This window comes from Chiloscyllium plagiosum, unplaced genomic scaffold (assembly GCF_037043375.1).
Source record: "Chiloscyllium plagiosum isolate Xiang-an unplaced genomic scaffold, Cpla_swu_hap1 HiC_scaffold_27, whole genome shotgun sequence".
NCBI classification, from domain to species: Eukaryota; Metazoa; Chordata; class Chondrichthyes; order Orectolobiformes; family Hemiscylliidae; genus Chiloscyllium; species Chiloscyllium plagiosum.
The window spans coordinates 10,221,993-10,293,534 of record NW_028270165.1 but is presented as its reverse complement, the minus strand read 5'-3'; the positions used below and the strand labels follow the sequence as shown (position 1 = coordinate 10,293,534).

Sequence of the window (71,542 nt, the reverse complement as noted above, 5' to 3'; positions counted from 1 at the left end):
TACTTGAGGAATTCTCTCTCCCTTCAATGTAACTATTAGTATTGGGGCAAAGTAACTCGTGTGTCAAATCGTTTAAAGCAAGGTAGTCAGGAGAGGAGACCTTGAGCAATTAACTAGCTTTATTCATTGCCATTGGGGAATACCTCTTAGTTTAAAACAAAGTCCGACGTATTCCAATAAAATACAGAATGTTACAAGTTTTATGGTAAAACACAAGCCCCACTCTCCATTAATTATGCAACTGAGGGGCAGTCGTAAGGTTCACATACATTGTCGAGACCTACATTTCTTAATGTCTACAAAACTGAATGTTATCTTATGCTGCAGGTTCAGCGAGGCTCGAATTACCGATAAGGGACAGAGAGAACCAATCCATCATTCTATGAAGCAGCACAGTCTAATGGCTTGAAGAGCAGAGACAGCCTGCAGCTGCAAGGTCAGGCTATCAAACCAGAATTCCTTAGCCAGGGCTCAGATAGCATTATGTTAACAGGCTACATTTTACTGCAAACATTGCTTCGTGACAAAATGGCTTCCATGCAGTTTTGTCAATTTTGATCAAATTCTCCCACAATCCCTATTTTTTATTAAAAAGAAGAGATTGTGGGTGTCAGCAAAAAGGGGGATTATACCCAGAGCCAGGGGGATTGTCAGGGGTTGGTGCTTGGAGATCGGACTGATAGTCCTCGGGTTCAGTAAGGACAGGGGCAGAAGGCTCCAGGGATTGGGAATCATCATCAGGAATGGGAAATCTCAGCAATTGGGAGATCGCTGGAGAGGAGGGCCACATCAGAGACGAGCACAGGATTGTCTGCGGGGTGACTTTGATTTCCAGTCGAGGAGTTCCAAAGGCAGGGGAAAAGAAAGCTGCAAGTTGCTCAAACTCCATAAGGGGTCGCTTGGTACGAGTTCAGGATGGATAGGGATATGGGCACATACCTAGCAGCTAGAGTGGTTGACCTAAAAAAAAGCATTATAAAAAAGTATTAAACTGTAATTCCTGTTTACTAGAGGTTATCAGGCCCAATCAAACATAGTTAGTGAAAGAAAGATAAGGAATAGTGCAGTGAAAGGCAGAATGATCAGGCTGAGCCATTAACGGATGAAGGCTGAAGATGTGTCTCTGACGGGGGTCTTCTGGTGTTCCTCCAGGAGGTGGCGCTCGTTTGCATTGTGTTGTGTGTGTCCATGCGGCCTCCCCTTGACCTTGATATCTGACCGGGAACCAGCAGGACGAGGAACGGGCCTTTCCATCTCAGCTCCAATATGCCCCAGTCCTAATGCTGAGGCTTGGCGTACCCATGAATGTAAACTCTGAAGAGTTTTGGTTAACTGATGCAAATATTTACCACTTGTCCAATATTAGAGTGTCAGCTGTTTGTCATTGGGATGGTTAGATTAATCTACTAAATACATCTACTCTTATTAGACAATATTCATAACAATGTACGTGAGGTGATTCTATGAAAGCAAGTTGTAGACAGGGAAAAAGGCTGACCAGGCAAGGAGGTGGTTAACAAACACACTCTCTCTGCCTGCCTGCGGCTCTCTGTCTCTTTTTTTTCTGTGTCTATTTCCATGCCTGCGCCTCTCTCTGCCTGCCTGGCCTCTCTCTCTCTCTCTGCCTGCCTGCGCCTCTCTCTCTCTCTCTGCCTGCCTGCGCCTCTCTCTCTCTCTCTGCCTGCCTGCGCCTCTCTCTCTCTCTCTGCCTGCCTGCGCCTCTCTCTCTCTCTCTGCCTGCCTGCGCCTCTCTCTCTCTCTCTGCCTGCCTGCGCCTCTCTCTCTCTCTCTGCCTGCCTGCGCCTCTCTCTCTCTCTCTGCCTGCCTGCGCCTCTCTCTCTCTCTCTGCCTGCCTGCGCCTCTCTCTCTCTCTCTGCCTGCCTGCGCCTCTCTCTCTCTCTCTGCCTGCCTGCGCCTCTCTCTCTCTCTCTGCCTGCCTGCGCCTCTCTCTCTCTCTCTCTGCCTGCCTGCGCCCCTCTCTCTCTCTCTGCCTGCCTGCGCCTCTCTCTCTCTCTCTCTCTGCCTGCCTGCGCCTCTCTCTCTCTCTCTGCCTGCCTGCGCCTCTCTCTCTCTCTCTCTGCCTGCCTGCGCCTCTCTCTCTCTCTCTCTGCCTGCCTGCGCCTCTCTCTCTCTCTCTCTCTGCCTGCCTGCGCCACTCTTTCTCTGCCTGCCTGCGCCTCTCTCTCTCTCTCTGCCTGCCTGCGCCTCTCTCTCTCTCTCTCTCTGCCTGCCTGCGCCTCTCTCTCTCTCTCTCTCTGCCTGCCTGCGCCTCTCTCTCTCTCTCTCTGCCTGCCTGCGCCTCTCTCTCTCTCTCTGCCTGCCTGCGCCTCTCTCTCTCTCTGCCTGCCTGCGCCTCTCTCTCTCTCTCTGCCTGCCTGCGCCTCTCTCTCTCTCTCTGCCTGCCTGCGCCTCTCTCTCTCTCTCTGCCTGCCTGCGCCTCTCTCTCTCTCTCTCTGCCTGCCTGCGCCTCTCTCTCTCTCTCTCTGCCTGCCTGCGCCTCTCTCTCTCTCTCTCTGCCTGCCTGCGCCTCTCTCTCTCTCTCTGCCTGCCTGCGCCTCTCTCTCTCTCTCTGCCTGCCTGCGCCTCTCTCTCTCTCTCTGCCTGCCTGCGCCTCTCTCTCTCTCTCTCTGCCTGCCTGCGCCTCTCTCTCTCTCTCTCTGCCTGCCTGCGCCTCTCTCTCTCTCTCTCTCTCTCTCTCTGCCTGCCTGCGCCCCTCTCTCTCTCTCTGCCTGCCTGCGCCCCTCTCTCTCTCTCTCTCTCTCTCTGCCTGCCTGCGCCTCTCTCTCTCTCTCTCTCTCTCTCTCTCTCTGCCTGCCTGCGCCCCTCTCTCTCTCTGCCTGCCTGCGCCCCTCTCTCTCTCTGCCTGCCTGCGCCCCTCTCTCTCTCTGCCTGCCTGCGCCCCTCTCTCTCTCTGCCTGCCTGCGCCCCTCTCTCTCTCTGCCTGCCTGCGCCTGCCTCTCACTCTGCCTGCCTGCGCCTCTCTCTCACTCTGCCTGCCTGCGCCTCCCTCTCTCTCTGCCTGCCTGCGCCTCCCTCTCTCTCTGCCTGCCTGCGCCTCCCTCTCTCTCTGCCTGCCTGCGCCTCCCTCTCTCTCTGCCTGCCTGCGCCTCCCTCTCTCTCTGCCTGCCTGCGCCTCCCTCTCTCTCTGCCTGCCTGCGCCTCCCTCTCTCTCTGCCTGCCTGCGCCTCCCTCTCTCTCTGCCTGCCTGCGCCTCCCTCTCTCTCTGCCTGCCTGCGCCTCCCTCTCTCTCTGCCTGCCTGCGCCTCCCTCTCTCTCTGCCTGCCTGCGCCTCCCTCTCTCTCTGCCTGCCTGCGCCTCCCTCTCTCTCTGCCTGCCTGCGCCTCCCTCTCTCTCTGCCTGCCTGCGCCTCCCTCTCTCTCTGCCTGCCTGCGCCTCCCTCTCTCTCTGCCTGCCTGCGCCTCCCTCTCTCTCTGCCTGCCTGCGCCTCCCTCTCTCTCTGCCTGCCTGCGCCTCCCTCTCTCTCTGCCTGCCTGCGCCTCCCTCTCTCTCTGCCTGCCTGCGCCTCCCTCTCTCTCTGCCTGCCTGCGCCTCCCTCTCTCTCTGCCTGCCTGCGCCTCCCTCTCTCTCTGCCTGCCTGCGCCTCCCTCTCTCTCTGCCTGCCTGCGCCTCCCTCTCTCTCTGCCTGCCTGCGCCTCCCTCTCTCTCTGCCTGCCTGCGCCTCCCTCTCTCTCTGCCTGCCTGCGCCTCCCTCTCTCTCTGCCTGCCTGCGCCTCCCTCTCTCTCTGCCTGCCTGCGCCTCCCTCTCTCTCTGCCTGCCTGCGCCTCCCTCTCTCTCTGCCTGCCTGCGCCTCCCTCTCTCTCTGCCTGCCTGCGCCTCCCTCTCTCTCTGCCTGCCTGCGCCTCCCTCTCTCTCTGCCTGCCTGCGCCTCCCTCTCTCTCTGCCTGCCTGCGCCTCCCTCTCTCTCTGCCTGCCTGCGCCTCCCTCTCTCTCTGCCTGCCTGCGCCTCCCTCTCTCTCTGCCTGCCTGCGCCTCCCTCTCTCTCTGCCTGCCTGCGCCTCCCTCTCTCTCTGCCTGCCTGCGCCTCCCTCTCTCTCTGCCTGCCTGCGCCTCCCTCTCTCTCTCTCTCTCTCTCTCTGCCTGCCTGCGCCCCTCTCTCTCTCTCTCTCTCTCTCTGCCTGCCTGCGCCTCTCTCTCTCTCTCTCTCTCTGCCTCCCTGCGCCTCTCTCTCTCTCTCTCTCTCTGCCTGCCTGCGCCTCTCTCTCTCTCTCTCTGCCTGCCTGCGCCTCTCTCTCTCTGCCTGCCTGCGCCTCTCTCTCTCTCTCTCTGCCTGCCTGCGCCTCTCTCTCTCTCTCTCTCTCTCTCTCTGCCTGCCTGCGCCTCTCTCTCTCTCTCTCTCTCTCTCTGCCTGCCTGCGCCTCTCTCTCTCTCTCTCTCTCTGCCTGCCTGCGCCTCTCTCTCTCTCTCTCTCTCTGCCTGCCTGCGCCTCCCTCTCTCTCTGCCTGTCTGCGCCCCTCTCTGTCTCTGCCCGCCTATGCCCCCCTCTGCCTGCGTGCCTCTCTCTCTCTGCCTGTCTGCGCGTCTCTCTCTCTGTAACACTCTTCAGCTTTCTACATGTCTCAGTTAATAGTTGCCCAATGTGTCCTGTATGCCAAATTCATTCATGTCTGGACATCCTGAAGCGAGCAATTATAGTTCAGATTTCTACTCGCCAATTAAAACTAACATTGGGCACTCAAACAGATCGGGGGCACCTTGAAGCATGCCACGGACCTCAGTGTGGGTCCTGGGCTTATCAAATAGGGTTTCACCTCTCGTAACCCTGGGGTAAGCAAATTCATTATTACTAACTTTGTAAAGCACAAGTGCTCTCAGCAACATAACGTCAGGACACGAGGACCCTGTTGAGTTCTCTCACTAGTATCTTGTGACTGAGTAGGGAGAATTGTATCATCATTTCTAACAGCATTTTTGTCCCTGGCCAGCTTTCCCCTTTATTTTGGACACAACAAAAGCAGCAACCACCCTCTATATTTCATCTCTCAAAGGATATCGGCCGGTGACCTGGCAGGACCCGGGTATCTCCTGCCTGACTCGCCAACTGTGGGGGATGGAAATAAAGGCTCATGTCAGGAAAGAATTTGTTTATCAGGAAGCAGTACAGCTGCAAGGCCAACCATCTCCGCTGAGCCTGGGAAACACGAGCTTTAGCAAGCAGACACTAAGCTGAGATTCAAAATGGTTTCCAGGCTGACAAAATGGCTGACCAAATCTAACAATTCTCCCACATCATCGCAGGGAATAAAACAAGAAAAATGAAACAAAATTAGAAATAAGTAGGGGATCATGCTTAATGTTGGTTCATTACAAAGTAAACAAGAAATACAAGTCTCCCAGGATTCGTATGGTGCCCTACTTGAGAAATTCTGTCCAACAAGTTTAATTGGAAGCAGTAGCTTTCGGAGTGCAGCTCCTTCATCAGGGGATTGTGGAATATAAAATTGTAAGACACAGAATTTATAGCAACAGTTTATAGTGTGATGTAACTGAAACTATATATTGAAAAAGACGTGGATTGTTTGTTAAGTCTCTCATCTGTTCGAATGACCATGATAGTTTCAGTTCTTTCAAATGTAAATCACAAAACCTTTTAAAATAGTTAAATCCTCAAGTGAACTTTACCAATTGGTGTCGTGTCAGTCCAGATAATGTATTGAAGGTGTGAGCTCCCCTGTGTGAGACTGTCTGTGGCACAATGGTTAAACTGATTTACAGAATCTTACATGGAGTCATGCAGTTTTTGAGCAAAGTAAGACATAATTCTGCAAGTACGAATTCACCCAACAAATTTGTGTGTGTGTGTATGGGGGGGGGGGGGGGAGAGAATGTATATTTGCAGATACATTCTATGTGCATTTTTTTTAAGGAAAAATCTGCAGGCAGTCAATACATGTAATAGTTTGTAAATTCGACTTTGGAAACAGAATCAGTCTGACTCAAGATTGGGATACAGGCAGACTCTGACCTCACACCTTTAATGCATTGTCTGAGCTGAGATGTGAGCTTTTGCTATAAAACCTTGTTATCTCGAGAAGGTGACAACAAGAAGTTCTGGGGTTTACATTGTAATGATATCTGCAAATCTGCAACCTATTTGAAAAGGTGGAAGACTTAACAATCCAGGTTTGTTCAATATACCATTTCAGTGGCAGGACACTGGAATGTTTTGCTCTAAATTGTGTCTTAGGATCTTATCCTCCACAACCACCTGATGAAGAGGCAGCACTCCAAAAGTTACTGCTTCCAAAGAAGCCTGTTGGACGACAACCTGGAGTTGTGTGATTCTAGAATCTGGTTTCTAGTATCTGCAGTCCTTGTTTTTACCGAGTTGATTTTAACCCTACAGCGAATCCTCTTGCAAGGATGCCTGCCTTGAAGAAGTTTTCCTCCTCTCTCTATGAGAATCTCAAGGAATCCCTCTCCCACTGCAACTTCCAGGTCATTTCCTCTGCCCTGAAGCTCTTCAACCATGTCCTGAAACAGACTTGCTACCACAGCCACATTTGCTTCCTCAGTGCTTGTCTCCGTAACCAACTCATCCTACACAGATTCCGGACCACCTTTAAACCAGCAGAGTTCGGATCCGAACAGGCCACTCCATCCTCCTGTCTGACCTATCACCTTCATCCCCACCCCTATTCATCCATTGTACTCTTTGCTACCTTCCCCCACCCTCCTCCCTGACCTATCCCCTCCATCCCCACTCCCATTCACCTATTGTACTCTACGCTACTTTCTCCCCACCCCCACCCTCCTCTCATTTATCTCTCCACCCTGCAGGCTCTATTCCTGATGAAGGACGTTTTCCTGAAACATCGATTTTCCTGCTCCTCGGATGCTGCCTGAACTGCTGTGCTTTTCCAGTACCACTGTAATCAAAAGTGGATTGGCCATGTTGAATTACCCATAGTGCCCAGGGATGTGCACGTGAGGGTGAATTGGCCATGCTATATTATCCATAGTGCCTAGGGAGTGGAGGTTAGGGTGAATTGGCTGTGCTAAACTACCCATAAGCGCCCAGGGATGTGCAGGTTAGGGTGGATTGGCCATGCCTAAATTACCCATAGTGTCCAGGGATGTGCAGGTTCGGGTGGATTGGCTGTGCTAAACTACCCATTGTGTCCAGGGATGTGCAGGTTCGGGTGGATTGGCCATGCTAAATTAGGCATAATGTGCAGGTAAGGTGCATGATTCAGGGTTAAATGTAGGGGAGTGGGTGTGGGTGAGTGACCCTTGGGAGGTTCGATGAGGCCGAGTGGCCTGCTTCCACACTGTGGGGATTCTCTGAAGGGAGGGGTTTTTTTGGAAAGTGTTTTCTCGTCCTCGTCTGCAGCAGGCGTGGCGCATGCGCGGTGCGGCGGCCCGCTGTTGGCCATGCCCCGCCCCTTCAGCTGTCACTTTTCCTCGCCCCGCCCCTAGTTTCTTTGTGACATCACAACGCGGAAGTTGCCCTGTCAGTTTCAAAGTGAATCTCCCGCCCTCCTGACGACTGTTCATCCTGGGAGGGAGACAGAGATGGGTGGAGGGTAAATTGGTCACTTGTAGCAACGAGAGTGAATGCAGAGAGGGAGCAGACTCCGCAAACTCAGGTATGTGTCTTAGTTAGCCAGGTGGGGAGGGACTGAAGGATAGAGATTGGGAAGTGGGAGGGCTGGATATCTTTTCTATTTTTATTTTTAAAATGCACCCGATTCCCACCAATAACTGCAACAGGTACAAGTACAGCACATGCAATATTCCTCATTGCAGCTTCAAGCAAGTTTTGCATCCTCTGTTCTTCCTCCACTTTGGCTCCGCACATTCAGCTTCTTTCCCTCATCCACATTCCTCCCCCCCCTCGCCCTGATACTCCAAGCTGACCCGCAAAAGATCGGTTTGTCCCTCCATTCTTTCCCGGTGGCGCCCATTACTCTTGTCTATTTCTTGCCTTATCCAGCCTTGTGCGTGAACAAAGTGTTAGCGTATATCCTCTTTCACTGCCAGCTACTTCCTTGTTTCCGAAAGCAACATTTCCTCCCATTTTTCGCCGACACTGAGCCTTCTGACCTCCTTGATTGTGTTTTTTTTTGTTTTTGCAGAAGCAGGAAACAGATGATTATAACTTTGTACGAGCATATCTAGCTTAACCTACACCCCCTCCCCTCACAGCACCTTATCTGTTTGTCTGTAACATCTACCATTGTTGGCAGGCACATTTCATGTATGCACATTTTAGCTAATACAAAAGCAATTATATATTTCCTTCACATAGCTTTCATTCTTGTTAACTCCACTCTTGGCTGAAACAATTATACCCTGGCGTTAGTTCATTTACCTTGCAGAAGCAATTATGGTTGCAGAAGTAACACTGCTTTACCTATATCCCACAGGGGTGACCCTACAACCTTGTATAAAATAATATGGGGCATGGCAAGGGTAAATAGACAAGATCTTTGATCTGGGATTGCTCATAGGTTTAGGGTGAGATTTAAAAGAAACCGAAGGGGCAACTCCTAAATACAGAGGGTGGTGTGTGTAAAGAATGAGCTGCCAGAGGAAGTGGTAGCTGCTGATACAATTACAACCTCTAAAAGGTATATGAATGGGTATATATTGGGAAGCATTTAGAGGGACATGGGCCAAGTGCTGGCAAATGGGACTAGATTGATTTAGGATATCTGGTCAGCATGGACTGAAGGGACTGTTTCTGTGCTGTACATCTGTGATTCTGGCTTGCCACGAATGTTTGTCACATCTGTATGTTCAGTTTCTCCCTGGTGTTGGTGTTAACGCCTTGTTGTCTTATTTTGCTCCCCACATCCTGGGGACATTAACGATTTCCTATCTGGTTGTTCTGATCTGGACTGCCGTCCGGATCTTCAGATTTCTGGGATTGGTCAATAAACACACCTGGAAGTGACTTTGTCAATCATACAAGCAATAGTTTATTCTTTGATATTGCTGGGTCGGTAGACTCTGATCAGCCCAGAAGGATTAGATTAATTCCCAACAGTGTGGAAACAGGCCCTTCGGCCCAACCAGTCCACACCGATCCTCTGAAGAGTAGCCCAGCCAGACCCATCTCCCTCTAACTAATGCACCTAACATTATGGGCAGTTTAGCATGGGCAATTCACCAAACCTGCACATCTTTGGATTGTGGGAGGAACCCACGCAGACATGGGGAGAATGTGCATACTCCACACAGCCAGCCCCCTGAGGCTGGAATCGAACCTGGGACCCTGGTGCTGTGAGGCAGCAGCGCTAATCACTGGGCCACCGATGAGTACTCCCAGAGTGCCAAAAGAATCCGCCAACTTTTACAGAGTTTGTATAGAACTTATGTACATTGTTTAGAGTCAGACATTGAGCATGATCACATAGTAACAACCAATCAGATCCCGCAAGGTCCTCATGCATTTTTGACTTAGCCTAGGGCGTCACGGTGGCTCAGTGGTTAGCACAGCTGCCTCACAATACCAGGGTCCCAGGTTCGATTCCAGCCTTGGGTGACCGTCTGTGTGAAGTTTGCACATTCTCCCCGTGTCTGCGTGGGTTTCCTCTGGGTGCTCCGGTTTCCTCCCAGAGTCCAAAGATGTGCAGGTCAGGTGTATTGGCCATGCTAAATTGCCCATGGTGTTAGGTGCATTAGTCAGAGGGAAAATGGTTCTGGGTGGGTTACTCTTTGGAGGGTCAGTGTGGACTGGTTGGGCCAAAGGGCCTGTTTCAAACTGTAGGGAATCTAATCTAATCTATCATAATTTCTTGTAGACAACTTGTTCTTGGAATCGTATTTGTCGTGTCTGGTGGTTAGGATTAAACTGTTACTTCTGCGATTGATGGTTAGGTTCAAATTTGCAATTTTTTTTCACTGGATTGACATCAGTCTGTGGTTTCTTGTTTGTTCTGAGTCGTGAGTATCTGTCTGACTCAGTCCCACCGAGTGAGCCAAGCAGAAGCCATTTTGTCCGACCTCCCATGTTAAAGTGGAGATTTGAGGTGGCCCTTAGGAATCCTTTGAGAACTCAGACCTGTAAAGCCTCTCTCTTGGTTTGTCCTGGAGATCATACTCTTTGGAAGCCTGGAATAAAAATCTCTCATCAATTCAATTCAATTCAATCCATAGTAGATAAGCACTAAGAGTTAATTCTCTATGGGATTCAACAGCCTCAGCCCTAAAATGGTCTCTCTCTCTCTCGTGTCCTTTTGAACTCTCAAGACAGCAAAGATTTATTTTGTGAATGCCCCGCTTGCAAGAGGTAGTAAGAATCCATTATAATGGACAAGATCCACCCATTAATTACACAGCTATGGATAGTACCGAGTCTTGTTTCAGGGTCAGATTCAAATACTATCATTCATTTCACAAGGGAACGGCTGTGAATGTTATCACTTGGTGTCCTGTTCACACAGATTCACCGATGATAAAGTAAACGTTCTTAATTGCCTTACAGCATCTTGTTATCGCTTGGTGAGCCCAGGTGTCCCTCTCTTTAAGTTCTCTCCTCTTTCTGAGCCTTCCTGCCTGTTTATTTTCTAGTGCAGTAAATGTATTCAATAATTCAGCATTACATTTTAGTCTGAATGTTGAAAGACAAGTTTTAAGGCTATAGACTTTATCACCCAGATGCACACACCCTCCTTCCTCCCTTTGATTGCACCGCGATCACTGAAAGAGAAGGCTCGTCCAAACAAATGCCCTTCAAGGTGGTCCAGCCATCAACATCCTGCAGAGCAACACCACCATCTTCGCAGCTCATCTGGTCATATTTATCATCGCCATCGACACGTGTGGGTGAACCATCGGATCGCAAAAGCAGGATCTTCTGGGGCAAATCTATATCACTAAGGGACCTCATAAGCCTAGCAATTAAACACCTAACAATACCAATACCGACAAACAGACATAGCTAAATTGCTAAGCCAATTGTACCATGAGCCCGATCTGCAGTTTCCCCAACTGGTCCCTTCAGTCATTCTGTCAAGGAATACCTGGATCTCTTCTTTTATCTTAGTTAATATTGCCAGTGAGATCAGGAATGCCTATAGTGCATTTATCTTGGACAATGGTGCAGACCTCACCCTCCCGGACGAGTATATAGTCTAAGGCATACCGATTCTGCATAGAGTAAAGACACAGGTCTGATAATCCCAGTTTACTCTGTTCCAGAGCCTCTTTAATCTTATTTCCTTGAATGGTCAGGCCGCAAAAGAGGGAATTGCGGTTCTGTTGACTTGTCACCCCTGCCGATCCTTCCAACCCCAGGGTACTCTGGATTCCCCAGCCTATCGGGTGTCCTGTATTGTCACCCAGTCCCTTGGGATCCTTCCAGTTGGAGCAAGGTTGGCTGAGACCGACCGCTGCATCCTCCTCAGATGGAGGTTCCATCGACTTGTCCACTGGCCAGGACAAGGTACTGTTGTGGGAACAAGGACTCCGATAGTGACCTTATGAGGGACATCTTTGCCATCCAGGACAAGGAAATTGGTAGCATTACCTTAGCTGAAGAAATAATAGTCTGGTTTGGTGTATATTAGGGAGAGTTTGTCAAACTAGATTACTGAAATGTTACAGCAGGGGGTCTGGTCAGGTCTACAGGAGTAAAGGGTCGACGTTTTGCAAGAGGAGTTGCTTGAGCACTGTAAAAATGGGCCAAGTGACTTGAGCACTCGCACTGTATAGGAGACAATGGTTCTCAGAATGCTGTTCCCATTGGGCTCTCCCTCAGCTCTATTGTACATGGTCTTGGTGACAGTATCAGATTCTGAAAAGAGAAAAGGCCTATAAATGCGCAAGGGAAGGATTCCGTTCCAGGTCCATGTGCCGCATAAGGCCTGCTGTACCCCAGCCAGTGTTACACCAGCTGTTTGTATACACAGACCCGAGGTATTGGAAAGTGATATTTCTCTTCGCAGGGTCGACAGTAGGAAGTCTGACGAATAGAATGGAATCGGGGACTGGGGACGGGGCAAGTAAGTCATCTCCCGATAGAGAGGAGTAACATACTACTGCCTCTGGGGTGAAGAGCGTTCTGTGGGCCTGTATAAATAAGTTGTTTGTGGATTGAGGAGTTTCCCCTATCAGGCTTCCCTTTTCTCGAGTTGGCCCGTCCTGCAAAATGGGATGGTGTTCCTGGGCGTCCTTAAAATATTTACCATAATAACGGGGTTGATCATTTTTATCCTCACTAGGCTTGCGTCTGCAGGTAAAATAAAAAAAAACATGATAAAGACATGGTAACTCCCACTGATTTCTACTGGCCAGATGGACCATCTGGTCTTTCTGATGTAAGAGTCCATTGCAATAATCAATCGTCATCACGTTCCACACGTCAAAGGCGTCTGGTCCGGTGCACTGGACGACATCTCCTCAGCATGGGTGGTGGATAATCTCTGATCATTCCTGGTCGCATCCATACTTAGTGGCTTTCCCCATCAGGATGTTGTACGTGATCAGAAAGGTGAGGAGATAGGCGATCCCCCACATGTCCCTCCTCCTAGTTCAAGTATCTGTAATAAGATTAACATTAGAACAACAGCAAGATTCAAAAACCCAACCGGACAGGGTCCACTCCTTTTGTTGGGGTTCCAGGATTCTCTCCTCCTCTTCTCCACTTTTGATTTGGTGCGGTCAATCAATTTACAATGGTGCAGTTGCACCCAAGCTGAGCGCCCAGTGACTGTGACCGCCATAGGGGTGGGAAGTAAAACCTGGAAGGGGCCATCCCAACGAGGTTGGAGACCTTTGCCAGTCCAGTTCTTGACGAGCACCAACGAACCAGGCTCTACCCATGACGAGGCTGAAAGGGAGGGAACATTGCTGTAGGCCGCACGCTCCTGGGAGTGAAAGGCACACATAACATTGGTTAGAGCAAGAACATAACCAATGATTGCTTTGGTCATGTGGTGGAAGTGGACTCAGAAGGGAGCCGAATCGTTCCAAGGGGTACGGAGGCAGTGACCAGAGAAACTCTCAGCTGGAGACAGTCGTGTCTTGCCCACAGACATGGATCGCATCTGGAATAAGGCCACAGGGATTAGCATAACCAGGAGAGGCCACACTCTGCCATTAATTTGGCAAGTTTAGTCTTGCATCTGGTTAAAACATTCAACAATGCCGGCCGCCTGAGGATGATAAGCACCATGCAGTTGCCGACAAATACAAAGCTGGGAACAGAGTTCTCCGTTAATATTACCTACAAAGTGTGGTCCATTGTCCGAGCCAATGCACGCAGGTATACTGAAGCAGGGAATTATTTCCTTAAACAAAATCTTCGCCACAGTCTCAGCAGTAGCGTTAGGAGGAGGTTAGGCTTCAATCCACTTACAAAAGACATCAGCAATAAGCAAAACACATTTATAGCAACTCAACTCATTTCTACAACTCAATGAAGTCCAGTTGAAGTGTCTCCAAGGGACCCTCCAGCAAGGGAGTTCTCGTAGAGATACTTGAACTAAGATGTGGGGGATCGCCTACCCACTGACCTGTTTGATCACGTACAACATCCTGATCGGGAAAGCCACTGACTGAGTATCGATGCGATCTGGAATGATCTGAGATTATCCTGGTGTCATTTGGTGCACCAGATCAGATGCTTTCAACATGGAGTCGCTTGAGCAATGGCGTGAGCTGCCAGAGGAAGTGGTGGGTGCTGATACGATGACAAGTTAAAAGGCTCCTGGATGGGCATATGAATATGAAGGGTTCAGATGGGTCAGGGCCAAGTGATAGCAAATGCGACTGGAGTCATAGAGATGTACAGCACAGAAACAGACCCTTCGGTCCAACCCGTCCTTGCTGACAAGATAGCCAACCTAATTTAGTCCCAGCTGCCAGCACCCGGCCCATATAGGGGCCAAGTGATGGCAAACGTGACTAGATTAATTTCGTAAATCTGGGCAGGTTGGGCCAAAGGGTCTGTTTCCGTGCTGTGTGATTCTAATTGTCTTCAGTGAAAGCAGAAGTGTGGTTGTGAAGGCTGGACTTTCAGAGCATGTTTTGCCCTGACTGGGAGCAGAAGAGTTTGACTGAAGTGTGTCAGTGTTAATGCCTTGATGTCTCATTTTGCTCCCACCTTCTCTGGGTCATTAACCATTTTGTGTCTGGTCCTTCCTCAAGAAGCTGCGTTGCAGGTTTACCCTGAATTGACACTTTTTTTTGCTTCCCAAAATCAGACCTGCTCACTCTCAGCAGGATCCCAGTGTTGTGAAAGATATTAACTTTCAGGTGGAGGTATCCAAAATTCAGAGAGATGTCAGTCTTGATGTTTTTGCTTTTTCTGCCCCTGTCAGATCCTGAATCAGCACCTACAGGGGAATTAGTTAGAGCGGAGTGAGAACAGAGGGGGAAGAGAGTGTGGGATGGTACTTTCAATTTTGTGGAATAACAAAAGAATATTCCACAGCAAGTATAATTGCTTGTTCTGAATTTCTACCCTGCACTGACAGTGATGACTTTTGTAATCTCTTTTTGCAGAGTATTTGAAAATCTGAAGAGGGAAGTTTCAAAATCAACGGATGAAGGGCTTATGCCCGAAACATTGACTCTCCTGCTCCTCGGATGCTGCCTGACCTGCTGTGCTTTTCCAGCGCCACATTTTTCGACTGACTCTCCAGTGTCTGCAGTCCTCACTTTGATGTCAATGTCTGACAGTCACACAATCCATCGGGACCACAACGATTTTTGACTGTGATTTCTGTGAGAGGGATCAACGCTTTTTGGTTCCTGTTTGAGGACGTTTTCAGCATCAGTGGGACTGGACGAGAGACCCCACTGTTGCAGCGCACTGTGCGTGGAGCCTGAAACAGTTATACGGCCTGGAAAGGGGATTTCACGGCAGGGAGGGGCTCTACACTTGTTTGTGTGCAGCTGAAGCTGTGGCCATGGAGAAACCTGAGGAATCCCGCCCTGTGGGGGAACCGTGGAAGTGTGGCGACTGTGGGAAAGGCTTCCGTGTCCCGTCTGCCCTGGAGACTCATCAGCGCAGTCACACCGGGGAGAGGCCATTCCCCTGCACTGACTGCGGGAAGGCCTTCAGACATTCCTCCCACCTGTTGGCCCACCAGCAGTACCACACGGGGGAGAGGCCCTTCAGCTGCCCTGAGTGCGGGAAGGCCTTCAGCAATTCCTCCACCCTGCTGACCCACCAGCGCACCCACACCGGGGAGAGGCCGTTCACCTGCCCTGAGTGTGGGAAGGCCTTCAGCAATTCCTCCACCCTGCTGACCCACCAGCGCATCCACACGAGGGAGAGGCCGTTCACCTGCTCTCAGTGCGGGAAGGGCTTCACCTGCTCCTCTCACCTGCGGAGCCACGAGCGGGTCCACACCGGGGAGAGGCCCTTCAGCTGCCCCGAGTGCGGGAAGGCCTTCAGCACTTCCTCCAACTTGCTGACCCACCAGCATGTCCACACGGGGGAGAGGCCATTCACCTGCTCTCAGTGCGGCAAGGGCTTCACCTGCTCCTCCACCCTGAAGAGCCACCAGCGGGTCCACACGGGGGAGAGGCCCTTCAGCTGCCCAGAGTGCAGGAAGGCCTTTACCCAGGTCTCCACACTGCTGACCCATCAGCGGGTCCACACGGGGAAGAGGCCCTTCAGCTGCACCGAGTGTGGGAAAGCCTTCAGCACTTCCTCCAACCTGCTGTCCCACCAGCATGTCCACACAGGGGAGAGGCCCTTCAGCTGCCCAGAGTGCGGGAAGGCCTTTACCCGGGTCTCCACACTGCTGAGGCACCAGCGTGTCCACACAGGGGAGAAGCCCTTCAGCTGCATCGAGTGTGGGAAGGCCTTCAGCACTTCCTCCAACCTGCTGACCCACCAGCGTGTCCACACTGGGGAGAGGCCGTTCACCTGCTCTCAGTGCGGGAAGGGCTTCACCTGCTCCTCCAACCTCCAGACCCATCAGCGGGTCCACACCGGGGAGAGGCCCTTCAGCTGCGCCGAATGCGGGAAGGCCTTTAACCAGGCCTCCCACCTGCTGACCCACCAGCAGGTCCACACTGGGGAGAGGCTGTTCATCTGCTCTCAGTGCGGGAAGGGCTTCACCCGCTCCTGCAACCTGCGGAAGCACCAGCGAGTTCACGTGCCATCGCAGGGGGATTGAAGGAGTGACGGCCGAGTGCCATTATCGATTGGAATATCAACCCGGTTCCAGGGACTCCCGGGTTCGAATCCTGCCACGACAGATGGCAGAGGGAGGGGGTGGTGCGGGGGAGAAAGCCCCCATCTGATTCCCTCTCTCCCTTGTTAGGGAAGGGAACCGCCATTGTGGGAAAGGATTCACTCAGTCGTTCCAGCTGCATCCTTTACCCGGTCTGGCCTACACGTGACCCCACACCCACAGCAGTCTGGTTGACTCTACACTGCCCCTTCCTGACAAAGGAGTGGGGAGAAACTTACTTGGAGACAGGGTATGGGTTGAAATTGCTGAGTGAGGCAATACTTCCTCCGGGTTACGGCTGTACCAAGGATCCAATTACAAAGGGACAACTTGGTGCTGGCAGTAAAGACAGTGAGGGGGGTGGGACAGGGGAGGTGTGGTGTGTGCACTTTCACCTTGAGCTGTTCAAAAAGCAACTGCTTTTTCTCTGGCTTTTTGCAGGGGAATCTGAAACTGTAACAAAGTTGGGTTGCAATAAAGGTTACCTGAACTTACCACCGGGCTCAGACTCTCATTGAAAGCTTTGAGCTCCAAGAGGTTTTTGTTTTAAAGCTGCTCATTTCTTTCCGCCTCCTGCAATAAGTTTAGAACATAGAACAAAGAACATAGAACAATACAGCGCAGAACAGGCCCTTCGGCCCTCGATGTTGCGCTGACCTGTGAACTATTCTCAGTTCGTTCCCCTACACTATCCCAAAATCAACCATGCGCTTATCTAAGGAATGTTTAAATCTCCCTAATGTGGCTGAGTTGACTACTTTAGCAGGTAGGGCATTCCACGCCCTTACCACTCTCTGCATAAAGAACTTGCCTCTGACATCTGTCTTAAATCTATCACCCCTCAATTTGTACAGGTTGTAGGGGGACTTGGATAAACTGCAGAATTGGGCTGAGAGGTGGCAAATGGAGTTCAATGCAGCTAAATGTGAGGTGATTCACTTTGGGAAACTGACGTCACCATCCTAAGAAAAAGTCTTTCACTGTCTCCCCTATCTAATCCTCTGATCATCTTATATATCTCTATCAAATCCCCTCTTAGCCTTCTTCTTTCCAATGAGAACAGACCCAAGTCTCTCAGCCTTTCCTCATAAGACCCTCCCTCCAGACCAGGCAACAACCTGGTAAATCTCCTCTGCTCCTTTTCCAATGCTTCCCACATCCTTCCTGAAATATGGGGACCAGAACTATACACAATATTCCAAGTGTGGCTGCACCAGCATTTTGTATAGTTGCAGCATGATATTGCAGTTCCGGAACTCAATTCCTCTACCAATGAAACCTAATACACTGTTTGCCTTCTTAGCAGCACTATCCACCTGAGTGGCAACTTTCAGGGATCTATGCACCTGGACTGCAAGATCACTGCCTTCCTGTTATTCTTCCCAAAGTGAATCACCTCACATTTAGCTGCATTGAACTCCATTTGCCACCTCTCAGCCAAATTCTGCAGTTTATCCAAGTCCCCCTGCAACCTGTAACATTCTTCCAAACTGTCCAGCACTCCACCGACTTCAGTGTCGTCTGCAAATTTACTAATCCATCCACCTATGCCTGTGTCTAAGCCAATTAAAAAATGACAAACCGCAGTCGTCCCAAAACAGATCCTTGTGGCACACCACTAGTAACCGGACTTCAGGCTGAATATTTTCCATAAACCACCACTCGCTGCCTTCTTTCAGAAAGCCAGTTTGTAATCCAAACTGCTAAATCACCCTCAATCCCATGCCTCTGCATTTACTCCAACAGCCTACCATGTGGAACTTTATCAAAGGCTTTACAGAGGTCCACGTACACCACGTCAACTGCCCTACCCTCATCTACATGCTTGGTAACCTTCTCAAAAAACTCTGAGGTTTGTGAGACACGACCTGCTCTTGATGAAACCAAGTTGACTATCTGAAAATAAATTGTTGCTTGCTGAATGATTATAAATCCTATCTCTAATGTTCCTTTCCAAAAGCTTTCCTTCAACAGAAGTAAGGCTCACTGGTCTATAATTACCTGGGTCATCTCTGCTGCCCTTCTTGAACAAGGGCACAACATTTGCAATCCTCCACTCTGGTACTAAACCTGTAGACAATGACAACTCAAATATCAAAGCCAAAGGCTCTGCTATCTCCTCCCTCGCTTCCCAGAGAATCCTTGGATAAATCCCATCCGGCCCAGGGCACTTGTCTACTTTCACTCCTTCTAGAATTGATAACACCTGTGTGCAACTAACCTTGATCTTTTCGAGTCTAATATCTTGTACCTCATTCTTCTCCTCTGCAATATTCTCTTTTTCCTGAGTGAAGACCGATGAGAGATATTCATTAACACCTCTCCAATCTCCACAGGGCCCACACTCAATTTCCCACTTCTGTCTTTGATTGGCCCTATTCCTACCCTAATCATCCTTTTATTCCTCACATACCTATAGAAAGCTTTAGGGTTCTCATTTATGTGTTAAAGACTGCTCATGACCCTCTTTGCTGTTAACTCTCTCTTTAAATCCTTCCTAGCTGATCTGTAACTCTCCATCGCCTCATCTGAACCATCTTGCCTCATCATCACATAAGCCTCCTCCTTCTTTGTAACAAGAGATGCAATGTCTGTTGTAAACCACGGTTCCCTTCCCTTATCACTTCCTCCCTGCCTGACAGGGACATACCTATCAAGGACACATCTGTTCCTTAAACCAGCTCCACACTTCCATTGTCCCCATCCCCTGTATTTTGCTACCCTATTCTATGCATCCTAAGTCTTGCCTAATTGCATTATAATTGCCCTTGCCCCATCGATAACTCTTGACCTGTGGCATGTTCCTATCCCTTTACATTGCTAAATGAAACCTAACTGAATTATGGTCACTCTCTCCAAAGTGCTCACCTTCCACTAAATCAAACACCTGGCCTGGTTCATTACCAAGCACCAGATCCAGTGTGACCTCCCCTCCTGTTGGCCCTTCGACATACTGTGTCAGAAAGCCCTCCTGCACACACTGGACAAAAATTGATCCATACGACGTACTGGAATGAAAGCATTTCCAGTCAATGTTGGGCAAGTTAAAGTCCCCCATAATGACCACCCTGTTCCTTTCACTCCTACCCAGAATAATTTTGCTAATCCCCTCTTCCACCTCCCTGGAACTCTGCGGAGGCCTATAAAAAAACTCCAAGCAGTGTGACCTCTCCTCTCCTGTTTCTAACCTCAGCCCACATTACCTGAGTAGACGAGTCCTCATCAAAAGTTCTGTCAGCCACCGTTATACTATCCTTGACTAACAAGGCCACGCCTCTCCCTCTTTTACTGCCTTGGCTGTTCTTAATGAAAGATCAAAACCCTGGAACCTGCAACATCCATTCCTCACCCTGCTCTCTCCATGTCTCCGAAATGGCCACAACATCCAAGTCGCAGGTACCTATCTGTGCTGCAAGCTCACCTTCCTTATTGTGGATACTCTGGCATGGAAGTAGACACACTTCAAATCACTTCACTGTCTGCCAGCACATTCCTGTGACCCTGAAATCCTGTCCCTGTCCTTCCTACACTCATCCTCCTGTGCATTGCAGCTACACACCCCGGTTCCCATCCCCCTGCTGAGCTAGTTTAAACCCACCCGAATAGCACCAGCAAATTCCCCACCCAGGATATTAGTACCCCTCTGGTTCAAGTGAAGACTGTCCTGTTTGTACAAGTCCCACCTTCCCCAGAATGAGTCCCAATTATCCAAAAACCTGAAACCCTCCCTCCTGCACCATCCTTGCAGCCAGGTGTTCAGCTGATATATCTCCCTATTCCTTGCCTTGCTATCACGTGGCACGGGTAACAAACCAGAGATAACCACGCTGTTTGTTCTAGCCCTCAGCTTCCACCCCAGCTCCCTGAAATCCTGCCTTACATCCCTATCCCTCTTTCTGTGGGAGATTAGGAATGTTTTTGCGGATGGGTGAGGGGGTGTAGTAGGGGGAAGGGAAGCGGAATTCTTGTAGCATGTAGCATACAAAAGGCTAAGACTTTAATGAATATAGAGGGTCTTTTAAAGAAAATAGTTTTAAGCTAGGGAATAACTTTAAAGTGTTGTAGTTGACCACAAAAAGAAGCAGCAGGGGTATTTCACAATAAACCTGAAGTAAAGTGATTCCGCAACTTGTAAACTGAATAAGAAAGCGAACAGGCTCTGTTTTGACACACATTTCTGCTTGATTGCAGAAGCGTCCAGTACTTAGAAGACTGTAATAAATTGTTCTTGTTTCCAAGGCTTTGTCTCAGGCTGATTGATTTGTGAGTGAGTTCTGTTTCTCACAATTGGGGGCCTCGTTCCGGGATCCAAGCCTCAGACCGCTCGACACTCTTGGGATGACCGGGGAGGTGCACCTCGCCGATTTCGGTGATCTCCGACTCCCTTGCTTGTCATTCGCGGTTTGGGCGAGTACGATCCGGACTGGGAGACCCTGGAAACAAGGCGGGCAGACGCGGCGGGTTCTGTCGGGCAGCTCTTGTGCACAAGACCCGGGTAGGGAAAGGTCTTAAAGGATATATCCGGGTGACCGGGGGCAGCGGTATTTGCTGCAAGAATTGCTGCGGGACGGGGTGCACTGAAATGACCAGGTAACTCTGTGCACAGACCAAGGTAAGAAGAGAGACCTTTTATGTCTTGCCTTGGTGGTCGGGACATATAAAAGTATGGGGAATTGGTGATATATAAAATTAAGCATATGTCAATGGAAAACAGCCCGTGTCAGAAGGGCTACTGAGGATGCCCTTCATAACTAACTTATGGCCAGACGTCCAGATGAATATTCAAAAGCTAGGGGAGTCGTTGCGGAAAGCTCAAAGTGTCTGTGAGACACGGTGTCTGTGTGTGTGTGTGTGTGCGTGAGAGAGAGAGAGAGAAAGAGCTGTACAGCAACTAGCAAGTTTAACCCTTTGTGATTTGGTTTGAATGCACATTTGTTTGTTGGTGATTGAATGTTTCTGCTTTGTTCCCTGGAGCTTGAGATCCAGGACTGTTTTGAATCTGATTTCTACTATGGAAATTTTAACATGATTTCTTTTCAGGTTAAGGATTTTACAGATTATGAAATAAAATGTTAACTCCTGTTCTTTTTACAGGTCATGACTGCCTTACTATCAGATTAGATTAGATTAGATTAGATTACTTACAGTGTGGAAACAGGCCCTTCGGCCCAACAAGTCCACACCGCCCCGCCGAAGCGCAACCCACCCATACCCCTACGTTTACCCCTTACCTAACACTAGGGGCAATTTAGCATGGTCAATTCACCTAACCTGCACATCTTTGGACTGTGGGAGGAAACCGGAGCAAACCCACGCAGACACGGGGAGAACGTGCAAACTCCACACAGTCAGTCGCCTGAGGCGGGAATTGAACCCAGGTCTCTGGCGCTGTGAGGCAGCAGTGCTAACCACTAATCAGTGCTAATCAGTTTCTAACTAATCTCTTTTATCCTTACATAAAAGTGATTTATGGAGAACAGTTGAAGTCTCAAAAAGCATATAGTTGGTCAGATTAATCGGATGAGTAAGGTGTCTAGTCAGGACCCTGAAGGGGGTGTGGAAGAAGGTGACACCGGACCTCGTTAAGATTAATTAAATTAGCAATGATGTGAGGCACGGGAAGTTGCCTGGGTAACGATCGATCTGTAAATAACGTTAAAGGGGAATATATTTCACCCGACAGTCCTTTGGGGAGAATGTTGGGAAATTGGGAACACAACTCCCCGACACGGGGGAAAGATAAGGCTATAATGGTAAACTACTGTTGTTGTTTTGTCTGGACTAGAGAAAGTATTAAGGCGCCTGGTATTTTTTGGCCCAAATATCGGTCCGATGAGGATTGGCTGTGTCAAGATCTTAATATATATGTCAATCGGAAAGAAGCGTACAGTCAAAAAGAGTCCGATTATGCGGTTTGTTGGATAGGGAGCGAGGGAGTAAAATTATGTCCCATGAATAGGGAGGAATCAGGGAAAGAACAGAAAAAGAATGAACAAGGGAAGCCACAATGGGATCCCTTAACATGTTTGCCGCCCCCATATACTACTCCCCGGAACGAGCCTACAGCTCCCGAAGTAGAACTGAGTCCAGACACAGAAATGGGAACGGACTCTGAACTAAAAGATGCAGAACCTGGGGGGGGCCCCAGAGTCACTCGAGCCACCACACGTAAAGGAGGGGCAGAGATAATGGAAAATGTAAAATTATGTCCCTTACGAGAGGTTCCGATTGGGGAAGGTACAATCAGATATGTAAACGCTCCCTTAACTAGCAGTGAAGTTAGGGTCTTTACAAAGGAAATGAAAAGTTTAATAGAGGTTCCGGTTGGACTAGCCGAACAATTAGAGCAATTCCTAGGGCCTAATTTGTATACCTGGGGAGAACTGATGGCAATTTTAGGAACGTTATTTTCAGGGGAAGAACGAGGTATGATTAGGAGAGCAGCTTTATAGGAATGGGAAAAGAGGCACGCAGTTGGGGAAGAAGGGGCCCCAGCAGAACAGAAATTCCCAAATGTTGACCCTCATTGGGAAAATAATGACAAAGATAGGGAGTCAATGCGGGATCTATGAGAAATGGGAATATTAGGAATTAAAGAGGCGGCACCAAGATCATAAATCTTTGTTAAGGACTTTGAAGTACGACAAGAGAAGGATGAAACCACTTCTGCATTTCTTAAAAGGCTCAAGGAGGCCACAAGGAAGTGTTTGGGAATGGATCCCGATAATCAGATAACACAGGGACTCTTAAAGGTCCAGTTAGTAACTAAATCATGGCCGGACATACAAAAGAAATTACAGAAATTAGATGGATGGAGTGAAAGACAGATGGAAGAGCTGTTACGTGAGGCACAGAAAGTGTATGTGAAAAGGGAAGACGAGAATCAGAAACAGAAAGCCAAAATGATGGTGGAGGCAGTAGAAGAAATAACAAAAATGAGGCTGGGATCAAGGGATAACAGGAAGGGTAGGGGAGGACACGAAAGACAAGGGTCAGATACCTGGGAAAGGAGGCAACAAACCAAAGATAATCACTCTGTTTGTTCTAACCCTCAGCTTCCACCCTCGTTCCCTGAAATCCTGCCTTGCATCCCTATCTCTTTTTTTTGTGGTTAGCACTGCTGCCTCACAGCACCAGAGCCCCCGGTTCAATTCCCTCCCCCCCCCCCCCCCCCCCCCGTGCCGCGTCTGTGTGGGTTTCCTCCCACAGTCCAAAGACGTGTGGGTTAGGGTGAATTGGCCAAGCTAAATTGCCCCGTAGTGTTAGGTGACGGGGAATGGGGCTGGGTGTTTTGCTCTTCGGCGGGTCAGTGTGGACTTGTTGGGCCGAAGGGCCTGTTTCCACACTGGAGGGAATCTGATCTAAAGTTCCGGAATTTATATATTGATGAACTGAAACCTGCAACCCATTCTAAAAGATGAAGGACTCAGCAGCGGTCCAGGTTTGTTCCAAATATTGCATTGGTTGCATGACACTGTGATGTTTTGCTATGAATTCTGTGTCTTATGATCCTGCAGCACAGCTACCCACAGAAGGAGCAGCGCTGCAGAAGCTCGTGCTTCCAAATACACCTGGGTGGGCGGGGTTTACCAGGAGGGGCGGGTTTAGTCTGGGGGCGGGGTTTACGATCTACGTTCGGAAGGGGCGGGGCTTACGCGTCGCTTTGGCGGAAGAGGGGGCGGGACAAGGACCAGGGGGCGTGGCCATCCCAAAGCTGGAAGTATGCCCGCGGCCTGTTTCCTCCGCTGGAGCTTCGGCTGCAGCAAGTAAGGTAAAGCTTTATCAATATTTCCTTTTACAGAGTTTGTATTTAATAACCAGTAATGGCTACTCAATATCATCATAAAGTCCCAAAATGCAATTCATTTAAATCCATAGCACATAAGCACTAAGAGTTAATTTTCCAACAGCCTCAGCACTAAAATGGTCTCACAAGGGAACGGCTGTGAATGTTATCACTTGGGGTCCTGTTCACACAGATTCACTGATGCTGAGGCAAACGTTCTTAATTGCCTTACAGCATCCTGTTATCACTTGGTGAGCCCAGGAGTCCCTATCTTTAAGTTCTCTCCTCTTTCTGAGCCTACCTGCCGGTTTATTTTCTAGTGCAGTAAATGTATTCAATAATTCAGCATTTCATTTTAGTCTGAATGTTTAAAGACAAGTTTTAAGGCTATAGGCTTTCTCACCCAGATGCCCACACCCTCATTCCTCCCTTTGATTGCACCGCGATCACTGAAAGAGAAGGCTAGTCCAAACAAATGCCCTTCAAGGTGGTACAGCCATCAACATCCTGCAGAGCGGCACCACCATCCTCGCAGCTCGTCTGGTCATATTTATCATCGCCATCGACACGTGTGGGTGAACCATCGGATCGCAAAAGGAACATCTTCTGGGGCAAATCTATATCACTAAGGGACCTCATAAGCCTAGCAATTAAATACCTAACAATACCAATACCAACAAACAGACATAGCTAAATTGATAAGCCAATTGTACCATCAGCCCGTTCTGCAGTTTCCCCAACTGGTCCCTTCAGTCATTCTGGATCTCTTCTTGTATCTTAGTTAATATTACCAGTGAGATCGGGAATGCCCATAGTGCATTTATCTTGGACAATGGTGCAGACCTCACCCTCCCAGGTGAGTATGTAGTCTAAGGCATACCGATTCTGCATAGAGTAAAGACACAGGTCTGATAATCCCAGTTTACTCTGTTCCAGAGCCTCTTTAGTCTTATTTCCTCGAATGGTCAGGCCGCAAAAGAGGGAATTGCGGTTCTTTTAACTTGTCACTCCTGCCGATCCTCCCAACGTCAGGGTACTCTGGATTCCCCAGCCTATCGGGTGTCCTGTATTGTCACCCAGTCCCTTGGGATCCTTCCAGTTGGAGCAAGGTTGGCTGAGAGTGACCGCTGCATCCTCCTCAGATGGAGGTTCCATCGACTTGTCCACTGGCCAGGACAAGGTACTGTTGTGGGAACAAGGGCTCCGATAGTGACCTTATGAGGGACATCTTTGCCATCAAGGACAAGGACATTGGTAGCTTTTCCTTTACCTTAAGAAATAATAGTCTGGTTTGGTGTATATTAGGGAGAGTTTGTCAAAATAGATTACTGAAATGTTACAGCAGGGGGTCTGGTCAGATCTACAGGAGCAAAGGGTCGACGTTTTAGATTAGATTAGATTTGGTTACTTACAGTGTGGAAACAGTGATTAATAGATTGGAATCGGAGACTGCGGACGGGGGAAGTAAGTCATCTCCCGATAGAGAGGAGTAACGTACTACTGCCTCTGGGGTGAATAGTGTTCTGTGGGCCTGTATAAATATGTTATTTGTGGATTGAGGAGTTTCCCCTATCAGTCCACATCGCCCCGCCGAAACGAAACCCACCCATACCCCTACACATCTACCCCTTACCTAACACTATGGGCAATTTACCATGGCCAATTCACCTGACCTGCACATCTTTGGACTGTGGGAGGAAACCGGAGCACCCGGAGGAAACCCACGCAGACACGGGGCGAATGTGCAAACTCCACACAGTCAGTCGCCTGAGGCGGGAATTGAACCCGGGTCTCTGGAGCTGTGAGGCAGCAGTGCTAACCACTGTGCCACCGTGCCACCCATGGTGGCACAGAGGAGTCGCTTGAGCGCTGTAAAAATGGGCCAAGTGACTCGAGCACTCGCACTGTATGGGAGACAATGGTTCTCAGAATGCTGTTCCCATTGGGCTCTCCTTTAGCTCTATTGTACATGGTCTTGGTGACAGTATCAGGTTCTGAAAAGAGAAAAGGCCTATAAATGCACAAGGGAAGGGTTCCGTTCCAGGTCCATGTGCCGCATAAGGCCTGCTGTACCCCAGCCAGTGTTACACCAGCTGTTTGTATACACAGACCCGAGGTATTGGAAAGTGATATTTCTCTTCATGGGGTCGACAGTAGGAAATCTGATGAATAGATTGGAATCAGGGACTGGGGACGGGGCAAGTAAGTCATCTCCCGATAGAGAGGAGTAACATACTACTGCCTTTGGGGTGAAGAGCGTTCTGTGGGCCTGTATAAATAAGTTGTTTGTGGATTGAGGAGTTTCCCCTATCAGGCTTCTCTTTTCTCGAGTCGGCCCGTCCTACAAAAAGGGACTATGTTCCTGGGCATATTTACCATAATAACAGGGTTGATCATTTTTATCTTCACTAGGCTTGCGTCTGCATGTAAAATCAAAAAAACATGGTAACGACATGATAACTCTCACTGATTTCTACTGTCCAGATGGACCATCTGGTCTTTCTGATGTAAGAGTCCATTGCAATAATCAATCTTCATCACGTTCCACATGTCAAAGGCGTCTGGTCCGGTGCACTGGACGACATCTCCTCAGCATGGGTGGTGGATAATCTCTGATCATTCCTGGTCGCATCCATACTTAGTGGCTTTCCCCATCAGGATGTTGTACGTGATCAGAAAGGTGAGGAGATAGGCGATCCCCCACATGTCCCTCCTCTTAGTTCAAGTATCTGTAATAAGATTAACATTAGAACAACAGCAAAATTCAAAACCCAACTGGACAGGGTCCACTCCTTTTGTTGAGATCCAGGATTCTCTCCTCCTCTTCCCCCCCTTTTGATTGGTGCGGTCAATCAATTTACAATGGTGCAGTTGCACCCAAGCTGAGCGCCCAGCGACTGGGACCGCCATAGGGGTGGGAAGTAAAACCTGGAAGGGGCCATCCCAACGAGGTTGGAGACCTTTGCCAGTCCAGTTCTTGACGAGCACCAACGAACCAGGCTCTACCCATGACGAGGCTGAAAGGGAGGGAACATTGCTGTAGGCCGCACGCTCCTGGGAGTGAAAGGCACACATAACATTGGTTAGAGCAAGAACATAACCAATGATTGCTTTGGTCATGTGGTGGAAGTGGACTCAGAAGGGAGCCGAATCGTTCCAAGGGGTACGGAGGCAGTGACCAGAGAAACTCTCAGCTGGAGACAGTCGTGTCTTGCCCACAGACATGGATCGCATCTGGAATAAGGCCACAGGGATTAGCATAACCAGGAGAGGCCACACTCTGCCATTAATTTGGCAAGTTTAGTCTTGCATCTGGTTAAAACATTCAACAATGCCGGCCGCCTGAGGATGATAAGCACCATGCAGTTGCCGACAAATACAAAGCTGGGAACAGAGTTCTCCGTTAATATTACCGACAAAGTGTGGTCCATTGTCCGAGCCAATGCACGCAGGTATACTGAAGCAGGGAATTATTTCCTTAAACAAAATCTTCACCACAGTCTCAGCAGTAGCGTTAGGAGGAGGTTTCGGCTTCAATCCACTTACAAAAGACATCAGCAATAAGCAAAACACATTTATAGCAACTCAACTCATTTCTACAACTCAATGAAGTCCAGTTGAAGTGTCTCCAAGGGACCCTCCAGCAAGGGAGTTCTCGTAGAGATACTTGAACTAAGATGTGGGGGATCGCCTACCCACTAACCTGTTTGATCACGTACAACATCCTGATCGGGAAAGCCACTGACTGAGTATCGATGCGATCTGGAATGATCTGAGATTATCCTGGTGTCATTTGGTGCACCAGATCAGATGCTTTCAACATGGAGTCGCTTGAGCAATGGCGTGAGCTGCCAGAGGAAGTGGTGGGTGCTGATACGATGACAAGTTAAAAGGCTCCTGGATGGGCATATGAATATGAAGGGTTCAGATGGGTCAGGGCCAAGTGATAGCAAATGCGACTGGAGTCATAGAGATGTACAGCACAGAAACAGACCCTTCGGTCCAACCCGTCCTTGCTGAGAAGATAGCCAACCCAATTTAGTCCCAGCTGCCAGCACCCGGCCCATATAGGGGCCAAGTGATGGCAAACGTGACTAGATTAATTTAGGAAATCTGGGCAGGTTGGGCCAAAGGGTCAGTTTCCGTGCTGTGTGACTCTAATTGTCTTCAGTGGATGCAGAAGTGTGGTTGTGAAGGCTGGACTTTCAGAGCATGCTTTGCCCTGACTGGGAGCAGAAGAGTTTGACTGAAGTGTGTCGGTGTTGATACCTTGATGTCTCATTTTGCTCCCACCTTCCTGGGGTCATTAACTATTTTGTGTCTGGTTCTTCCTCAAGAAGCTGCATTGCAGGTTCACCCTGAATTGACACTTTTTTTGCTTCCCAAAATCAGACCTGCTCACTCTCAGCAGGATCCCAGTGTTGTGAAAGATATTAACTTTCAGGTGGAGGTATCCAAAATTCAGAGAGATGTCAGTCTTGAAGTTTTTGCTTTTTCCGCCCCTGTAAGATCCTGAATCAGCACCTTCAGGGGAATTAGTTAGAGCGGAGTGAGAACAGAGGGGGAGAGAGAGTGGGATGGTGCTTTCAATTTTGTGGAATAACAAAAGACAAGAATATTCCACAGAAAGTAGAATTGCTTGTTCAGAATTTCTACCCTGGTCCGATAGTGATAATTTTTGTAATCCCTTTTTGCACAGTATTTGAAGATCTGAAGTCGAAAGATTCAAAATCAACAGATGAAGGGCTTCTGCCCAAAACATTGACTCTCCTGCTCCTCGGATGCTGCCTGACCTGCTGTGCTTTTCCAGCGCCACACATTTCGACTCTGACTGTCCAGCGTCTGCAGTCCTCACTTTGAAGTCAATGTCTGACAGTCACTCAATATCGGGACCGCAATAATTTTAAACTATGATTCTGTGAGAAGGAGCAAAGCTTTTTGGTTCCTGTTTGAGTACGTTTTCAGTATCAGTGGGACTGGAAGAGACACCCTACTGTTGCAGCGCACAGAGTGTGGAGCCTGAAACAGTTATACAGCTGGGAAAGAGGAATTGACGGCAGGGAGGGGCTGTATCCGTGTTTGTGTGTAACTGAAGCTTCAGCCATGGAGAAAACAGAGGAATCGCACCTTTTGGAGAAACAATGGAAGTGTGGTGACTGCGGGAAAAGTTTCTGTTACCCTGGACTCTCATTGGCACAGCCACACTGGGGAGAGGTCATTCCCCTGCCCCGAGTGTGGGAAGGCCTTCAGCAATTCCTCCACCCTGCTGACCCACCAATGGGTTCACACAGGTGAGGGGCCCTTCAGCTGCCCAGAGTGTGGGAAGTGCTTTACGCAGGTCTCCACCGTGCTGACCCACCGGCAGGTTCACACCAGGAAGAGGCCGTTCACCTGCTGTCAGTGCAGGAAGGCTTACACCTGCTCCTCTGCCCTGCGGAGGCACCAGCAAGTTCACCTGTTGGGGAATTGAAACAGTGATGGCCAAGTTGCATCCTTGGATTGAAATTGCTGAGTGAGGCAATACTTCTTCCGGGTTCCAGCTGTACCAAGGATCCAATTACAAAGGGACGACTGGGTGCTAACCATTAGTAAAGAATGTGAGGTGGGGGAAGTGTATGTGCTTTGACCTTGAGCTGTTTAAAACGCAGCTACTTTTTCTCTGCCTTTTTGCAGGGGGGGATCTGAAGCTGTAACAAAGTTGGGTCGCAATAAAGGTTACCTGAACTTACCGCCGGGCTCAGATTCTCATTGAAAGCTTTGATCTCCAAGAGGTTTTTGTTTTAAAGCTGATCAGTTCTTTCAGCCTCCTGCACTAAGCTTCCAATGTTGTCTATCAGATGGAGCAGTGAATGAGGAGCCAGTATCATTAGAAATTGTGAATTTTTCAGGATTGTAGAGTGCATCATTTCATCGGCATTGTAACGTTTACTGGCAGCATCGGGAGGTGTGGGCTGTGTTCAGTGGAAACGATGTGGAGGAGCCGGTGGTGGATTTGGCCTGGGTAAAGTGAAAAATCACACAACACCAGGTTATGGTCCAACAGGTTTATTTGGAAGCACTAGCTTTCGGAGCGCTGCTCCTTCACCGGGTAGCTGTGGAGCAGGTTTAGAAGACACAGAATTTTTGGAAAAACTCACAGTGTCATGCAACTGATAGGATATACTGAACAAACCTAGATTGCTGTTAAGTCTTCCATCTTTGAGAATGGATTGCAGGTTTTGGTTCATTAATCTGTAAATCCCAGAACATCTTTTAAGTTACGTTCTTGAGATGACTTAAGGTTTTATTTTTAAAAAGGCTGACAGTTCAGACAATGCATTAAAGGTGTGACGTTCGAGTCTGTCATACCCCAATCTTGGATCAGACTGGTTCTATTTCCAAAGTAGGAATTTATAAAATATTACATGGATTGACTGCCTGCAGTTTCTGCACTTTTTGAGCAAAGTAGAATGTATCTGCAAATAATTCTGCCAATTCAAACTAACTTTGTGGAGTTATTTGTGTGTGTGTGCATGTGAGTTTGTGTGCATGCTTGGTATAGAGTATAAGCCTGTGAGAGTGTTGGGGGGTGTATGTATGTGTATATGTATGAGAGAAGTATGAATAAAAGCAAGGGGTTGCATTTTGCTGAAACAAGGAAGGATGGACCTATACAGGTGATGGTAGGGCCTTGAGCCTTGTTGGAGAACAGAGACATGGGAGGATTCAGGTGCATAGCTGCATCACAGGGAGACAGGGTGGTTAAGAAGGTGTTTAGCACACTTGCCTTCATGGTTCACACCATTGAGGATAGGGGTTGGGACATCATGTTGAGGTTGTACAGGATGTTGGTGAGGCCACTTTTAGAGTACTAAGTACAGTTCTGGTGGCCCTGTAATAGGAAGAATACTATTAGAGAGGGTTTGGTAAAGATTTACCAAGACATTGCCAGGACTGGAGGGTTTGAGTTATAAGGAGAGACTGGGACACTTTTCACTGAAGTGCAAGAGGTTGAGTGGTGATGTCATTGAGATTTATAAAATCATGAGGAGTGGAGGTAAGGTGAATAGCAAAGGGCTCTTCCTTAGTGAAGAAGTGCTCAAAACTAGGAGGCATAGTTTTAAATGAGAGGGGAGAGAGATTTAAAAGGAGCCTGAGGGACAACGTTTTGGTACAGGGTGGTTTGCAAATGGAATGAACTTGCTGAGGAAGTGGTAGATGCGGGGACATTTACAACATTTAAATGACATTCGGATGGGTACATGAATAGAAAGGTTTAGAGGGATATGGGCCAAATGTAAGTAAGTGGGACTAGTTATTTTGGGAATTGGACGGGTTGGACCGAAGGGTCTATTTCTGTGTTGTCTGCCTCTATGAACCAGAAGTGATCTTATTGAAACCAGTAGAATTCTGAAAGGGGCTTGACAGGATAGATGCTGATCAAATGCTCCTTTGTGGTGGGAGTCATAGAATCCCAACAATGTGGAAGCAGGCCATTCAGCCCATCTATTCCACACTGGCCCTCTGAAGAGCATCGCACCCATACCTAACCCCTTTTTCCATTTTTCGCATGGCTAATCCACCCTAACCTACACCCGAAAATACAGAGGAGGAAGTATTGGATGTCTTGAAACATAAAGGTGGATAAATCCCCAGGACCTGATCAGGTGTAGCCTAGAGCTCCATGGGAAGCTAGAGAAGTGATTGCTGGGCCTGTTGCTGAGATATTAGATTAGATTAGATTACTTACAGTGTGGAAACAGGCCCTTCGGCCCAACAAGTCCACACCGACCCGCCGAAGCGCAACCCACCCATACCCCTACATTTACCCCTTAAACCTAACACTCCGGGCAATTTAGCATGGCCAATTCACCTGACCTGCACATCTTTGGACTGTGGGAGGAAACCGGAGCACCCGGAGGAAACCCACGCAGACACGGGGAGAACGTGCAAACTCCACACAGTCAGTCGCCTGAGTCGGGAATTGAACCCGGGTCTACAGGCGCTGTGAGGCAGCAGTGCTAACCACTGTGCCACCGTGCCGCCCAGTGGTATTATCATCAATATTATCATCAATATATTATCATCAATAGTCACAGGTGAGGTGCCGGAAGACTGGAGCTTGGCTAACATGGTTCTACTGTTTAAGAAGGGTGATAGACCAGTAAGCCTGATGTCATTGGTGGGCAAGTTGTTGGAGGGAGTCCTGAGGGACAGGATGTACATATATTTGGAAAGGCAAGGACTGATTAGGGATAGTCAAATGACATTGTGCATGGGAAATCATGTCTCACAAACTTGATTGAGTTTTTCTGAAGAAGTAACAGAGAGGATAGATGAGGGCAGAGCAGTAGATGTGATTTATATGGACTTCAGTAAGACATTCAACAAGGTTCCCCATGGGACACTGATTAGCAAGGTTAGATCTCACAGAATACAGGGAGAACTAGCCATTTGGATACAGAATGGGCTCAAAGGTAGAAGACAGAGGATGGTGGTGGAGGGTTGTTTTTCGGACTGGAGGCCTGTGACCAGTGGAGTGCCACAAGGATCGGTCCTGGGCCCTCTACTTTTTGTCATTTACATAAATGATTTGGATATGAGCATAAGAGGTACAGTTAGTAAGTTTGCAGATGACACCAAAATTGGAGGTGTTCTGGACAGTGAAGAGGGTTATCTCAGATTACAACAGGATCTGGACCCGATGGGCTGATAAATGACAAATGAAGTTTAATTCAGATAAATGCGAGGTGCTGCATTTTGGGAAAGCAAACCTTAACAGGACTTCTTTACTTAATAGTAAGGTCCTAGGGAGTGTTGCTGAACAAAGAGACCTTGGAGTGCAGGTTCATAGCTCCTTGAGAGTGGAGTTGTAGGTAGATAGGATAGTGAAGAAGGTGTTTGGTATGCTTTCCTTTATTGGTCAGAGTATTGAGTACAGAAGTTGGGAGGTCATGTTGCAGCTGTACAGGTTAGCCCACTTTTGGAATATTGCATGCAATTCTGGTCTCCTTCCTATCAGAAAGATGTTGTGAAACTTGAAAGGGTTCAGAAAAGATTTACAAGGATGTTGCCAGGGTTGGAGGATTTGAGTTATAGGGAGAGGCTGAACAGGCTGGGGCTGTTTTCCCTGGAGCGTCGGAGGCTGAAGGGTGACCTTATAGAGGTTTACAAAATTATGAGGGGCATGGATAGTATAAATAGACCAAGTCTTTTCCCTGGGGTCGGGGAGTCCAGAACTAGAGGGCATAGGTTTAGGGTGAGAGGGGAAAGATATAAAATATACCTAAGGGGCAACATTTTCATGCAGAGGGTGGTACGTGTATGAAATGAGCTGCCAGAGAATGTGGTGGAGGCTGGTACAATTGCAACATTTAAGAGGCATTTAGATGGGTATATGAATAGGAAGGATATGGGCCAGGTGCTGGCAGGTGAGACTTGATTGGATTGGGATATCTGGTCGGCATGGACGGGTTGGACCAAAGGGTCTGTTTCCATGCTGTACATCTCTATGACTCTAAAAGCAAGTTGTAGACAAGTAAAAAGGCTGACCAGGCAAGGAGGTGGTTAACAACCTCAGGGCATCCCTCTTAAACCATGCATCCTGTTTGTTTACAAATTAAACATGCTCCAGCTCTTTTCCTATCTGCTTTCTGGAAATCTGGGTGACACCAGGTTTGTAATACAGTACTAACCATTCCCTCCTTGCCCATGTGTGTACAATAATGCACATAATCAATTGAAAAAGGCAGCAGCAAAGAAGGAACACAAAGTAGTCCATCAGGGGCCACCCACATTTCAGTTTGAGTATCGAGGGAGTACCCTATTTGAGGCCATAGTTTGTGCTGCTCAGCAGGAGGCCTCCCCTGTGATTTCAGTCCCATACCCAGGCCTGGCGTACCTGTCCCCATATTGTCTCTATCTGGGTTTTGCTGGGGACCCAATGGGACCAGAAGTTTGGGGTGTCAGGCTGCTTGCTTGGCAGCAGCATCCATCTGCTCATTCCTTTGGAGACTGTATCCATTGCCTCAGCATGAGCTGAACATCTTGATAGCTGCCAGATTGCTTGGACAAAACAGCATTACTATTCGTCTGCCCCGTGGGGGTTACAAATCCTCTATGTTCCCACAAGTCTCTGTAATCATGGGTCACACCAAAAGCACAGTGAGAGTTGAAGATCTCAACACTGGGAGGGGTCTCTAAGTTCCAAGATCGGTCAAAAGAACACTAGGATTATGGTTTGCTTCAGCAAGGTTTCACACTTTAATTTGTAACGGCCGGGCAAAGATTTGTCCAGCAACACAGATATTAAAAGATTCTGTGTTCCTTGGAGAAACTGCGTGATTAACTTGGAATAAAATATCAATTTTCATATGTTTCTTAAGAGACAGTACAGTCTTAATTACAGAGTAAATCCAATAAAATTACATAATGGACAACAGGTTAACCCAATGATATTTCCTGGGAAATAATGTTGTTTCACACGCATTATCTCCTCATACCTGTGCTTCAAGGTTAGCTAGGATGGTCAGTAATGTCCTATCTAGCTTAATTAGATCCATACTATGAAGAAGGCATTGTTTGCTTAATCTGTGATTCAGTTAGCTCAGGAATGCAGAAATGCAGCTTTTAGCCATTTTAAACACAGTGTTAATGTGTAGCCTGAAGCCATGTTGTTATATTACTTTATATTGAGATGCTATTTTGTGGTTAATAAAAGCTCCTGACAACAGCCTAAATCCAGGTATTAGATCCTCATCTGGTGTCGACCTGCTCCGTCACTCAAAAGAAAACTAGATTTACAATTTAAAGCCATACATGCTATTCTGCTAAATTAATCCAGTTGATTTGTTTTTGTTTAAAAATGTGAAAACCTCATGAACAGTTCTTCCAGTTAATCACTGGATATTCAAATTTCTCTTCAAATTAAAGATCATAACAAAACTGGGAGTCATTGTGGGATTTTGAATCTGGAGGGTGTGCTTGTGAAGGTTGAATCAACAATATTTCAAAGTGAATGTTATCGTGTTCAGTACTAAGACTTTCTGGAGATGAAAAATTTGCCCTTGTGTGTTTTGCAACACTTAACCAAGGTCAGTTCCATAGAATATGCAGTCATGTTGATGCGAGAGTTAAGAGCTGGGGCAAACATCAGAAATAATGGAGGCAGGAGCACAGCAATTAGAGTTAGAAAGTTAGCCAAAAATATAAAAACAGGAAGGAAAGTTTCATCAGCTTTTCTTAAAAAAAGTTAAGAAAGTGTTGGTTCTGTAGAAAATGAGTCTGGGGATTCAATAACAGAGGATAAAGAGATGGTAGATGAATTGAAAAGAGCTTGAATCTGTCTTCACTGGAGAGGACACAAGTAACAGCCCAGAACTAGCTGGAAATCAGGAATTGAAAGGGAAGGAGGAACTGAAGACAATTACAATTACCAGGGAAGTCGTACTGAGTAAACTGTTGGAACTACGAGTTCACAAGTCCCAGTTGGCCAAAGTATTTCATTCTAGACCCTTAAAGAAAAACTAGCTAGTGAAATAGTTAATGCATTAGTTTTAATTTTAAAATTTGGTTTTAATTTTCCAAATGTCATTAGTTTCAGGGGAGGTTTCTTTAGATTGGAAAACACCTTTCTTCAAAAAGGCAGACCCAGAACAGGAAACTGCACACCATTTACCTTAACATATGCCATAGGGAAAATGTTCAAAGCTATGATTAAAGATGTGATGACAGGGCACTTGTATAAGTTCAGGCAGAGTGAATCTGTTTTTGTCATTGGGAAATAATGTTGTAATGATGTTTTGAAGAACTGCCTCTCCGCACTGCGACTGAGCTGATGAATCTCATCCTAGTTTCAAACTTCCAGCTCAGCACTGTCCCCATGACTTGTCCGGACTTGTCCGACCTGCCTATCTCTTTTTCCTGGATCAATGGTGCTGGAAGAGCACAGCAGTTCAGGCAGCATCCGAGGAGCTTCAGCCAAATCGACGTTTCGGGCAAAAGCCCTTCATCAGGAATAAAGGCAGAGAGCCTGAAGCGTGGAGAGATAAGCTAGAGGAGGGTGGGGGTGGGGAGAGAGTAGCATAGAGTACAATAGGTGAGTGGGGGAGGGGATGAAGGTGATAGGTCAGGGAGGAGAGGGTGGAGTGGATAGGTGGAAAAGGAGCTAGGCAGGTCGGACATGTCCGGACAAGTCAAGGGGACTGGAAGTTTGAAACTAGGATGAGGTGGGGGAAGGGGAAATGAGGAAGCTGTTGAAGTCCACATTGATGCCCTGGGGTTGAAGTGTTCCGAGGCGGAAGATGAGGCGTTCTTCCTCCAGGCGTCTGGCGGTGAGGGAGCGGCGGTGAAGGAGGCCCAGGACCTCCATGTCCTCAGCAGAGTGGGAGGGGGAGTTGAAATGTTGGGCCACGGGGAGGTGTGGTTGATTGGTGTGGGTGTCCCGGAGATGTTCCCTAAAGCGCTCTGCTAGAAGGCGCCCAGTGTTTTGCCCTTACTGGGAGCAGAAGAAAACAATGAAGTCTTGCATTTGTGAGAGAGCAACTGAGTAAGGGAGTACATCTGGGATTTTGGTGGAAAATGGGAATTCTTTGCACTGTGGGATGAAGCTCAACCCTATCCAGTTATTTCAGCTCGTGGGTGAGACTCGGCAGTTCATGCAGGCAGTCAATCCAGGTAATATTTTATAAATTCCTGCTTTGGAAATAGAACCAGTCTGATTCCAGATTGGGATACAGACAGACTGATCTCACACCTTTAATGCATGGTCTGAGCTGAGATGATACCTTTTGTTATAAAACCTGAAGTTATTTCAATAAAGTGTCTTTCAGGAAGTTCTGGGATTTACATATTAATGATACCTGCAGACCACTCTGAAAGCTGAAAGGCTTAACGATCCAAGTTTGTTCAATATATCATTTCAGTTGCAGGACACTAATGTTTTTCTATAAATTCTGTGCCTTATGATGTTATTCTCCACAACCACCTGATGAAGGAGCAGCACTCCAAATGCTGGTCCTTCCAAATAAACCTGTTGGACGATAACCTGGATGTGTGTAATTTTTTTTAACTTTGTACAGGGTAGGGTGGATTGACCATTCTAAAGTGCTCACTGTGACCAGGGAGGTGCAGGTTTGTGTGAATTGGCTGTGCTAAATTACACATCGTGTCCAGGAACGGATTGGTCATGCTAAATTACCTGTAGTGCCCAGGAATGTGCAGGTTAGGGTTAATTGGCCAGGCTAACTTATCCAGAGTGAAGATCTAAGGCCTCTTAAGGGGCCTTTTGGTTCGAGATTGGTCTAAAGAATCAATGGAATGCGGTCTGTACAAAGCAAGGCTATCAGTTTAATAAGGCAGCTTGACACAATTCTGTCCAGCAACACAGCGGTTAAAGCTTCTGTGTTCCATGGTGAAGTTGTGCAAGTACATTCAAAAATTACACATTATTTATTTAAGTTTTTTTAAGACACAGTACAGCCTTAATTACAAGAAAATACCAATCAAATATAATAAGGTGACATGATTTACAGCAGGTTAATCCAATGATATTTCCTGGGAAAGGAGTCTTAATTACGTAAATCATCATGCCATGGTAGCAGCTCAAGGTTAGTTCAAATGGTCAATTAATGTGTCAGTATTCATTTTAAGCAGACTCCATTGTCCTCTTATCTTTGGATTTTAGCTTAATTCTGCAAAACAGCAGGACAAGTTCAGAGTTCAATCATTATTCTCAGCCATTTTGTTGTATTGTTTTAAATTGAAAAGCCATTTTGTGGTTACTAAAAATCTGCATATACTTGTTGCGTCTGACAATAATCTAAATTCAAATTTTCGATCTTCACCTGAAACATCAGAGTCTGAGGGGTGACCTTATAGACGTTTGTAAGAGGCATGGATATGGTGAATACCCAAGGTCTTTTCCCCAGGGTAGGGGAGTCCTACCCTGTTTGAGGTGAGAGGGGAATGATTTCAAAGGGATCTGAGGGGCAACTTCATGCAGAGAGTGATGCATGTATGGAACGAGCTGCCAGAGGGAGTGGTTGTGGCTGGTACAATTACAACATTTTAAAAAGCATCTGGATGGGAATATGAATAGGAAGGGTTCAGAGGGATATGGGCCATATGCAGACAAATGAGGCTAGATTAGTTTTGGAGATCTGATCAGATGAATTGGACCAAAGGGTTTGTTTCTGTGCTGTATGACACTAATCATCTTTGGTGAAAGCAGAAGTGTAGTTGTGAAGACTGGACTTTCAGAGCAGCTTTCAAAGATGTTTTGTTCTTACTGGGAGCAGAAGTTGTTACAATGAAATCTTGCATTTGTGAGACAGCGACTTAGTGAGTGAGTACATCCCAGATTTTGGTGGAAAGTGGGAATTCATTGCACTGTGGGGATGAAGCCGTACCCTATCCAGTCATTGCTGCTGGTGGGTGAGACCAGACCTCAAGACTAAGGGGAGTAGATTTAGGACAGCGATGAGGAGGAGAGAGTGAGGACTACTGCTTTTCCTGGAGTGTAGTGAATCTATGGAATTCTCTTCATTAAGTATATTCAAAATGGGTTTTTGCATGGTTGGGGAATTAAGGGTAGTTGGGGCAATGCTGCTAGAAGGAGCTGAGACGATGGATAGATCGGCCATGATCGCAATGAAGAATGGGGCAGGCTAGATAGGCAAAATGGCTGACTCCTGCTTTTATTACTGTGAAACTATTTCCCATAGCTAACCCACCTCATCTGCACATCACTGAGCACTGTGGGTAATTTAGCATAGCGAATCCACTCTAACCTGCACCTACCTGGACACCATGGGTAAATTAGCACAGCCAATCCAACCGAAATTACGCAACACTGAACACTGGGTAATTTAACATGGTCAATCCACCCTAACCTGGACAAAGTTAAACATCACAACACCAGATTATAGCCCAATGGGTTTATTTGGAAGTACTAGCTTTCGGAGCACTGCTCCATCATCAGGTGGTTGTGGAGTATAAGGTCATAAGGAACAGAATTTATGGAAGAAGATTAAAGTGTCCTGCCACTGAAATGATATATTGAACAAACCTGGATTGTTACCTCTTTCATCTTTTACAGTGGGTTGCAACTATCATTCATATGTAAATCTCGATAATATAAGGTTTTATAACAAAAGGTAACAACATCTGGGTGGCATGGTGGCTCAGTGGTTCTTAATTCTGCCTCACAGCACTTGGGACCCAGGTTCAATTCCAGCCACTGGCCACAGTCTGTGTGAAGTTTGCACATTCTCCCCGTGTCTGCATGAGATTTCTCCCGGTGCTCCGGTTTCCTCCCACAATTCAAAAATATGCAGGTTAGGTGAATTGGCCATGCTTAAATTGCCCAGTGTGTTTCATGCACTAGTCAGGCGTAAATATGGGGAATGGGGCCTGGTGGGTTACTGTTTGGAGGGTTGGTGTGGACCTGTTGGGCCTGTTTCCGTACTGTAGGGAATTGAATCCAATCTCAGCTCAGACAATGCGTTAAAAGTCAGAGTCTGTCTTTATCCCCACTTGAATCTGACTAGTTCTGTTTCTAAAGTAGGAATTTATAAAATACAACGTTCTGACAGCTTGCAGATTGTGCATTTTTGAGCAAAATAGAATTTATCTGAAAATATAATTCTGCAAATGCAAATTCACCCCCATGGACTTGTGTGTGCTTACAGCTAAAAAGTTTATTTCCGTGCTGTGTATCTCTGTCTATTTGGTTACAGATGCTTTATTTCTGTTGGCATAAATATTGTTGTAAGTCATAGTTGGGTACTAATAGTTAGATATAAAGCAAAGAGAATTCCTCAAATAGGGCACTATCAGAATCCTGGGAGACCCCTATTTCTGGTTTACTTCCTATTGACAAACATTAAGCATGAGCACCTATTTATTTCTATTTTTTTGTTTCACCTTTTCTTGTTTGATTCCCTGGTATGACTGCACTCTGTGTCTGGTCGGTTGTCAGGCTGGGACATAGTGGATTGGGTTTCGATTGACTGAATGTTGTATTGTTCTGGAAGGTGTAAAGGGGGTGGGGGAGGGGGGGGGGGGTAGTGTTGGGGAATCAAAACTTCAGCAGAGCTGAGTACAGACCAACATCTTACTCTGTGGGAACAGGGAGATCAACAGAGGACAGAGAAACCAGGACCTGAAATCCAACCTGACACCGGATTACTGTGATCAGTGTTTTCATTAGCAATGCCAACCCTCTACCTTCACCTAGCTTCCCGTTTGACTACCCCCTCGATATTCAAGATCCAATCCTTGTCGTCCTGAAGCCATGTCTCTGCAGGGAGCTCAGATCATAATTATTCTCTTCAATGTGTGCAGTCAGTTCATTCACTTTTGTAACAGTGCAGCACACATGCAGACACACTGTTTTCGGTTTACATTTTTATGATCTTTGCAATCCAGTTTTAATTGCTGGTACATTTACTCTCCTTGTCTCCATCATTCTATGAGGTTCATTTCCCACATCACTACATTGCTCACTGGCCTTGATTGGGATTGGCCATAGTGCCCAGGGATGTGCAGGTTAGGTGTATTTGTCAGGGTAATGTAGAGCGGTAGGGGAATGGGTCTGGGTGGGTTCCCCTTCAGAGGGTCGGTGTGGACTCGTTGGGCCGAGTGGCCTGCTCCCACACTGGGGATTCTCTGAAGCGAAGGGATATTTACAAACGCTGCAGGACAGCGCAGGCGTAGTGCGTGCGCCCGGCTTGGCCCCGCCCATCCGCTCCTTTCGTGACGTCATAACGCGGAAGTGACACCGAATGAATGAAAATCCCTCCGTCTGGGCTAATCCTGGGGCGGGAAAATCTGTTCACTTGTAGCAACGGGAGTGAATCCAGGGCGGAGCAGACCCTGTCAACTCAGGTATGGGAGTTAATTACCAGGTGAGGAGGACAGAGATTGGGAGGAGTAGATATCTTTTCTGTTTTCCTTTTCAAAATGCACCCGATTTCCACAAGTAAATGCAACAGGTATAAGTACAGCACATGCAGCTTCAAGCCGGCTGTGCATCCTCTGTTCTTCCTCTGCCTTGGCTCCAGCACTTTTGGCTTCCCTTCCCTTCTCGACTCCCCCCTCCCCCGCCGGGTGTTGATACCTCAATGTTTTTCCGGTTGTCTTTTGTGGGCTTTGAAAACTTTCCCAATCGTCTGAGTACAGGATTTGGGAGATTATGTTGCAGCTGTACAGGACATTGGTTAGGCCACATTTGGAATATTGTGTGCAGTACTGGTCTCTCTGCTGTAGGAAGGATGTCATAGAGTCATGGATGTTGTGAAACTTGAAAGGGTTCAGAAAAGATTGGCAAGGATGTTGTCAGGGTTTGAGCTGATCAGGATGGGGCTGTTTTCCCCTGAGTACCAGAGGCTGAGGGGAGACCCAACAGATTTCTATAAAATCATGAGTGGCATGGACAGGATAAATAGACAAGGTGTTTCCCTGGAATGGGGAATCCAGAACTAGAGGGTAATAGGTTTAGGGTTGGGGGGAGATTTAAAAGGGCCCTAAGGGGCTACTCTTGTATTCAGAGGGCGGCGCATGTAAGGAATTAGCTGCCAGAGGAAGTGGTGGAGGCTGGTACAATTCCAGCATTTAAAAGGCATCTCGCTGGGTATATGAATAGAAAGGGTTTAGAGGGATATGGGCCAAGTGCTGTCAAATGGGACTAGTGATTGAGGATATCTGATCGGCATGGATGAGTTGGACCGAAGGGACTATTTCTGTGCTGTACATCTGGTAGACAATGGTCCTCAGAATTCTGTTCCCATTAGGCTCACCCTTAACTCTATTGCACATGGTCTTGGCGACAGTATCACATTCTGAAATGAGAAAAGACCTATAAATGCGCAAGGGAATAGTTCCGTTCCGGGTGTGTACATGGAGATGGGTATAGTTACTTATGACGCATAAGGCCTGTTGTTACCCAGCCAGTGGAATGCAAGCCATCTTTGTATATGGGCAGGAGGTATAAGGCTCCTTTTGTCTTGCACGAGTGGACGTGACAGGTCTCAAGTAGGCAGGTGATGTTATGTGGAACATGAACAATTGCACACCCATAGCCGGTTCCATTAAAGCAATTCTCATACGACCATGCAGTAGAGTGAAAAGATGTCAGCAAACAGGTAGCACGAGGCTCATATGGTGTTGGAAAGTGATACTGTATTTCTCTGCGGAGGGTCGGCAGTAGGGAGTCTGATGAATAGAATGGAATCGGGGACTGGGGACAGGGCAAGTAAGTCATCTCCCGATAGAGAGGAGTAACATACTATTGCCTCTGGGGTGAAGAGCGTTCTGTGGGCCTGTATAAATAAGTTGTTTGTGGATTGAGGAGTTTCCCTTATCAGGCTTCCCTTTTCTTGAGTTGGCCCGTCCTGCAAAAAGTGATGGTGTTCCTGGGCGCCCTTAAAATATTTACCATAATAACGGGGTTGATCACTTTTATCCTCACTAGGCTTTCGTCTGCAGGTAAAATCAAAAAGACATAACTCCCACTGATTTCTACTGTCCAGATGGACCATCTGGTCTTTCTGATGTAAGAGTCCATTGCAATAATCAATCTTCATTACGTTCCACACGTCAAAGGCGTCTGGTCCGGTGCATTGGACGACATCTCCTCGGCATAGGTGGTGGATAATCTCTGATCATTCCTAATCACATCGATGCTTAGTGGCTTTCCCCATCAGGATGTTGTACGTGATCAGAAAGGTGAGGAGATAGCGATCCCCCACATGTCCCTCCTCTTAGTTCAAGTATCTGTAATAAGATGAATATTAGAACAACAGCAAAATTCAAAAACCCAAATGGACAGGGTCCACTCCTTTTATTGGGATTCCAGGATTCTCTCCTCCTTTTTCCCCCCCTTTTGATTGGTGCGGTCAATCAATTTACAATGGTGCAGTTGGACCCAAGCTGAGCGCCCAGCGACTGTGACCACCGTAGGGGTGGGAGGTAAAACCTGGAAGGGGCCATTCCAACGAGGTTGGAGACCTTTGCCAGTCCAGTTCTTGATGAGCACCAACGCACCAGACTCTACCCGTGACGAGGCTGAAAGGGAGGGAACATCGCCATAGGCCGCACGCTCTTGGGAGTGAAAGGCACGCATAACACTAGTTAGAGCAAGAACATAACCAATGATTGCTTCGGTCATGTGGACGTGGACTGAGAAGGGAGCTGAATCATTCCAAGGGGTACGGAGGGGGTGACCAGAGAGACACTCAACTGGAGACAGTCGCATCTTGCCCGGAGACATGGATCGCATCTGGAATAAGGCCACAGGGATTAGCATAACCAGGAGAGGCCAGACTTGGCCATTAATTTGGCAAGTTTAGTTTTGCGTCTGGTTAAAACATTCAACAAGGCCGGCCGCCTGAGGATAAGAACCATGCAGTTGCCGACAGATACAGAGTTCTCCGTTAATATTACCTACAAAGTGTGGTCCATTGTCCGAGCTAATGTACGCAGGTACACTGAAATGGGGAATTATTTCCTTAAACAAAATCTTCACCACAGTCTCAGCAGTAGTGTTAGGAGGAGGGTAGGCTTCAATCCACTTAGAAAAGACATCAACAATAAGCAAAACATATTTATAGTAACTCAACTCATTTCTCCAACTCAATGAAGTCCAGTTGAAGTGTCTCCAAGGGATCCTCCAGCAAGGGAGTTCTCGTAGAGATACTTGAACTAAGAGGTGGGGGATCGCCTACCCACTGACCTGTTTGACCACGTACAACATCCTGATCGGGAAAGCCACTGACTTGAGTATCGATGCGATCTGGAATGATCTAAGATTATCCTGATGTCATCTGGTGCACCAGACCTGACGCTTTCAACGTGGAGTCACTTGAGCGATGGCGTGAGCTGCCAGAGGAAGTGGTGGGTGCTGGTACAATGACAAGTTAAAAGGCTCCTGGACGGGCATCTGAATATGAAGGGTTCAGATGGGTCAGGGCCAAGTGATGGCAAATGTGACTGGAGTCATAGAGATGTACAGCACAGAAACTGACCCTTCGGTCCAACTCGTCCTTGCTGACCAGATAGCCAACTCGGACAGATTTGGCCATGGGTCTGTTTCTGTGCTGTGTGACTCAAATTGTCTTCAGTGAACGCAGAAGTGTGGTTGTGAAGGCTGGACTTTCAGAGCATGTTTTGCCCTGACTGAAAGCAGCTGAAAATGTGTTGTTGGAAAAGCGCAGCAGGTCAGGCAGCATCCAAGGAGCAGGAGAATCGATGTTTCAGGCATGAGCCCTTCTGCGCTTTTCCAGCAACACCTTTTCAGCTCTGATCTCCAGCATCTGCAGTCCTCACTTTCTCCTGACTGGAAGCAGGAGAAGAGTTTGACTGAAGTGTGTCGGTGTTAATGCCTTGATGTCTCATTTTGCTCCCACCTTCCTGGGGTCATTAACCATTTCGTGTCTGGTCCATCCTCAAGAAGCTGCATTGCAGGTTCACCCTGAATTGACACTTTTTTTTGCTTCCCAAAATCAGACCTGCTCACTCTCCGCAGGATCCCAGTGTTGTGAAAGATATTAACTTTCGGGTGGAGTTATCCAAAATTCAGAGAGATATTAGTCTTGATGTTTTTGCTTTTTCTGCCCCTGTAAGATCCTGAATCAGCACCTTCAGGAGAATTAGTTAGAGCGGAGTGAGAACAGAGGGGGGGAGAGAGAGTGGGATGGTGCTTTCAATTTTGTGGTACAACAAAAGAATATTCCACAGAAAGTAGAATTGCTTTTTCTGAATTTCTACCCTGCACTGATGATCCCTTTTGTAATCCCTTTTTGCAGAGTATTTGAAAATCTGAAGACTGATGTTTCAAAATCAACGAATGAAGGGCTTACGCTCGAAACATTGACTCTCCTGCTCCTCGGATGCTGCCTGACCTCCTCTGCTTTTCGACTGACTGTCCAGCGTCTGCAGTCCTCACTTTGATGTCAATGTCTGACAGTCACACAATCCATCAGGACCGCAACGATTTTTGACTGTGATTTCTGTGAGAGGGATCAACGCTTTTTGGTTCCTGTTTGAGGACGTTTTCAGCATCAGTGGGACTGGACGAGAGACCGCACTGTTGCAGCGCACTGTGTGTGGAGCCTGAAACAGTTATACGGCCTGGGAAGGGGATTTCACGGCAGGGAGGAGCTCTACACGTGTTTGTGTGCAGCTGAAGCTGTGGCCATGGAGAAACCTGAGGAATCCCACCCCGTGGAGAAACCGTGGAAGTGTGGCGACTGTGGGAAAGGCTTCCGTGTCCCGTCGGCCCTGGAGACTCATCGGCGCAGTCACACCGGGGAGAGGCCATTCCCCTGCACTGACTGCGGGAAGGCCTTCAGACATTCCTCCCACCTGTTGGCCCACCAGCAGGACCACACGGGAGAGAGGCCCTACAGCTGCCCAGATTGTGGGAAGGCCTTCAGGTATTCCTCCACCCTGCTGAGCCACCAGCGTGTCCACACAGGGGAGAGGCCCATTCAGCCGACCTGAGTGCGGGAAGGCCTTTACCGACGTCTCCGCCCTGCTGAGGCACCAGCGGATCCACACAGGGGAGAGGCCCTTCAGCTGCCCTGAGTGCGGGAAGGCCTTTACCGACGTTTCCTCCCTGATGAGGCACCAGCGTGTCCACACTGGGGAAAGGCCCTTCAGCTGCCCTGAGTGTGGGAAGGCCTTCAGTTATTCCTCCACCCTGCGGAGCCACCGACGCGTCCACACGGGGGAGAGGCCCTTCAGCTGCCCTGAGTGCGGGAAGGCCTATACCGACGTCTCCGCCCTGCAGAAGCACCAGCGGATCCACACTGGGGAGAGGCCCTTCAGCTGCCCCGAGTGTGGCAAGGCCTTTACCCACGTCTCTGCCCTGCGGAGCCACCGGCGCGTCCACACGGGGGAGAGGCCCTTCAGCTGCCCTGAATGCGGGAAGGCCTATACCGACGTTTCCTCCCTGATGAGGCACCAGCGGGCGCACACAGGGGAGAGGCCCTTCAGCTGCCCCGAGTGTGGGAAGGCCTTTACTGACATCTCCTCCCTGATGAGGCACCAGCGGATCCACACGGAGGAGAGGCCCTTTGCCTGCTCTCAGTGCCGGAAGGCATTCAGCAATTCCTCCACTCTGCTGATCCACCAGCATGTCCACACGGGGGAGAGGCCGTTCACCTGCTCTCAGTGCGGGAAGGGCTTCACCTGCTCCTCTCACCTGCGAAGCCACCAGCGGATCCACACCGGGGAGAGGCCCTTCAGCTGCCCCGAGTGTGGCAAGGCCTTTAGCGATTCCTCCAACCTGCTGACCCACCAGCGGATCCACACCGGGGAGAGGCCGTTCACCTGCTCTCAGTGCGGCAAGGGCTTCACCCGCTCCTCCCACCTGCGGAGCCACCAGCGAGTTCACGTGCCATCGCAGGGGGATTGAAGGAGTGATGGCCGAGTGCCATTATCGATTGGACCATCAACCCAGTTCCAGGGACTCCGGGTTTGAATCCCTCCCCGACAGATGGCAGAATTGGTATTCGGTCAGAAATGTGGAGTTCGGAATCTAACGATGAGAGTGTTTCAGGGAGAGGGTGGTGCGGGGGAGAAAGCCCCCATCTGATTCACACTCTCCCTTGTTAGGGAAGGGAACCGCCATTGTGGGAAAGGATTCACTCAGTCGTTCCAGCTGCATCCTTTACCCGGTCTGGCCTACACATGACTCCAGACCCACAGCAGTCTGGTTGACTCTACACTGCCCCTTCCTGGCAAAGGAGTGGGGAGAAACTTACTTGGAGACAAGGTATGGGTTGAAATTGCTGAGTTAGGCAATACTTCCTCCAGGTTACGGCTTTACCAAGGATCCAATTACAAAGGGACAACTTGCTGCTGGCCAATAGTAAAGACAGTGAGAGGGGTCGGACAAGGGGAGGTGTGGTGTGTGCACTTTGACCTTGAGCTGTTCAAAAAGCAACTACTTTTTTCTCTGCCTTTTTGCTGGGGGGATCTGAAGCTGTAACAAAGTTGGGTTGCAATAAAGGTTACCTGAACTTACCACCGGGCTCAGACTCTCATTGAAAGCTTTGAGCTCCAAGAAGTTTTTGTTTTAAAGCTGCTCATTTCTTTCAGCCTCCTGCACTAAGTTTAGAACATAGAACAAAGAACATAGAACAATACAGCGCACAACAGGCCCTTCGGCCCTCGATGTTGCGTCGACCTGTGAACTATTCTCGTTCCCCTACACTATCCCAAAATCATCCATGCACTTATGTAAGGATTGTTTAAATCTCCCTAATGTGGCTGAGTTGACTACCTTAGCAGGTAGGGCATTCCACGCCCTTACCACTCTGTGTAAAGAACTTGTCTCTGACATCTGTCTTAAAGCTATCCCCCCTCAATTTGTAGTTATGCCCCCTCGTACACGCTGACGTGATCATCCTAGGAAAACGTCTTTCTCTGTCTACCCTATCTAATCCTCTGATCATCTTGTATGTCTCTATCAAATCCCCCCTTAGCCGCCGCCTTTCCAATGAGAAAAGGCCCAAGTCTCTCAGCCTTTCCTCATAAGACCTTCCCTCCAGACCAGGCAACATCCTGGTAAATCTCCTCTGCTTTTCCAATGCTTCCACATCCTTTCTGTAATTGGGTGACCAGAACTATACACAATATTCCAAGTGTGGCTGCACCAGCGTTTTGTATAGTTGCAGCATGATATTGCGGTTCCGGAACTCGATCCCTCTACCAATGAAACCTAACACACCGTATGCCTTCTTCACAGCACTATCCACCTGGGTGGCAACTTTCAGGGATCTACGCACATGGACTCCAAGATCCCTCTGCACATCCACACTACCAAGAATCTTTACATTGACCAAGTACTCTGCCATCCTGTTATTCTTCCCAAAGTGCATCACCTCGCATTTAGCTGCATTGAACTCCATTTGCCACCTCTCAGCCCAATTCTGCAGTTTATCCAAATTTCCCCCTGCAACCTGTAACATTCTTCTAAACTGTCCACCGACTTTAGTGTCGTCTGCAAATTTACGAATCCATCCACCTATGCCTGTGTCTAAGTCAGTTATAAAAATGACAAACAGCAGTGGTCCCGAAACTAGTAATTGGACTCCAGACTTAATATTTTCCATCAACCACCACTCGCTACCTTCTTCCAGTTTCTAATCCAAACTGCTAAATCACCCTCAATTCAATGCCTCTGCATTTTCTCCATGTGGAACCTTATCAAAGGCTTTACTGAAGTCCAAGTATACCACATCAACTGCCCTACCCTCATCTACATCTACCTTCTCAAAGAACTCAATGAGATTTGTGAGACGCGACCTGCCCTCCACGAAACCATGTTGACTGTCTGAAATCAAATTGTTGCTTACTAGATGATTTTAAATCTTCTCTTATAATCCTTTCCAAAATCTTTTCTACAATAGATGTAAGGCTCACTGGTCTATAATTACCTGGGTCAACTCTGCTGCCCTACTTGAACAAGGGCACAATATTTGCAATCCTCCAGTCCTCTGGTACTAAACCCGTAGACAATGACGACTCAAATATCAAAGCCAAAGGCTCTGCTATCTCCTCCCTAGCTTCCCAGAGAATCCTCGGATAAATCCCATCCAGCCCAGGGGACTTGTCTACTTTCACTCCTTCTCAAATTGATAACACCTGTGTGTAACTGACCTCGATCCTTTCGAGTCTGATATCTCGTACCTCATTCTTTTCCTGAGTGAACACCGATACAGGGTCCATGCTCAACTTCTCACTTCTGTCTTTGACTGGCCCTATTCCTACCCTAATCATCCTTTTATTCCTCACATATCTATAGAAAGCTTGAGCGATTTCCTGTATTCTATTTGCTAAAGGCTGCTCCTGTCCTCTCTTTGCTCTTCTTAAATCTCTCTTTAAATCCTTCCTACGTGATTTGTAATTCTCCATCGCCTCATCTGTTCCATCTTGCCTCATCAACACATAAGCCTCATGGAACAGCATCATAAGACACAGAACTTATATCAAAACATCAGTGTCATGCAACTGATAGAATATATTGAACAAACTTAGATAGTCTTCATCTCTTAGAATGGGTGTGGGCTTTGGTTCATTAATATGTAACACTTTTAGAGTACTCAGTACAGTTCTGTTGGCCCTGTAATAGGAAGAATACTATTAGAGGGGGTTTAATAAAGATTTACCAGGATGTTGTAAGGACTGGAGGGTTTGAGGTTATAAGGAGAGGCTGGGACTTTATTCACTGGAGCACAGGAAGTTGGGGGGGGGGGGGGGGGGTGACCTCATTGAGATTGATAAAATCATGAGGATTGGAGGTAAGGTGAATAACAAAGGGCTCTTGCTTAGCGTCGGCGAGCTCAAAACTAGGGGGCATTTTTTTTTAATGTGAAGAGAGAGATTTAAAAGGAACCGGAGGGGCAACATTTTGAAAGAGGGTGATTTGCACGTGGAATGAACTTGCTGAGGATGTAGTAGATGCAGATACAGTGACAACATTGAAACAGCATTTGGATGGGTACGTGAATGGAAAGGTTAGAGGGATATGGGCCAAATGCAGGCAAGTGGGACTGGTTTAGTTTGGAATCCTGGTCGGCATGGACGAATTGGACCGAAGTGTCTGTTTCTGTGCTGGAAACCTTTATTGAAACTGGTAGAATTCTGAAAGGGGCTTGACAGGATAGATGCAGATAAAATGCTCCTTTGGTGGGGAGGGTCATCGAATTCCGACAATGTGGAAGCGGGCCATTCAGCCCATTGATTCCTCTCTGGCCCTCCTGAACAGTATCCCACCCATACCCAACCCCTTACTCCGTATTTCCCATGGCCAAGCCACCCTAACCTGTACATCCCTGGTCACTATGGGTAACTTAGCACGGCCAATTCTCCCTAACCTACACCCGAATCTATAACTTACCTTCTCAAGAATGTAATTTAAATGCAGAGCTTTTCTAAAAAAAATGTCAGTCTGACTCAACATTGGGACACAGACAGAATTCACACCTATTGTCTCTACTTATAAATAGGGCAACGTCTCTTCGAAATGTAGATTCATTTAGATATAACTGCGTCACTTTACATATGAAGATATCCCTTTGAATGTGCCCACATCCCTTTGAAATGGAATCTCGTCCATTTAAACCTCTTTATTTGCATAACTACCCGTTAAAATGTCCACGTCCCTTTAAAATGCAGATTGCCCCTTTCGATATGACGCCGTTCCGTTAGATGTCGGAATATCTGTTTAAATTGAGCCGTGAGCTTTCCCAATGGAGACAGGGCTCCTGGAAACGTGGCAGTGTCCCCCCTGCAGCAGCAGAGCGAGACAGGAGAGTTTGTTTTTGTGAATGAGCAGTTGTAGCGCGAGGTGGCTGTTGCTTGGTGACGGTGAGGCTCCCCCGGCCCCGCCCATCCCCCGTGCAGACGTCACGCGGGGGCGAAGGCGGTTGGGAGGAGAAGTCGCTCGAGCGGGGAAGCGGCGGGAGGGCGGCCGTTAGGAAAATGGCGCCGTGCGGCCCGGGGCAGACATCCGTCACTGGGCACCGCCGCCTTCCTGGCGCAGCTGCTGTGTCACGGCCACACCGGCCGGCTGTACAGCAGGCAGGAGCCGGTGAGCATTCTGGAGGCGGATGGGGTTAAGGGCCTGCTTGGGAACTCGTCGGCCGCCTGGGTGGTGGAGTTCTACTGGTCGTGGGGCGGCCCCTGTGTCAACTATGGGGCCACCTGGAAGGTACTGGGCCCGGGAGGTGAAAGGTGAGGCAGGTTGTGGGGGGGACGGAGGGGAAGGAATGTGGGGCCTGTCCTGTCATAGTGACATTTTACACTCACTTTCCATCTGCTTTTACTGGCGCTTGTGCTGTTTCCCCCTCACTGTATGTTTAATCCTTGTGCTGTTTGCCCCTCACTGTGTGTTTAATCCTTGTGCTGTTTGCCCCTCACTGTGTGTTTAATCCTTGTGCTGTTTGCCCCTCACTGTGTGTTTAATCCTTGTGCTGTTTGCCCCTCACTGTGTGTTTAATCCTTGTGCTGTTTGCCCCTCACTGTGTGTTTAATCCTTGTGCTGTTTGCCCCTCACTGTGTGTTTAATCCTTGTGCTGTTTGCCCCTCACTGTGTGTTTAATCCTTGTGCTGTTTGCCCTTTGCTGTTACTTGTGCAATTGCTGAGGGTAGTGTGTAAAGACTAGTGAAGGAGATTATGCACCAGCATGTATATGTTCCTCAGGCATTGAAGGGGCAGGATCTGTTGAGAATGGTTGGTCAAGTGTGTGGTGTACTAAACCTTGTTAATATGGGTATAGTTATGATTTGGAGATGCCAGTGTTGGACAGGGATGTACAAAGTTAAAAATCACACAACACCAGGTTATAGTCCAACAGCTTTAATCAGCTGATGAAGTAGCATCGCTCCGAAAGCTAGTGTGCTTCCAATTAAACCTGTTGGAATATAACCTGGTGTTGTGTGATTTTTAACTGGGTATAGTTTGTTACTTGGAAAATATACTTTTTATTATTTAGAGTCATAGAGATGTACAGCACGGAAACAGACCCATTTGGTCCAACCTGTCCATGCCAGCCAAATATCCTAAATTAATCTAGTCACATTTGTCAGCACTTAGCTCATATCCCTCTAAACCCTTCCTATTCATAGACCCATCCAGATGCCTTTTAAATGCTGTAATTATACCGGCTTCCACTACTTCCTCTGGCAGTTCATTCCATACAAGCACCACCCTCTGCATGGAAACGTTGCCCCTTAGGTACCTTTTATATCTTTCTGCTCTCGCCCTAAACCTATGCCCTCTAGTTGTGAACTTCACCCCAACACTGAGGAAAAGACATAAAAACATTGAGCAGCCAGACAAATGCAAAAGCAATAAAATATCGAGGCACATAGTGTAAAACAAATTATGGCTCTAATCCTTTTTGTTCTCTGAGGCATATGGACACTTAAAATTTGTCAATAACGTCAGCATTGCTACAGAGCATATTGTGTACACTCCTCAGTGTCAACAAGCAGGCACATGTTTGCCGGTGTCACCAAAACATTGGGCATGTTCCTCGCTGTCGGCAGAAAAGGGGCGAGACCTACTTTTGATGGACAAATAAGGAGCACTGGAGGACCAGAAGGAGAGTTGTCCTCATGCCAATTGGAGCTCCCCTATTGTCTGAATGCGGAAGGTGGACCATGAGCTTCTTAAGGTCCTGCTCCTCCTCTCACACTGAATGAAGATTGAGCTTCAACTCAGACTGCAACTTCCTTCCTCTGTCCAACATCTGTGAGTACAGCACTCTCTTTTCTCACCCCCTTTTCCATTTACGTTTCATTCTGGGGTTCAATTGTTGACTTGGAGCAACTGAAAGGAATGGGAATGAATCCAGCGAGGGGATAGACTCTGGAAAAGTTAGTCCATGTCTGTGTCTCAATTGGCAAAACAGACAAGCAGGAGTCTGGAAGAATGCAGCAAGCCAGGCAGTATCAGGAGGTGGAGAAGTCGACGTTTCGAGTGTAACCCTTGTTCAGGACTGGGGGTGAGTATAGGGAGAGCTGCAGAACAAGGGTATGCTGAGGGCAGGGTGATGAAGTGGGGATAGGTGTAAATAGGTAGAGGGTACGACCTGGTTGGTGAATGTGAGGAAGGAACCTAGTTGGTGGCAGGGAGGTGGAGGGGCAGGGGCTCGGAAGGGAGGTTATTTGAAATTGGAGAACTCACTGTTGAGTCCTTCGGGCTGTGGACTGCTCAGGTGGAAGATGAGATGTTGTTCCTCCAATTTGCACTTTGGTTTGTTGTGGCAATGGATGGGGCCAAAAATGGTCATGTCAGAAAGGGAGTGGGAAGGGGAATGAAAATGGGTGGTGACTGGGAGGTCCGATCGGCCTCTGCAGACCTTGCTGCGATGCTCGGCGAACCGTTCCCAAAGTTTATGCTCGTGCTCCCCGACGTAGAGAAGGCCACAGTTGGCAAATACAGTACCCCAACGTAAAGTTACAGCCTTGGCTCTGAAAAAAAGTAGAAAGGTATATTGTTTAAATGGTGATATATTGGGATGTGGAGAAAGTGAGGACTGGAAATGCTGGAGATTAGAGTCAAAAAGTGTGGTGCTGGAAAAGCGCAGTAGGTCAAGCAGCATCCGAGCAGTAGGACAGTCGAGGTTTTGGGCGCAAGCCCTTCATCAAGAGTGATGCGTGGATGTTCAGGGGGCATCAGTGTCCATCTGTGCCAGTTGTCAGATAGGTGCAGCAGGCAATGAGCAAGGCAAGTGGTGTATTAGCAAGAGGAATTAAGTTCAGAAGCGGGGATGTCTTCCTGCAGTTGGGGGGTCATTGAATATTCGAGGAGATAGTGAGGTCTGCCGATGCTGGAGATCAGAGCTGAAAATGTGTTGCTGGAACAGCGCAGCAGGTCAGGCAGCATCCAGGGAACAAGAGAATTGACGTTTGATTCCTAAAGAAGGGCTTATGCCTGAAACGTCGATTCTCCTGTTCCCTGGATGCTGCCTGACCTGCTGCGCTGTTCCAGCAACACATTTTCAGGTCATTGAATATATTCAAGGCTGAGTTCATCTGATTTTTATGTGGATGTTTATGGGGAAGGCAAGAAAATGGTCTTGAGACAAGTACAGAACTGAGTTACAGAACCATACAAGCACAGAAACAGACCCTTCAGTCCAACTAGTCCATGCTGACTATGTTCACCAGCTAAACCAGTCCCACCTGCCAGTGTTTTGTCCCATACCCTTCTGAACATTTCCTAATCATGTAATTATCCAAATGTCTTTTAAACCTTGTAACTGTACCTGCACCCACCACTTCCTCTGGATATTCAGTCCACACGTGAACCACACTCTGTATATAAAAAATATTGTGCCCTTCAAGTCTTTTTAAAATCTCTTTCTCCTCTCACATTCAAAATTTGCTCCCTCATCTTGAAACCCCCAGCCTAGGGGAAGGACACCTGTCATTCACCTCATCTCTCCCCTCATGATTTTATAAACCTTGATAAGGTCACATCTCCACCTCCTATGCTCCAGTGAAAACGTCCCAGCCCATCCACCTAGATGCAGGTAGATCCATATCCAGTCATGATCGGTTCAATGCTGGTCCCAATTCTCTCTCTCGGTGTCCAGGACAGCAAGAGACCACAAGACATAGGAGCAGAAATTAGACCACCAGGTCTGCTCATTCCATTCAATCATCGCTGATCAGTTTCTCAATCCCATTCTTCCACTTTCAACAAAGTGAAAACGGACGGAGAGAGTGTGGGATGGAGATTTTCCGCTTCTAGGGAATAATAGAGGAAAGAGAGTTCACTATAAATTAGAATTTTTGGGATCGGCTGATGAGCCGAGTGTCAGTTGGAGTTTAATTTAGAGAAGTCTGAGGTTTGCATTTTGGTCAAGCAATCCAGGCAGGACTGATGCAGTTAGGGGAATGTTGCAAAATAAAGAGACCTTGGAGTGCAGGTTCATAGTTCCTTGAAAGTGGAGTCTCAGGTGAATAGAATAGTGAAGAAGGCGTTTGGTTTGCTTTCCTTCATTGCTCAGAGCATTCAGTATAGGAGTTGGGAGGTCATGTAATACACCCTTCCCCCTCAAATGTATGGTATCCAACTGCTTCATTGTTTCTCGTGAATACAGCCCACACCTCCCGCTACTGCCATAACATGAAAGCACTAGCTTTTGGAGTTCTGCTCTTTTATCAGGTGGTTGTGGAGAATAAGATCATGATCACAGAATTTATAGCCAAAGGAGTCCAGTGTCATGGAGATGTGATACATTAAACAATTTAGATTAAATCTTCCATCTTTTAGAATGGGGTTCTGTTCTTTGGTATGTTAATCCCAGAACCTGTTTTCAATAACTTTCTCAAGAACGTAATTTAAATGCAGAGCTTTTCTATCCAAAATGTCAGGCTGACTCGGCATTGGGACCCAGACAGAATTCACACCGATTGAAGGGTAGGCTGGGACTTTTTTCATTGGAGCACAGGAGGTTGAAAGGTGAAGGTGTCGGGTGCCTCGTTAGCAAGTTTGCAGATGACGCTCAGATTGATGGAATATCAGATAGTGAAGGGGACTGTCAGATGATACTGCAGAATATAGATTGGAGAGTTGGGAAGAGAAATGGAGTTTAATCCAGACAAATGCGAGGTGATGCATTTTGGAAGGTGCAATTCGAGAGCAAACTATACATTAAATGGGAAGGTCCTGGGGGAAATTGATGTACAGAGAGATCTGGGTGTTCAGATCTATTGCCGTCTTCAGAGAACAATGTCTGTCAGTAGAGTGGTTAAGGCAGCATACAACATGCTTTCCATCATCGGACGGAGTATTGAGTACAAGAGCTGGCAGGCCATGTTGAAGTTATATAAGAATTTGGTTCGGCCACATTTGGAATACTGCTGTACAATTCCGGTCGCCAGATTTCCCAAAGGATGTGGATGCTTTGGAGAGGGTGCAGAGGAGGTTCACCAGGATGTTGCCTGTTATGGAGAGCGCTAACTATGAGGAGAGGTTGAGTAGATTAGGAGTATTTTCATTGGAAATAAGGAGGTTGAGGAGGGGTCTTGATTGAGGCCTATAAAACCATGAGGCATGTAGACAGGGGTGGATAGGAAGAATTTTTTTTCCCCCCATAGGGGAAGACTTAATTACTAGGAGTCACGAGTTCAAAGTGAGAGGGGAAAGGTTTGAGGGAGATCTACATGGAAAGTTCTTTACGCAGAGGGTGGTGGGTGCCTCATGCAGTGGAGGCAGTAGGGCTGGGATCGATAGCGTCATTTAAGATGTATCTAGACAGATACATGAATCGGCAGGGAGCAAAGGGATACAGATCCTTAGAAAATAGGCGGCAGGTTTAGATAGAGAATCTCGATCAGCATAGCCTTGGAGGGCTGAAGGGCCTGTTCCTGTGCTGTAAGGTTCTTTGTTCTCTTTATAGAGGTTTCCAAAACGATGAGGGGCATAGATAAGGTGAACGGCATGTGTCATTTCAAGATTAGGCTGCAAATTAAGGTGAGAGGAGAAAGATTTTAATAAGAGATGAGGAGCACCTTTTTTGTAAACAGAGTGGTTTGTGTGTGGAATAAATGTCCAGAGGAAATAGTGGATGCTGGTTATGTAACAACGTTTAAAAGACATTTGGATAAGTACATGAATAGGAAAGGTTCAGGGGGATATGGGCCAAATACAGGTAGGTGGGACTAGTTTAGTTTGTGAATATAGTCAGCATGGACTAGTTGGGCTGAAGGGTCTGTTTCTGTGCTGTATGACCCTTTAACTGTTCTGTACTGGTCTTAAAATCATTTTACTTGCCTTCCCCCAGAAACATCCACTTCTTTCTTGTTCTAAAATCAGACGAACTCAGCCTTGAATATATTCAATGACCCCCTAACTGCAGAGACTTCTGAACTCATTTCCTCTTGCTAATATACCACTTGCCTTGCTGATTGCTTGCTGCACCTGTCTGACAACTGGCAATGACTGGTGTGGAAGGATGCTGAGGCCACTGTTTACATCCACACATCATTCCTGAGGAAGGGCTCATGCCTGAAACGTTGATTCTCCTGCTTCTCGGATGCTGTCTGATCTGCTGTGCTTTTCCAGTGCCACACTTTTCAACTGTCATCTCCAGCATCTGCAGTCCTCACTTTCTCCGCATCCCAATATGTCACCATTTAAACAACGCACCTCCTTTCAGCAGTTATTTGTTCGTAACTGAGGCTATAACTTCACGCTGTGGGACTGCATTTGCCATGTGTTTGCCAATTGAGATACAGACCTGGACCAACATTTCCCGACTCTGTCCCCTCCCTGGATTCACTCACTTTCTTCAGTTGCTGCAAGTCAACAATTGGCTTCTCATTGGTCCATTTGAAGAAGGATTTGCGCCATTTTTGCAGACAGCAAAGAGCGTGAATGGCTTTTGCTGAACCAGCATGGAAACAGACCCTTCGGTCCAACCCGTCCATGCCGACCAGATATCCCATCCCAATCTAGTCCCACCTGCCAGCATTTGGCCCATATCCCTCCACACCCTTCCTATTCATGTACCCATCCAAATGCCTCTTAAATGTTACAATTGTACCAGCCTCCACCACTTCCTCTGTCAGCTCATTCCATACACGTACCACTTTCTGTGTGAAAAAGTTTCCCAGTAGGTCTCTTTTATATCTTTCCCCTCTCACCCTAAACCTATACCCTTGACTTCTGGACTCCCCCACCCCAGGGAAAAGACTTTGTCTATCTATCCTATCCATGCCCCTTTTGTGAACCTCAGCTTCCGACGCTCCAGGGAAAATAGCCCCAACCTGTTTAGCCTCTCCCTATACCTCAAATCCTCCAACTCTGGCAACATCCTTGTGAATCTTTTCTGAACTCTTTCAAGTTTCACAAAATCTTTCCAATAGGAAGGAGACCAGAATTGCACACAATATTGCAAAAGTGGCCTAACCAATGTCCTGTACAACAGCCACATGACCTCCCAACTTCTGTACTCAATCCTCTGACCAATAAAGGAAAGCATACCAAACACCACCTTTACAGTTCTATCTATCTGCGACGCCAGTTTCAAGGAGATATGAACCTGCACTCTGAGGTGTCTTCGTTCAGCAACACTCCCTAAGACCTTACCATTAAGTGTATAAGTCCTGCTAAGATTTGCTTTCCCAAAATGCAGCACCTCACATTTATCTGAATTAAACTCCATCTGCCACTTCTCAGCCCATTGGCCAATCTGGTCAAGATCCTGTTGTAATCTGAGGTAACCCTCTTCACTGTCCACTGCACCTCTAATTTTGGTATCATCTGCAAACTTACTAACTGTACCTCTTATACTCGCATCCAAATCATTAATGTAAATGACAAAATGTAGAGGGCCCAGCACCGATCCTTCTGGCACTCCACTGGTCACAGGCCTCCAGTCTGAAAAACAACCCTCCATCACCACCCTCTGTCTTCTACCTTTCAGCCAGTTCTGTATCCAAATGGCTAGTTCTCCCTGTATTCCATGAGATCTAATCTTGCTAATCAGTCTCCCATGGGGAACCTTGTCGAACGCCTTACTGAAGTCCATATGGATCACATCTACTGCTCTGCCCTCCTCAATCCTCTTTACTTCCTCAAAAACTCAAAATTTGAGATATGATTTCCCACACAAAAAGCCATGTTGACTATCCCTAATCAGTCCTTGCCTTTCCAAATACATGTACATCCTGTCCCTCAGGACTCCCTCCAACAATGTGCCCGCCACCGATGTCAGGCTCACTGGTCTATAGTTCCCTGGCTTGTCCTTACCACCCTTCTTAAACAGTGGCACCACATTAGCCAACCTCCAGTCTTCCGGCATGCGCAGTGTTCTCTCCTAGCAGATTTAAAGTGTCCAAATGCCACAATTTCTTCCCCCGTCACTCGACATAACCGCGCATGCTCCTTTCTGTGTTTGATGTTCATCTTCCCTATAACCCTCATGATTTTATAAATCTCAAATGAGGTCACCCCTCAACCTCCTGTGCTCCAGTGAAGAGTGTCTCAGCCTCTCCTTACAACTCAAACCCTCCAGTCCTGGCAACATCCTGGGAAATCTTTACTGAACCCTTTCTAATAGAATTCTTCCTATTACAGGGCCACCAGAAGCGTTCTCAGTACTCTACAAGTGGCTTCAGCAACATCCTGTACAACTTCAACATTATGTCCCAGCTCCTTTATTCAATGGTGTGAACAATTAAGGTAAATGTGCTGAATGCCTTCTGAAGCTTCCTTCCAGCCAGTGATGCAACTTTCAAAGAAGTATATATCTGAACCCCCCCCGCCCCCCACCATATCCCTCTGTACAAGCCCGGCCCTTCCTTATTTTGGCAAAATGCAACCCCTCACCTTTTATCTATACACATGTTCTCTCTCAGACATACACACATACACGCCCCCCCCCAACACACACACCCTTTCACAGGCTTCTCCTCCATCACACTCACTTTACCAAGCATGTGCACACATACTCTCTTACACGCACTCTCATGCTGCACACATACATATAACAATGTGGTGCATTTGCAGAATTATATTTGCAGATATATTCAATTTTGCACAAAACGCACAATATGCAGGTAGTCAATCCATGTAATATTTTATAAATTCCTAGTTTGGAAATAGAACCAGTCCGATTTAAGATTGGGATACTCTCACACCTTTCATGCATTGTCTGGACTGAGATGTCACCTGTTTTTTAAAAAGACCTTAAGTGATCTTGAGAATATGACTTAATAGTAGTACTGCGATGTACACATTAATGAACTAAAACCTGCAACCCATTCTAAAAGATGAAAGATTTAACAACAATCTATGTTTGTCAATATATCATCAGTTGCATGACATTGATCTTTTGCTCTTAACTCTGTGTCTTATGATCCTGCTCCACAGTTACCCGATGAAGGAGCAGCACTCCGAAAGCTGGTGCTTCCAAATAAACCTTTTGGACTATAACCTGGTGTTGTGATTTTTAAACCGTGTCCAACCTAGTCCAACAGCAGCACCTCCACCTCGTTTCTAGTGAACACAGCCCATACTTCCCAGTGCTGCCAGTAAACTGCCGATGAAACGATGCACTCCTGAAAAATTTATAGTATCTAACGAAACCAGCTACTCATTCACTGCTCCATCTAATACACAACATTGGAAACTTAGTGCAGAAGGCTGCAAGAAATGAGCAGCTTTAAAACAAAAACCGCTTGGAGCTTTCAATGAGAGCCTGAGCCCAGCAGTACGTTCTGGTTACCTTTTATTCTGTGTCCCAACATGGTTACAGCTTCAGATCCCCCCCCCCCAGCAAAAAGGGCAGAGAAAGAGTAGCTGTTTTTTAGACAACTCCACAATAGGGGAGAGGAGCAAAGGGCGGGGCAAGGCCAACAGCAGGCCCCCACACTACGCCTGCATTGCCTTGCACAGTTTACAAAAATGACTTCCCCTTCAGAGACTTCCCCTCTGTGTGGGAGCAGGCCAACTGGCCCAAAGGCTACACACCGATCCTCCGAAAGGTAACCCACCCACACAATTCCCCTATTGCTCAACATTTACCCTTGACTAATGCACCTAACCTGCACATCCCTGGGCACTATCTGAACCTGGACAAAGTTAAAAATCTCACAACACCAGGCTAAGTCCGACAGTTTATTTGGAAACACGAGCTTCGGAGCACTGCTTCTTCATCAGGTGATTGTGGACAATAAGATCATATGGCACAGAATTTATAGGAAAACATTACAGTGCCCTGCCACTGAACTGATATATTGAACAAACCTGGATTTTTAAGTCTTTCATATTTTAGAATAGGTTGCAGCAATCATTAATTAGATTACTTACAGTGTGGAAACAGGCCCTTCGGTCCAACAAGTCGACACCGCCCCGCCGAAGCGCAACCCACCCATACCCCCTAAATTTACCCTTTACCTAACACTACGGGCAATTTAGCATGGCCAATTCACCTGACCTGCAGGTCTTTGGACTGTGGGAGGAAACCAGAGCACCCGGAGGAAACCCACGCAGACACTGGGAGAACGTGCAAACTCCACACAGTCAGTCGCCTGAGGCGGGAATTGAACCCAGGTCTCTAGAGCTGTGAGGCAGCAGTGCTAACCACTGTGCCACCGTGCCGCCCACTAAACAAAAACAAACATTGCATAGGGCTTTCTGATAGGAAGGAAACCAGAATTGCATGCAATATTCCAACTGTACAGCTGTAACATGACCTCCCAACTCCTGTACTCAATACTCTGACCAATAAAGGAAAGCATACCAAATGCCATCTGCACTATCCTATTGACCTGCGACTCCACTTTCATAGAGCTGTGAACCTGCACTCCAAGGTCTTTTTGTTCAGCAACACTCCCTCGGACCTTACCATTAAGTGTCCAAGTCCTTCTAAGATTTGCTTTCCCAAAATGCAGCACCTCACATTTACCTAAATTAGATTCCACTTGCCACTTCTCAGCCCATTGGCCCATCTGATCAAGATCCCATTGTAATCTGAGGTAACCTCCTTCGTTGTCCACTACACCTCCAATTTTGGTGTCATCAGCAAACTTACTATACCACTTATGCTCGCATCCAAAAGGTAGTGGGCCCATTATCTATTTTCAAAGTGGAATTTACAATATATTACATGTATTGACTGCCTGCAGATTGTGCAGTCTTTGAGCAAAGTAGAATGTATTTGCAAACATCATGCTACAAAGACAAACTCCCACCATGGATGATCTATCATGTGTGCATGAGATAGAGAAAAAGTCCATGTCCGTGCTGTATATCTCTGTCTATTTGATAACAGATGCTTTATTCCTGTTGGTGTAAATGTTGTTGTAATTCATAGCTGGGTACTAATAGATGTAAGGGTGACAGAATTCCTCAAGTAGGGCACTGTAAGATTCCTGAGAGACCCCTATTCCTGGTTTACTTCCTCATGAACAAACATTAAGCACGTGCGCCTATTTATGATTTTTGTTTCATTTTTTCTTGTTTTATTCCCTGCTATGACTGCACCTTGTATCAGGATGGTTGACGGGCTGGGAGATTGTGGGTTGGGTCTTGATTGAATATTTTATCGTTCCAGAAGTTATAAAAGGCGGGGTCAAAGCTTTAACAGTAATCCAGCAGAGCTGAGAACAGACCGACATCTTAGTCTGTGGGAACAGGAGGATCAACACGGGACAGAGAAATCAGGGCCTGAAATCTGAGCTGACACCAGACCATCCTGTGATCCAGTGCTTTGATTAGCAGCATCCTTCTACATCAGTCAATGCCAGTTGTCAGACAGGTGCAGCAAGGCAAGTGGTATATTAGCAAGCTGAACTGAGATTAGAAGTAGGGATGTCTTCCTGTAGTTAGGGGGTCATTGAATATATTCAAGGCTGAGTTCATCTGATTTTTGAACAATAAAGTGTGGATTTCTTTGTGCGCAGGAGGTTTTTTTTTTATTTTGAATGGTTTATGTGTTGGATGCAGGTACAGTATCCACGTTGAAGGCGGAAGGCAAGAAAATGGTTTTAAGACCACGACAGAACAGTTATGTTAGACAGCACAGAAACGGACCCTTCAGTCCAACTATTCCATGCTGCCTACGTTCTCAAACTAAACTAGTGCCACTTGCCAGTGTTTGGCCCATATCCCTCCGCACCGTGCCTCTTCATATACTTATCTAAATGTCTTTTAAACGTTGCATCTGAATGTGCATCCACCACTTCCTCTTTACATTCACTCCACACGTGAAACACTCTGTTTATAAACAAACTTTTCCTGATTCTGTCCGCTCCGTGAATTCATTCCCTTTCCTTTCGGTTGCTGCAAGTCGTAAATTGAAGCCCAGAATGAAAATCATGGAAAAGGAGTTGTGAAGAGAGTACCATACACACAGATGGTTGACAGAATAAGGAGGTTACAGTCTGGAGCAAACTCAATCTTCATTCAGAGAGAGCAGCAGCAGCTTCCGAAGCTCATGTTCCAACGTCTGCATTCAGACAATAGGAAGGCTCTGATTGGCAGAAGGACCAGTCACCTTCCGGTCCTCCAGGGCTCCTGACTGGCCTCTTTCACTACCCTGTCTCCCAATGATGCATCTTTCAAAGAACTATGTACCTGATTTGGAGATGCCGCTGTTGGACTGGGGTGTGCGAAGTTAAATTTCACACAATACGAGGTGATACTCTAACAGGCTCATTTGTAAGCACTAGCATTTGGAGCACTGCTCTTTCATCAGGTGGTTGTGTCTTATGATCCTGTTCCACAAACACCCAATGAAGAAGCTCGTGCTTCCAAATAAGCCAGTTGGACGATAACCTGGTGTTGAGTTTTAACTTTATCCACCCCAGTCCAACACCAGCACCTCCACATCATGTCTAGTGAACCAAGCACACACTTCTCAGTGCTGCCAGGAAACTACAATGCTGATGACATTGCACTCCTGAAAATTTTACAATTTCTAACAATGCTGGCTACCCATTCACTGCTGCAACCGATACACAACATTGGAAACATAGTACAGGAGACTGTCAGAAATGAGCACAGCAGGTCAGGCAGCATCTGAGGAGCAGGAACATCAACGTTTCTGGCAAAAACCTGAGGAAGGGCTTTTGCCCGAAATGTCAATTTCCCTGGTCCTCGCACGCTGCCTGACCTGCAGTGCTTTGCCAGCATCACTCTAATCTTGACTCTGATCTCCAGCATCAGCAGTTCTCACTTTCACATGTAAAATGAGCAGTTTTAAAACAAAAACCTGTTGCAGTTTAAAGCTCTCAGTGAGAGTCTGAGCTCAGTGTGAAGTTCAGGTAATCTTTATTGTGACCCAACTTTGTTTCAGCTTCAGAATCTACCAGCAGAAATGCGTAGAAAAAGTAGCAATTTTTTAAAAATAGCTCAAGGTCAAAGTGCAACCCCTCACTTTCTTCATTATTGGTCACCACTGAGTCGTCCCTTTGTAACTGCATCCTTGGTACAGCTTTAACCTGGAGGAAGTATTGCCTCACTCAGCAATTTCAACCTGTATTCCAATCAAGTTGGATGAGCAGCGTAGAGTCCACCAGACTGTTGTGGGGCTGGAGTCACATGTAGGCCAGACCGGGTAAAGGATGCAGCTGGGACGACTGCTCTAATAACTGCTCAAGTCTTCCCTAAAAAAGAACTGAGTGAATCAGATGGGGGTTTTCTTCCACCCCCACCCCACCGACAATGGTTTCACCGTTAGATTCTGAACTCCAGATTTCTGACCAAATTCGAATTCCACCATCTGTGTGGACCCGTTGGTGCCTCAACAGGTTGGAGGATTCACGGAATGTCCTTCTGCACTCGGGGCAGCTGAAGGGTCTCTCCCCCGTGTGGACCCACCGGTGCCTCAGCAGGGCAGAGGCCTGGGTAAAGGCCTTCCTGCACTCAGGGCAGCTGATTCCCTGCTGTGACTACACTGTGCCTGGATTGTTGACTGGCTGGGAGATTGTGGATTGAGGCTTGATTGACTAAATGTTTGTCCCAGAAGGTGTAGAAGGGGGGTTCAGAGCTTCAACAGACATCCAGCAGAGCTGAGAACAGACAGACATCCACATGCCTTTTAAATGTTGTAATTGTGCCAGCCTCCACCACTTCCTCTGGCAGTTCGTTCCATACATGCACCACCCTCTGAAGTGGTTGCCCCTCCAATCTCTTAAATCATTCCACTCTCACCTCAAACATATGCCTTCTAGTTTTGGACTGCCATACCCTGGGGAAAAGACCTTAGGGTTTCCCCTCTATCCATGGCCCTTACAAAGGTCTATAAGTTTATCCCTCAGTCTCTGATGCTCCATGGAAAATGCCCCTGGCCTATTCTTTTCTGACCCCTTTCAAAGTTTCATAACATCTTTCCTACGCAGGGAGACCAGAACTAACTGCAGTATTCCAAAAGTGGCTTAACCAACATCCTGGACAGCCACAACATGACCTCCCAACTCATCTACTCAATGCTCTGACCAACAAAGGCTATCCTGTCTACCTGAGAACTATGGAACCTGCACTCCAAGGACTCTTTGTTCTGCAACACTCCTCTTAACTGTGTCAGTCCTGCCTGGATTGCTTGACCAAAATGCAACAACTCACATTTCTCCAAATTAAATTCCATCTACCACTCTTTGGCCCATCCGATCAATTCTAATTTATAGCGAACTCACTTTTCTCTCTCATTCCCTAGAAGCTGAAAATCTCCATCCCACACACACTCCCTTCATTCTCACTTTGCTGACCCTAATCCCTGCTGTACCTCATCCTGAAGGGTCTGGTTCATGCTGATTAACGGGCGCACACTCAGGGGGGGGGAGGAGTAGGAGGGGGGGGGGGGGTCTAATTGAAACATACATAATCTTCAAAGCCTGGACAGAGTGGACATTGCAAAGATGTTTCCATTGGTAGGACAGACTCGGGCCAGAGGGCACAGCCTTAGAGTAAAGGGAAGACCTTTTAGAACGGAGAAACTTCTTCAGCCAGAGAGCGGTGAATCTGTGGAATCTATTTCCACAGAAGGCTGTGCAGGCCAGGTCACTGAGGATATTTAAAACTGAGACAGATAGGTTCTTGAGTATCAAGGGGATCAAAGGTTACGGGGAGAATGGGGCAGGTGGGACTAGTTTAGTTTGTGAACACAGTCAGCATGGTCTAGTTGGATTGAAGGGTCTGTTTGTGCTCTCTGGCTCTGTAACTGTTCTAAACTGGTCTTGAAACCATTTTCATGCCTTCCTCTTGTTCAAAAATCCAATTAAGATCATGGCTAATCTATTCACCATCTGAGATCCTCCTCCCTGCATTGTCCCAACTACCCTTAATTCCCCTACCATTGCAAAAACCCATCCAATTGTGTCTTGAATATACTTAATGAAGCTGCCTCTACTGCTTCCTGGGGCAGAGAATTCCATAGATACACTACACTCCATGAAAAGCAGTTCCTCCTCATCTCTATCCTAAATTTACTCCTCCTAATCTTGAGCCTGGTTTCATTCACCAGCAGAAATGACTCAATAAGTAGAGTTTCATCCTCACAGTGCAATGAATTCCCACTTTGCACCAAAACCTCGGATTTACTCACTCACTCAGTTGCTGTCTCACAAATGCAAGATTTCATTGTACCTTCTACTCCCATTAAGGGCAAAACATCTTTGAAAAGTCCTCAGAAACACTTCTGCTCTCACCGAAGATGATTAGAGTCATACAGCACAGAAACAGACCCTTTGTCCATCCACATTAAGGGCAAAGCATCTTTGAAAGCTGCTCTGAAACTCCAGCCTTCACAATCACACTTCTGCTCTCACTGAAGATGATGAGAGTTATATAGAACCGAATCAGACCCTTTGTCCATCCACACATCATTCCTGATGAAGTGCTCGGGACCAAAATGTCGACTCTCCTGGTCCTCAGATGCTGCCTGACTTACCACCTTTTTCAGCACCACACTTTGACTCTCATCTCCAACATCTGCAGTTCTCACTTTCTCCACATCCCACAGTATCACCATTTAAACAATACATCTCCTTGCTGCTTTTTTGTTTCATAGCAAAGACTATAACTTCACATTGAGATACTGCATTTGCCACGTGTTTGTAAATTGTGGTCTTCTCGACTTCGGGGAGACTGAGCATAAACTTGGGGAACGGATTGGCGAGCATCACAGCTGGGTCCGCAGAGGCTGACCAGACCTCCCAGTCACCATCGATTTTAATTCCCCTTCCCACTCCCTTTCTGACAAGAACATCATAGGCTTCCTCTATTGCCATAACGAACCAAACCGCAAATTAGGGAACAACATCCCATCTTCCGCCCGGGCAGACTACAGCCTGCAGGACCCAACATCGAGTACTCCAATTTCAAATAACCTCCCTTTCCATCACCCGACTCCCTTCTCAGCCCCATGCCCCTCACTACCACTCCTTCCTGCCACCAACCTGATTTCTTCCACCCAATGATTAATCTGACCGATTCTTCACCTATCCCCACTTTAGCCCCCGGTCCTGGTACCCATCCCCAGTCCTGACGAAGGGTTACACCCGAAATATCGACTTCTACACCTCGTGATGCTGCCTGATTTGCTGTGCCCTTCCAGCCTCCTGTCTGTCTATTTTGCCAATTGAGACACAGACCTCGATCACTTTTCCATAGTCCGTCCCCTCCCTGGGTTCAATCCCTTTCCTTTCAGTTGCTGTAAGTCAACAATTGAACTCCGGAAAGAAATAGAAATGGCAAAGGGGGCGAGAAAAGAGAGTGCTGTACTCACAGATCTTAGACAGAGGAAAGAATTTGCAGTCTGGGTGAAGCTCAATGTTGATTCAGAAAGAGGAGCAGGAGTAGCAGCTTCAGAAATTCATGGTCCAACTTCCGCATTCAGACAATGGGGTGGCTCTGATTGGCAGGAGGACCAGTTTTGTTTTGGTCCTCCACGGTTCCCTATTGGACCATCAAAGGAAGGTTGCGCGCCATTTTTTGCGGAAAGCGATGAGCATGCCCAGTGTTTAGCTGGCACCGGTGGGCATGTGCACTGCGTTACTGACACCGGGAAACATGCGCAGTATGCTCACTAGGGATGCTGGTGTTCCTGTCAGATTTTATGAGTCCAAATGCCAATACGACAAAAAAGGGGTCGAGCTACAATTTGTTTTTCCCTGTGATTCGACATTGTATTGTTTTTGCATTCTGTCTGGCTGCTCAACTTTTGTATGTCTTTTCCCCACGTTGCGCGAGTCCAGAACTGGAGGGCATGGGTTTAGGGTGAGAAGGGAAAGATTTCTGAGGGGCAACCTTTTTGCACAGAACGCTGGTGGGGGTCAGCCAGAGGAAGTGGTGGAGGCCAGTACAATGATAATATTTAAAATGCATCTGGATGGGGATATGAATAGGACAGATTCAGAGGGATAAGGGGCCAAATGCTGGCAAATGGGTCACTAGATTAATTTAGGATATCTGGTCGGCATAGACCGAAGGGTATGTTTCGTGCTCTGTGACGCTATTTCTAGATAGTTGGAACCAACTTCACAAGACTAGGACTAGGCCATTCACCCCTTACAGTCAAGATCAGAGTGGTGTTGGAAATCACAGCAGGTCAGGCAGCATCCAAGGAGCAGGAAAATCGATGTTTCAGGCAAAAGCCTCGAATGCTGCTTGACCGGCTGTGCTTTTCCAGCACCACTCTAATCTTGACTCTAATCTCCTGCATCTGCAGTGCTCATTTTCGCCCATTCACCCCTTCCAGCCTGTCCTGAGCGGTGGCCTGACTGCGTTTACTTCAGTGAAAGAATCAGACAGATTTCAGCAGCTCTTTTAAAAAACTTGAACACGCTTTCTGGCTTTAACGATGTTTCTGAAGATATCATTTTAGGTTTAGGGTGTAGGTTTGATATCCAGACGTTTCATCACCTGGCTAGGTAACATCTTCAGTGGCGACGCCAAGTGAAGCGAAGCTGTTGTCTCCTGCTTTCTATTTATTTATTTCTCCTGGATGGGGTTCCTGGGGTTTGTGGTGATGTCATTTCCTGTTCGTTTTCTGAGAAGCTGATAGATGGTATCTCAGTCTATGTGTTTGGTTATGGCGTTGAGGTTGGAGTGCCAGGCCTCTAGGAATTCTCTGGCAAGTCTTTGCTTAGCCTGCCCCAGGATAGATGTGTTGTCCCAGTCGAAATGGTGTTTTTTTTCATCCATGTGTAGGGCTACGAGGCCTGGCACTCCAAGCACAACACCATAAACAAACACATAGATCTACATGCCATCTATCAACCCCTCAGAAAACGAACGGGAAATGACATCACCACATACCCCAGGAACCCCATCCAGGAGAAAGATATAAATAGAAAGCAGGAGACACAGCTTCGCTTCACTTGGAGGTCGCCACTGATGATGTTACCTAGCCAGGTGATGAAACATCTGGATATCAAACCTACAGCCCAGCGAGCAAACCTACACCCTAAACCTCAACCTGAGCTACAAACCTTGCAAAAATCATTTTAGGTATTCTCAATTTTGAAGATCAGCCATTTATCACCCCTCCCAACTCCCAGGTAGAGTCATTACTATCCCTTATCTCTCTCTCTCTCTCTCTCTCTCTCTCTCTCTGTTCTTTGAAGGGCTTGATACAGCGGTCAAAGATGGTTCGAGGCTTGAGAAAGGACGGGTGTGGTGGGGGCTGGGGAGAATAGAGACCAAAAGGATGGGGGACAGAGAGAGAGAGAAAATGGCAGTCAGAGGGTGGGGGTAGAGAGAGAGAATGAGTGGGGTTGATAGAGAGATTGAGTGGGGAAGAGAGAGTGGGCGTGGCGGAGAGGTGGGGAAGGGCAGGGTGTTACTAGGCACACAGAAACACAAGATGGCTACTGAGCCATCAGTTGGCCAACTTGACACACAAGATGGCCGCTGGATCACAATATGGAGAGAAACAGCAGAGCAGATACAGACACTGCCTGGGGCCACCAGAATGCCAGCACAATCGACTCACAACCCAGGTGATTAGTTTAAGGCGGGTGGGGGAGAGAATACACATGAGTAATGAACACTGCCCGCTGAAGTGTCTGGGTCCAGCCAACACCTCTTATAGAAGTGTCAGCAGAGCAGGTAAGGGCTGTTTGGCAGGGGCTGCTTGAAGGCTCGGTGACGTTTGTTTAACGGTTTAAATTTGAAAGTTTTTTTTTTAAAAAGCGCGAAGCGGATCTGGAAGTTGGTGTAGCGTAAGCTTACCTGGGTAGGTTTCTTTCCCTATAAAAGCACGCAGGAGAGGAACCCGAGGCACTACAGAGGTGCCTAACCTAATAATAAGAACCGTTGTGGTAAGTAGGTAAGTGCTGCATTTTGCTTGTTCTATTCTTGGACCTAGTTTGTTTTTAAAAGGTTACTTTTAGAGGGATGGCAGTGAAGGCAGTGCAATGTTCCTCTTGCAACATGTTTGATGTGAGGGATGCCATGGTCGTCCCTGCTGATTACTCTTGCAGGAAGTGCACCCATCTCCAGCTCCTCCAAGACCATGTTAGGGAACTGGAGCTGGAGTTGGATGAACTTAGGATCATTCGGGAGGCAGAGGGGGTCATAGATCGGAGCTTTAGGGAAGTAGTAACTCCAAAGATTGCAAACAGGTGGGTGACAGTGAGGGGGACTGGGAAGAAGCAGCCAGTGCAGGGACCCCTGCGGCCGTTACCCTCAAGAACAAGTATACCATTTTGGATACTTGTGGGGGGGACGACTTACCAGGGGTAAGCAATGGGGTTCAGGCCTCTGGCATGGAGCCTGTCCCCGTTGCTCAGAAGGGAAGGGTGGAGAAGAGCAGAGCAATAGTTCGGGGCACAGATAGGCGGTTCTGTGGGGGCGAGAGAGACTCACGTTTGGTATGTTGCCTCCCAGGTGCAAGGGCGTGACGTCTCTGATCGTGTTTTCCGGATCCTTAAGGGGGAGGGGGAGCAGCCTGAAGTCGTGGTCCACATTGGCACAAACGACATAGGTAGGAAGAGGGTTGAGGATGTTAGGCAGGCTTTCAGGGAGCTAGGTTGGAAGCTCAGAGTAAGAACAGAGTTGTTGTCTCTGGTTTGTTACCCGTGCCACGTGATAGAGAGTCGAGGAATAAGGAGAGAGAACAGTTAAATGCGTGGCTACAGGGATGGTGCAGGAGGGAGGGATTCCGGTATCTGGATAACTGGGGTTCTTTCTGGGGAAGGTGGGACCTCTATAAACAGGATGGTCTACACCTGAACCTGAGGGGCACCAGTATCCTTGGGGGAAGGTTTGCTAGTGCTCTTCAGGGGGGTTTAAACTAATTCTACAGGGGCATGGGAACCTAGACTGTAGCTTTAGGGTGCAGGACCTGGAGTGTAGGGAGGTTAGGAACATGGCATCAATCTCAAAGGAGGGTGCCTGTAAACAGGAAAGTGGCTTGAAGTGTGTATACTTCAATGCAAGAAGTATATGAAATAAGGTAGGTGAACTTGCAGCATGGATTGGTATCTGGGATTTCGATGTTGTGGCTATTACGGAGACATGGGTAGAACAGGGACAGGATTGGCTGTTGCAGGTTCCAGGGTTTAAATGTTTTAGTAGGGTCAGAGGTGGGGGTAAAAGAGGGGGAGGTGTGGCATTGCTTGTCAAAGATAGTATTACAGCGGTGGAAAGGACGATGGATGAAGACTCGCCATCTGAGGTAGTTTGGGCTGAGGTTAGGAATAGGAAAGGTGAGGTCACCCTGTTAGGAGTTTTCTACAGGCCTCCTAATAGTCCTAGAGACGTAGAAGAAAGGATTGATTCAGGAGAAGAGTGAAAGTAATAGGGTGGTTGTTATGGGGGACTTTAACTTTCCAGATATTGACTGGGAAAGCTATAGCTCGAGTTCGTTAGATGGGTCGGTGTTTGTCCAATGTGTGCAGGAGGGTTTCCTGACACAATATGTAGACAGGCCAACAAGAGGTGAGGCCATACTGGATTTGGTTCTGGGTAACGAACCAGGCCAGGTGTTAGAATTGGAGGTAGGTGAGCACTTTGGGGACAGTGACCACAATTCGGTGACTTTTACTCGAGTGATGGAGAGGGATAAGTGTGCACTGCAGGGCACGAGTTATAGCTGAGGGCAGAGAAATTATGATATGGTGAGGCACGACTTAGGATGCGTGGCTTGGAAAAGTAGGCTTCAAGGGAAGGGCGCAATTGATATGTGGAGCTTGTTCAAGGAGCAACTATTGAGTGTTCTTGATAAGTATGTACCTGTCAGGCAGAGAGGAAAGGGTCGTGTGAGGGAACCGTGGTTTAATAAGGAATTGGAATCCCTTGTTAAAGGGAAGAGGGCGGCCTATGTAAAGATGAGGTGTGAAGGTTCAATTGGGGCGATTGATAGTTATAAGGTAGCCAGGAAGGATCTGAAGAGAGAGCTAAAAGCAGCAAGGAGGGGACATGAAAAGTTCTTAGTTGGTAGGATTAGGGAAAACCCAAAGGCTTTCTATAGGTATGTCAGGAATAAAAGAATGACTAGAGTAGGAATAGGTCCAGTCAAGGATAGTAGTGGGAAGTTGCGTGTGGAGACTGAAGAGATTGGGGAAGACACTGAATGAATACTTTTCGTCAGTATTCACTCAGGAACAGGACATTATTGCCGATGTGAATACTGAGTCACAATT

General features: G+C 47.5%; 1 protein-coding gene, 1 long non-coding RNA gene and 1 pseudogene across 10 annotated transcripts in view; all 3 read left to right on the top strand.

The window, feature by feature from the left end:
• The window catches only part of LOC148143074 (uncharacterized), a 312,271-nt gene extending 295,619 nt beyond the window's left edge, over positions 1 to 16,652 (top strand). For 3 of the 7 annotated variants that reach the window (XM_087974000.1, XM_087973998.1, XM_087973997.1), the window contains exons 2-3: positions 328 to 436; positions 14,474 to 16,652. In XM_087974000.1, coding sequence (XP_087830126.1) covers positions 14,881 to 16,101 — 1,221 coding nt within the window. In that variant the 5' untranslated portion in view covers positions 328 to 436; positions 14,474 to 14,880 and the 3' untranslated portion in view covers positions 16,102 to 16,652. Of the gene's footprint in view, positions 1 to 327; positions 437 to 1,152; positions 1,399 to 7,289; positions 7,609 to 14,473 lie in introns of those variants that run through there. The other 4 variants (XR_015751095.1, XM_087974002.1, XM_087974001.1 and 1 more) reach the window with 4 other exon arrangements.
• A 7,256-nt stretch (positions 16,653 to 23,908) lies between these two features.
• LOC148143073 (uncharacterized) lies at positions 23,909 to 46,932 on the top strand (annotated as a pseudogene). Its single transcript, XR_015751096.1, has 2 exons — positions 23,909 to 23,929; positions 44,728 to 46,932. The product of XR_015751096.1 is annotated as an uncharacterized LOC148143073 (transcript).
• A 3,493-nt stretch (positions 46,933 to 50,425) lies between these two features.
• On the top strand, positions 50,426 to 62,092 carry LOC148143072 (uncharacterized). 2 transcript variants are annotated; one of them, XR_015751112.1, is made up of 3 exons: positions 50,426 to 50,522; positions 58,530 to 58,634; positions 61,510 to 62,092. It is a non-coding gene; the product is annotated as an uncharacterized LOC148143072 (long non-coding RNA). The 2 variants fall into 2 exon arrangements; XR_015751111.1 differs by having other exon boundaries at positions 50,429 to 50,665.
• The last annotated feature ends 9,450 nt before the right edge of the window (positions 62,093 to 71,542 follow it).